General features: G+C 36.4%; 6 protein-coding genes and 1 pseudogene across 7 annotated transcripts; 2 read left to right on the top strand and 5 right to left on the bottom strand.

Annotated features, from left to right (window-relative positions):
* Window positions 1–11,119: 11,119 nt before the first annotated feature.
* On the top strand, window positions 11,120–14,802 carry LOC143612485 (uncharacterized). Its single transcript, XM_077086459.1, has 6 exons — window positions 11,120–11,572; window positions 11,654–11,723; window positions 12,752–12,857; window positions 12,945–13,043; window positions 13,167–13,292; window positions 13,383–14,802. The coding sequence occupies exons 1-6, from the start codon at window positions 11,431–11,433 to the stop codon at window positions 14,721–14,723; spliced, it is 1,884 nt and encodes a 627-aa protein (XP_076942574.1). The 5' UTR covers window positions 11,120–11,430; the 3' UTR covers window positions 14,724–14,802.
* Window positions 14,803–15,084: 282 nt separating this feature from the next.
* On the bottom strand, window positions 15,085–17,917 carry LOC143612486 (protein LIKE COV 1-like). Its single transcript, XM_077086460.1, has 7 exons — window positions 17,777–17,917; window positions 16,976–17,028; window positions 16,776–16,885; window positions 16,375–16,542; window positions 16,197–16,294; window positions 15,988–16,114; window positions 15,085–15,256 (listed from the first exon to the last, which is right to left on the bottom strand). The coding sequence occupies exons 1-7, from the start codon at window positions 17,915–17,917 to the stop codon at window positions 15,162–15,164; spliced, it is 792 nt and encodes a 263-aa protein (XP_076942575.1). The 3' UTR covers window positions 15,085–15,161.
* A 2,188-nt stretch (window positions 17,918–20,105) lies between these two features.
* On the top strand, window positions 20,106–20,972 carry LOC143612490 (uncharacterized). Its single transcript, XM_077086466.1, has 2 exons — window positions 20,106–20,349; window positions 20,827–20,972. Exons 1-2 carry the CDS (start codon window positions 20,212–20,214, stop codon window positions 20,965–20,967), a joined length of 279 nt encoding a protein of 92 aa, XP_076942581.1. The 5' UTR covers window positions 20,106–20,211; the 3' UTR covers window positions 20,968–20,972.
* Window positions 20,973–21,220: 248 nt separating this feature from the next.
* On the bottom strand, window positions 21,221–24,637 carry LOC143612487 (uncharacterized). 2 transcript variants are annotated; one of them, XM_077086463.1, is made up of 4 exons: window positions 24,484–24,637; window positions 23,564–24,170; window positions 22,491–23,315; window positions 21,221–21,880 (listed from the first exon to the last, which is right to left on the bottom strand). In XM_077086463.1, the coding sequence occupies exons 2-4, from the start codon at window positions 24,165–24,167 to the stop codon at window positions 21,324–21,326; spliced, it is 1,986 nt and encodes a 661-aa protein (XP_076942578.1). In that variant the 5' UTR covers window positions 24,168–24,170; window positions 24,484–24,637; the 3' UTR covers window positions 21,221–21,323. The 2 variants fall into 2 exon arrangements, with proteins under 2 accessions (XP_076942578.1, XP_076942576.1); XM_077086461.1 differs by lacking the exon at window positions 24,484–24,637 and having other exon boundaries at window positions 23,564–24,428.
* Window positions 24,638–32,819: 8,182 nt separating this feature from the next.
* LOC143612491 (aspartate aminotransferase, cytoplasmic-like) lies at window positions 32,820–37,884 on the bottom strand. Its single transcript, XM_077086467.1, has 12 exons — window positions 37,788–37,884; window positions 36,712–36,783; window positions 36,545–36,606; window positions 36,377–36,460; window positions 35,136–35,235; window positions 34,915–35,035; window positions 34,297–34,460; window positions 34,067–34,204; window positions 33,855–33,976; window positions 33,687–33,781; window positions 33,488–33,608; window positions 32,820–32,994 (listed from the first exon to the last, which is right to left on the bottom strand). Exons 1-12 carry the CDS (start codon window positions 37,854–37,856, stop codon window positions 32,910–32,912), a joined length of 1,233 nt encoding a protein of 410 aa, XP_076942582.1. The 5' UTR covers window positions 37,857–37,884; the 3' UTR covers window positions 32,820–32,909.
* A 2,708-nt stretch (window positions 37,885–40,592) lies between these two features.
* LOC143612482 (proline-rich receptor-like protein kinase PERK1) lies at window positions 40,593–45,183 on the bottom strand. Its single transcript, XM_077086458.1, has 6 exons — window positions 44,683–45,183; window positions 43,265–43,780; window positions 42,625–42,711; window positions 42,376–42,523; window positions 42,120–42,267; window positions 40,593–41,119 (listed from the first exon to the last, which is right to left on the bottom strand). Exons 1-6 carry the CDS (start codon window positions 45,167–45,169, stop codon window positions 40,673–40,675), a joined length of 1,833 nt encoding a protein of 610 aa, XP_076942573.1. The 5' UTR covers window positions 45,170–45,183; the 3' UTR covers window positions 40,593–40,672.
* A 9,001-nt stretch (window positions 45,184–54,184) lies between these two features.
* Window positions 54,185–55,079, bottom strand: LOC143612489 (uncharacterized; annotated as a pseudogene).
* Window positions 55,080–57,500: the final 2,421 nt, after the last annotated feature.

The following is a 57,500-nucleotide window of genomic DNA, read 5'->3' as shown; positions in this document are numbered from 1 at the left end:
GTCACTATCAGCCGCTGCCTACCCACCAACCACCAGCATGGCATGTGCGTAGCCCACAGTTGGCAGAACAGGAATACTATTCAGCCGGCTGTACCTTCTTGGAAACCTACCTTCGGCTATAAATACTCCAACACCTTGGAATGGTATGATCATCTTATCTTCTCTAGCAATCTCTTAATATACACTTATATTCAAGAGCAATCTAGTCTGATTCTCACACCGGAGGGTGGTCACAAGGAGGTACCCCCCCTTTTCAGTGACGAGCTCACGGTGTCTGTTTTGCAGGTCATCAGAAGAACCATCTTTGCCGGACCTAACCCTCGTGGGAAACATCTACTTAACCCCCAGATTATCCGTAATCTGCCCGGGGTCGATTAGTGTTTCTTCATTGGCGCCATCCGTGGGACAAAGCTAGAACTAATTCATTTTCAGTTTTTTCAAACTTCTCGAAAGATGGTTAAGGTTACTTCGTTGCCAAAGCCAGCGAGTGATCAAGAAATCCCGGTAATCACAACCCCAGCTACTGGGAGGAACACCGGCGAGCACACAAATTTTACGAACACTACCCCGGTTACTCAAGCCGGGGCAAGTGTAGTAAATTTTACGGACACTACCTCGGTTACCCGAGCCAGGGCAAGTGCAGTAAACAATCCTTCACTGGGATTCACCAATACCCAGTTGGAGAGACAACAGACGAGGCTCCCCCGCCAAACACTCGATCAAGTTAAAGCGTGGGCCGAAGCACGTCAGAAGGAATTCCAAGCTGAGTTGGATGAACGCTTGCGTTCACTCCAACAGGCTGACGAATTCGGAAGCACTCAACAGCTCAACATGAACAATGAGTGCGAGTACTTGGACGATGATTCGGAGGAATCCGACACCGACGCAAACCCTCGCCATAGGGCGAAAGGGAAGCGTAAGGAAACGGACTTCCAACCGAGAAGGAATTTTGGAGAAACCTTCAAACCAAAAAACGCGGGTGGAAACCCACGTGACTTCTCTAAAACCTTCAGACCAACCGCTGCAAATGCGGGAACCTCCAAGTTTGCAAGGGACATTGCGGAAGCAATCGCCCCAAGAAGTGCCAAACAGATGTCCAACATCGGCACTTATGATGGTATATCCGACCCAGACGATCATTTGAACAGATTCATAGCGGGGGCAACCGTCAGCAACTGGACGGAACCCACGTGGTGTTATATGTTCCAGATGACGATGGTTGGAGCAGCTAGAGCGTAGTTCGACCGTCTACCGGTCCACCACATCTACTATTGGGCAGACTTCAAACAGAAGTTCAGCCAACACTTCAGTCAACAAAGAAAGTACACTGAAGAGCAATGGACAATCCTCAACTGCATCCGAGAGGAAGATGAGTCTTTACTAGACTTCATCACGCGCTTCAATTCAAAGAAGCTAAGTGTTGGTGCATAAATGAGCTGTAAGGGCGACGAGCTAAGGACGAAAAGAAGAAATGACCGAGACGATGATCCCAATGCATCGAAAGATGCAGGTGGTGAGCTGCCAAGAACTTCTCAAGCTCTTGGTACTTCCACAGCTGAGGGGGAGTCTGCCGACGCGGCTGGTGGTTCTGGTGGTGATGATGTTGTGTTGGTTGATGATGACGTGATTGATGCGTTGAGGGAACTTGACGATGATATGTTCAGTGACGATGTGTTATTTGATGAAGATGTGCTCCGAGTGATGTGATTGAGAAGATCGGTGAGCAGATTGAGATTGAGAATGAGATTGAGGAAGGAGAGATAGTAGAGGAAAATGTCGAACATGACATTCCAGAGGTTGAGAAGGCCGATGTAGGTGATCAGACGGCAGTTGAAGATACTAAATGGGAAGAGCAGCCGAGGTGGAAGGAAGGATACGCTCAATGGTTCGTCAAAACGAAGAAACCGGCAGTCCCTACCATGTTCAAAAAGAGTTACAATATTAAGGGCTATGCTGAAGCAAAGAAAGGGATTATATGCTGGATTTATGATGAGCAGTTACGGCTCTTCGTGATTAAACGATATGATGGAGTTCAGTACCTTAGAAGAATGTTGAGATCGTTAAACACACTGCCTGAATGTGAGGTTAAAGACTTAGCCAGATTGGGGTTGATCAATCGAAGTGATGATAATATGGCTAGAGTCATAGGGAAAATCGTATGGAAAGAGAGCATAAAGGAAAAGAAGTTTGAGCTGTTGAAACCACAGAAAGGGAAACTTGTTGAAGACAAGGATAGAGGTTTGAGAGCTGATGGAAAGCCTTGGATGGTTATGAAGTATAAACCAATCCGGTGCCTTAAAGAAGTACCGATGAAGCTTATGCCCAAGGATGTGCTCAAAGACCTAAAGTGGTGGTTCATTGATTGTGAGACAGCGGAGGCAGTGATGGAAGATGAGGATGAACAAGAGATCCTTAGAGTTTACGATCCGATGCATCTTGTTAACTTATCGCAAGCTGATCTGAAGATGCTTAACGAGAAAAAGATCTTTTATATTCCTGCTTGGAAGGATGAAGCAAGGAAATATCAAAGGGTTGTGTCGGTGTGGGTTAGAGAAGGAGTGCACGCGTGAAGATACAGGATTACAAGACAGATGCTGAAAGATCAAGATATGAAGCTACTGCCAAGGGGGAGTCTGTTGGTGCATAAATGTCAGTAGTTCATATGTCTAGTGTCTGTAATCGAGTCTGTAATATTGTTTATGTATTTGTTTGTTTAAAGCGAAGTTGTTGACAAGTTCGCCTAGGCGAACTTGTTAACCGAGCGAAGTTGTTGACAAGTTCGCTTAGGCGAACTTGTTAACCAAGCGAAGTTATGGACAACTTCGCCTGAGGCGAAGTTGTCGTGTATTTATATAGGTTACGGCTTATCGTTTTAGAAGTTAGTTCAAGCAGTTCGAGTTCGTGTAATTGAGTGAGTCAAGTGACGTGAGGTCAAGAGTCTGTAACTGTGATTATATCACGTGTTGAGTTATTAATATAACGTGTGTTTGTTCGTATCGTATTAGTGTGTTCGTGTGTTTGTGTTCTACGTCCGTAACGATCTACACAGGGATTCCGCACCTGTGTGTATCGGGATATCTCGTGTGATCCGTCCAGGGAACCTACACTAAGTCTGGGCAGTATTAGCGAAGATCTTGTTCGCGCTGCTTTCATCCAGGGCGCGAAAGACCCAGAGCTCATCCGCACCTTAACGGGTAAAGATGGCATGCCATCCACATGGGATGCCATCATGACAGCAGCTAAACGCTTCGCGGAAACGGAAAAGCAACTGGGTAGAGATCTTCCCCAAAGCACAAACCTCTACACCCAGAAAACAAGAGAAAACAACGTCCTTGCCGCCCGACTAAACAAAAAGAGGAAGCTAGGTATTTGGCAGTCAAGGGTAAACTTTGACACCTCATCCGGCTCATACCCTCGGTTAGGCGGAAAGGATAACATGCGGTCGTCAAACCGGAACTCCAGATGGACGCCACTCACCAAAAGCGTCACCGAAATATTTGACACCGAGAGGCTCCCATGGCCAAAGGCTCCAATAATACGAGAGCGTCACAACGCTGTTCAGAGCAAATTCTGTGACTTCCACAGGACAAAAGGCCACACCACCGACGAATGCATAGACTTGAAGGACATCATCGAGACATTCGTCAGAGATAGAGAACTCGCACACCTCGTGGCGTAAATGATGCTGAGCAGGCCAACGCTTGTAGAACCCCAGTTGGGAAAAACACGAAACTGCAGCTTCAATGTTGGAGACTACATACTGCGTAAACAACGAGATTCCGAACCAAGTGCATATCGGCTCGATGGCACTCCCATCCAAACAACATGGAAGGGGGCTCAATTACACAGTCTGCATGTAGATTAATTCCAAACTTGTAAAAGAAAAGGCCCAGAGCCACTTCTAATGGAAATGATTTGCTTTATCACATTGACGCTGATAATCTTACATTTATACTTATGAACTTTCCACACTGATATGCCGGTCTTCACCGCATACATAAGTGGGGAAGTAAGTCGTTGCGTGTGGAAGGCGGCAAAACCCGCATAAACACAAAAAACGGCCAACCTTCACGCATGTCAGTTATAGGTAAAGTTGGGTCATCCCACTAAATGAAAGTGCCGGTCCTACCCGCACAAATCATGATTGAGGAAACCGAACTAACCTATTGACAACCGCGCGTCGAACGGTTAATTTATTCAAAACACTGATATGCCGGTCTTCACCGCATACATAAGTGGGGAAGTAAGTCGTTGCGTGTGGAAGGCGGCAAAACCCGCATAAACACAAAAAACGGCCAACCTTCACGCAGGTCAGTTATAGGTAAAGTTGGGTCATCCCACTAAATGAAAGTGCCGGTCCTACCCGCACAAATATGATAGAGGAAACCGAACTAACCTATTGACAACCGCGCGTCGAACGGTTAATTTATTCAAAACACTGATATGCCGGTCTTCACCGCATACATAAGTGGGGAAGTAAGTCGTTGCGTGTGGAATGCGGCAAAACCCGCATAAACACAAAAAACGGCCAACCTTCACGCAGGTCAGTTATAGGTAAAGTTGGGTCATCCCACTAAATGAAAGTGCCGGTCCTACCCGCACAAATCATGATAGAGGAAACCGAACTAACCTATTGACAACCGCGCGTCGAACGGTTAATTTATTCAAAACACTGATGCCGGTTTTCACCGCATAAATAAGTGTGAAGAAATCGTTGCGTGTGGACGGCGGCAAAACCCGCGTAAGCACAAAAAAACAGATGAGGACAACCTTCACGAAGGTCAGTTATAGGTAAAGTTGGGTCATCCCACTAAATGAAAGTGCCGGTCCTAACCGCACAAATCATGATAGAGGAAACCGAACTAACCTATTGACAACCGCGCGTCGAACGGTTAACTTATTCAACACACTGATATGCCGGTATTCACCGCATAAAGTGTGAAAAGTCGTTGCGTGTGGACGGCGGCAAAACCCGCATAAACACAAAAAACGGCAAACCTTCACGCAGGTCAGTTATAGGTGAAGATCGGTCATCCCACTAAATGAAAGTGACGGTCCTACCCGCACAATCATGATAGAGGAAACTGAACACTAACCTATTGACAACCGCGCATCGAACGGTTAACTTGTTCAAAACACTTGGAAAATTGCTAAGTTAAACTAAAATATGCACGAGCGAATCATATATTGTTTATGCGGCAAAACAAGTGCCAAATTAAGCTATAATATGCATGAGCAAGTCATATAACGTTTATAAAGCAAGTCATCCAGTGAAAGTGGCGGTCCTACCCGCACAAAGATTTATATTCCATCAAAATTCAAAGTATTACAAGAATGGCCGGGTATCTACCCGCCTACAAGAATATAAATCTATACAAAAACATAAACCTATCCTAACAGTGGGAAGGGATCTCAAGGTTCAAACTTCAGGACCACTACCTCCAAACCCACTTGTACCCGCACCACCAGTTGGCTGTGGCGGTTCAAGGAAAGTCTTGAGAATGGTTAGCCCATCATCAGCAGCAGCAATCTCGTTCACCTTCTCCACCACCGGATGCGGGAAGGCAGCATACTGGTTCACTGCTTGGTCATAAGCAGCTTCAGTATCCACATCATATAGAGGGAATTTGGAAGGCGGGATGCCCTTCTCAACAAACCCTAGACCAAGCAGGAAGCCAGCCTTTTCCCCATCCTCATGAGAAGCGTTAAGGGCTGCGCTCATGGCATCGTCATAAGATGTATTCGTGAAGACTCGATGCACAACCTACAACAAGAACAAATACAAGTATCAAAGCCTTTTCTAAGTACAAAGAAAAGCGTAAAGACGTTATGAAGCTAAGCTTACCTGCGACAACGCTTCTCGTAGAAGCCATTCCTTGGTAACCAGAGCCTCCTGGAGGGCAGCTTGAGCTTGGTTACGGGCGCGTTCGGCTTCACTTTTGTTAAGGTTGGCAAGCAACACTTCCTTAGCAGCAGCCTCTTCAACGCCCTTTAGCTTACGCTCAGTATGGTCAAGCATACCCCTCTGGTCCAAGATCTCTTGAAGCTTCTTGGCGTCTTCCATGGCTAAGGCGTCATGAGCCTGCTGGAGCCTCTCTAGTTTGGCTTTGAGCTCCTCATTCCCGGCGCGCAGAGGCTCCGCAACAGCTTCAGCTTTGGTGGCCCTCTCGGTTGCGTTCCGCGCAGTTTCCTTAGCCAACCGAAGCTGTTCGTTAACAGCTTGGGTAGCCTTGGAACGGGCCTCGAGACGGGCCTGAACTTCAACCTCAAGGGCCTTGAAGGCCTTCTCCTTCTCCGCAGCAACAGCGGAGAGTCTCCTGTTCTCCTCCCGGATAGCCCGCGCCTGAGTTACTTCTTGGATACGAGCCGCCTTTAACTTGTCGTTTTCACGACAAAGCAACTCGACGCGTGGCTGCATCCGGGCAAGGAGAATCTGGAGCTCGTTTGTCAGCCTACCCTCCTGGTAGCTCGACATAGCTTCCCTCAGCGCCCCACTTGGAGCGGCGTGACGCGCCCACTCGACGCAGTCCACAGCCGTCCGAAGGGTTGTTCCTCGGCGGATGTTCCAGCGTGGAACATACACTTCATTGGAATCCGACACTGTAAAAACAAAAAACAGTTAGGAAAACATGATATAAAAAAAAAAAGAGGCCAAAATAACCCTACGCACCTGTAGGGTCGACAACAGGCCGGTAGCCGCCGAACCCATCACCCGAACCTAATGGATATCCATCCAAGAGGTCAGGCAGATGGGAAGGAGGCAGAGATTGGCTAGACACCCCAACCCCAAACATACCTGCTGAACCGGCCGGGGACGAGGTAGTCGCCGGTGCCGGAGGCACGGTTGAAGCCGCCGCGGTAGAGACCATCGGAGGTGAACTCACTGGAGGTGAACTCACAACCGTGGCCGCCGCTGCGGAAGAACCCGCAGAAAATATCACCGCCGGCTCAGTGAAGGATTCCGTGAAGATCGCACTGACAGCCGGCGGGGATGATGTTACAGTTGGAACAGTTGCCTCAACGGGATGAGCAACTAAACCAACACTTGAAACAGGCGCAGCCGCCTGGGTCATCGCCTCGGGTAGGTTGACCAAACCTACCGTCATGGGTCCAGAGGTGCTCCTCCCCGCACCACTTTGGAATGTAGTTGCATCCACGCCTGCATGAAGACAAGATAGTTAAATATAATGGCGGAAGGATATGCAGTTAAAGTAAATGAAAATTATACTTACGAGTTCTCTTCAGCTTGAAGGTTCTGATAGGCGGGGACGAACCCGATGGAGCCGGCCTCTTCACGCCGCTCACCGTCGTCATCCTGGGCTGCTCAGAGGTGACAGCTGTCTCAATCTCTGGAACAGTGGTCTCACCACCACCAGGGTTCCCCGCCACCTCCTCGCTCTCGGTCTCCGAGTCAGACCGGTTAACCTGATCGGCGGTGGAGGCAACCTTCGCCTTGCCCTTCCCGCTAGCAGCCTTCTTCCTCCTCGCGAAGAAAGGACCATCTGCGGATTCCTCATCAGAAGATGACAAGATTAGAGGAATTCCAGCAGAGGTTTGAGCATGGAGAGGGCGGGGGTTAAAGAGTTCCTTACCTGGCCGCGTGGCACTCAAAATCTCATGGCCCGGCGGGTAGACCTCCACAAACCGATCCGCCGTTTGCTCAAGGATGGGCAACTCGTTCTCATCAAGAGCACGAGTACCCAGCCGAGTGGGACCACCAGCCTCCCGCGGATGCAGGAGCGATTGTAAGTCGTTTCCCTCTGAAAACAAAAGAAAAACAGTTAGAAGAAAACCCTAAATCAGCAAAGAAGACGGAGCATACCGTAAGGGACAGAGTTCAAACCGTATTCGAGGACGATGGGAATCTGTGGCGCCTCCGCCCCAGCATCCTTCCACACCCGGCTCATCCCGAGCATCACCATCCCGGACTCCGCAAAGCGGTAAACCGGAGACTGGACCCGGGAAATCTTGGAGAACCATTCCTCCTCCTGGTAGTTGGAGGCGTGAAGGTTCGGGAGAGCTCTCCCGTTCTTGAACGTCATCGCTATGGGGACGACGCGAGCGGAGATATAGAAGAACTCCCGCTTCCAAGACCGAAGACTGCGCTCGGTAGCGCAGATCTTCAAACCCTTGATCCGAGTGACCAAGGTATACCACCCCTGGATGCACCTCCAGGAATAGAAGGTCATCAGGCGGTCGACATGGGGCTCCACGCCCAGAATGAGGCACTCCCATTCAAAATGGCGAATCTTGGCGATCGCCATTGGGTGTACCTCCGTCAGATGTACACCGTGTCTCTCCAAAACACGGTACACAAACTTCGTCAATGGGAACCTGCGATTCCCATAGACGAAGAATGCGGCATACACCCCTATCTTGCCCTTGGGGGCATCGTACACCGTCTGATGAGGCTTAGGAAACTCAGGCTCGAAAGGCTCGAGCATGAACTTCCTAACAATGTACTGGTACAGGTCGACGGTAAGAGCACACTGGCACTCACCAGCAGTACTCTTATCGTCCTTATCAGAAGTAGACGACGGATTCTCGGCATACACGTCAGACTCCTCGGCGGTAGCCTCAAGATCATGAACGGAAGACATGTTTTGGATGTGAAGAACGATTTCAGGAGAATGCTCGACGGAAAGGTTAGAGTATTCGCCAGAAATCGTCTAGAAGAAGAAGAGTGAAGTGAAGGTGTGGATTAAGATGCACCCTCTCCCCCTTTATATACTCATCGCAATGAATGGGATGAATTTAATGCGGAAGAGAGAGGAAAACGCTGGTGTAATGAAACTATGACACGTGGAAAAAGCAAACTGGCAACAGCTGTTGACAGGACGCGCGCCGTAAACTTCGCGGCCACGCGCCCGAAAACTCGCGCCCACGCGCCTGAAAAAGCGTCTGGATTGACCATATACTGTCACGTCGCCATAACTTCCTGCACGTCCCGAAACTGTCAGAAGAAACCGTCGGACTACGCAACCGTCCCTTCAACAGTTTGGACCGTTCTTATCCTTTCACCAACTCTTAGAATTTCAAAAAGATTCAAAAAAGATTCAAAAGTAAGCGGGACTATACCCCTTACCTTGGCAACCAAGTAACTATAAGACAGGTGCGAGTACAGTGTTAAGGCAAAACCCTTCACATACTTAGCACCTGCAGGGAATTGAAGCCAAGAATACCTCGGCAACCAAATAACTATAAGACGGGTGCGGGTACAGTGTCAAGGCAAAACCCTTCACATACTTAGCACCCGCAGGGAATTGAGGCCAGGAATACCTTGGAAGTAAAGTAACTATAAGACGAGTGCGGGTACAGTGTCAAGGCGAAACCCTTCACATACTTAGCACTCCGCAGGGAATTGAAACCAAGAAGGATCTTCTGGGCTATGCTTGTGGAAACGAGAATAACATCCCCGCATAGCGGGAACGTCGAGAACTAGATTGTTTGAAGCTCCAAGATGGAATTGGTTGTTTAACATAATTGATCACTATGTTCAAAACTACCAAAACCTCATGGAGAATCTACACAAGTGGAACTCAACGCTCCTGACTTGCGAGGAGGTTACAGACCTACCCGCATCATACCCAAAGATCAAGCAGAAAAGTCGGGAATTTCTGCACGTGACATTAGGACTTCCGCGGGAAGAATCCCCATGGAAAACCTTAAAACTAAACCCTTTTCAAAACCCTTTGCTTAAGTCCAAAAGTTCACCTCACTTATTAACAATTCATGAGAAGAACATTGGACTGGGGGGACTTGAAGAGGTAGGTCCCAGCATAGCCCAGTTGGACCCGCAAGACTCACCTCAAAGAGGGACGTCTGCGCAGTTGAACCCGCAAGACTCACCTTCAACAGGGACGTCTGCGCAAAGGCTAAACTCGCAAGACTCACCTTGAAGAGAGACGTCTGCGCAGAAACCAACTGGATCCGCAGGACCCACCATGCTCAGAGACGTGACGTCCTTACGCGCAGTACGCAAGCTGTTCCCGCAGGAAAAGCCTCCCAATGGTCGACGTACTCCGCCTGTTCCCGCAGCAACGGATACTAGCCATCAGGGAAGGCTACCCGCGCAGCAAGGCTACAAGCACAAGGCACTTAACTCTTAAATAATTCAGTAATGTCACCTGAAGAAGGAGTGAGCAAGCCAGGAATATTCCCGCTCAAAGCCGGGAAAACTCCCGCCCAAATGAGCCAGTCCGTACGCTACTGGAGGATCTTTTGTACTGTACCTGACGAGGTATGGACAAAAGATCTGACCAAAGCTGCGACAGCTCACTGACAACAGTACAACGAGCAGCATGCTCTATTACTTAATGTCACTATCAGCCGCTGCCTACTCACCAACCTGTCGTAGCACGTGCATAGCCTGCAGTTGGTGGAAAAGGAATAGTACACAGCCGGCCTGGTCACTATCAGCCGCTGCCTACCCACCAACCACCAGCATGGCATGTGCGTAGCCCACAGTTGGCAGAACAGGAATACTATTCAGCCGGCTGTACCTTCTTGGAAACCTACCTTCGGCTATAAATACTCCAACACCTTGGAATGGTATGATCATCTTATCTTCTCTAGCAATCTCTTAATATACACTTATATTCAAGAGCAATCTAGTCTGATTCTCACGCCGGAGGGTGGTCACAAGGAGGTAACCCCCTTCTCGGTGACGAGCTCACGGTGTCTGTTTTGCAGGTCATCAGAAGAACCATCTTTGCCGGACCTAACCCTCGTGGGAAACATCTACTTAATTCCCAGATTATCCGTAATCTGCCCGGGGTCGATTAGTGTTTCTTCATTTTTCAAAATTAATATGCAATCGTTTATGTTCATTTGTTCATTAAACTCGTTTATGTAGGTTTGTCCATTAATGCTCATTAGTGTCTGTTAGTGTCCGTTTGTCCATTAGTCTTTTGTGTGTACGTTTGTCAATTAGTGTCCCTTAGGTTTCATTAGTGTTTGTTTATCCATCAGCGCCCATTTACAATATTAACAAACGGACACGAACAAACTCAATTCCTTAACAGACGAACACAAACACAAATTTTCCTTCGGTAAAGTCTCCGTGAACCGTCCCTCAACAAAAGCTTAACGAACACGAACAATACCTCGTCCAGTTCTGTTCCATCCATTTACAACCCTAATATTGACTGTGCCATATAACTATGTTTAGGCTTAAGATCACCAGTGATAATATTTAAAAAAAAATGTGACACAACCTTACCCAAACCGTATAAACCGTGGCATTAAGATTTCTGGCTCCGCTACTGATAAAAATAAGTTAAATAAATCTAGCAAAAGTTTGTAAAACAAAAATATTTTCCCGCGCTAATAACTTTACCTCCAAAAACTTTAAATTCAAACTTCCAATTTTTCAAAACCAAAAACTTTAACCCACAAAACACTCACCGGAAACCAGTGACGTCATCAACAATGGCTCAAGCCGCAAGACTGAATCTCCGGATGCAGAAAGAACTGAAGATTATTCTCACCGACCCGCCTCCGGGTGCTTCGTTCCCTCGCCTCTCTTCCAATTCCGATCTTTCTTCCTTCTCGTTAACTGAAATTGATGCCGGTAAGTTAATAGAAATGAATCAATGATATTATTTGTGTAATGAATGCTTGTGATTTGTGATTTGGGTTGTGGGTGTGGCAGAGATTGAAGGACCGGAAGATACTGTTTATGAAAAGGGGGTTTTTAAGATCAATATTCAGATACCCGAAAGGTGAGGTTTAATGGGTTTTTTGGTTTGTGCACACCAAGTGTTTGATGTTTTGTCTGTGTGAATTTTTCGGTATCCGTTTGGACCGTTTCAGCCCCCAATTCATTGTAACATTTAGGGGTGTAAATTAGCCGAGCCCGAGCTCAACTACTCTCGAGCGCGGCTCGTTTTGAGTTGTTTTTCCAAAGCTCGAGTTCAGCTCGTGAGTTTTTTTTATGCTCGGGTTTTGCTCGAGTATTATTTATTAGTTAGTTTATATACATTTTTAGTTAGATTTATATATTTAGAGAAAAACCTTAAACGAGCCTAAGCTCGGCTCAAGCTTGTGTAGTTACCTTAAACAAGCCAAAGCTTGACTGTGCTGCCTATGCAACCTGAAATTAATAACTAGCTATCGGTTATCAGCCCATTGGTAAAATATCGGTGCAATATATCGGTCCTGGTATTATCGACGATATTGACCGATATATCACCGACTTTCCCCATATCGGTTTTTTAAGTCTTAATTGTCAATTTTTAATGTTTAATGTTAGTGTTTTACGTCTTAATTAGTTCCTACTTGCTACAATTGTTAGTGTTTTGTAAGTTGTAAAAGGTTAATTTGTTAATGGTAGAAGAGTATAGTGAATTGTTGGTGTTAAATTGCTATATATATAACTTCTGCATGATATTAAAATTGACCGATATCCGATATTTTTCGCGTTAACTGCATAGATAATTAGAAGTCCAAAAGAGGTAAAACTTAAAAAATACACAAGGCTCGTCAAGGCTTGGCAAGCCTATATGAGCTTCGCATACAAGGCTCGAGCTCGGGCTCAATAATTAAACGAGCTTTATTTGAGGCTTGGGTTCGGCTAGAGCTCGAAAATGGCCAACTCGTTTCAAGCCTTTTATCTATCCGAGCTAAATTAGCTTGCGAGCAGCTTGGCTTGTTTTCAGCCCCAGTAACATTTGGCTTTTATCTTATGCACACCGACTGTTTTGATGTTTTGACTGTCAATTATGTGTATGCATTGTGTTTGAATTCACAGGTATCCGTTTCAGCCTCCAATTGTAACATTTGGAACTCCTATATACCATCCGAATATCGACACGGGAGGGAGAATCTGTCTTGATATTCTTAACCTCCCACCAAAGGTGAATTTTTTTAGTCAATTACTTAAAAGAAAGATGGAATCTTGTTTTACTATGATTGTTTAATGTTAAATGGTCGGTCTGAATCAGGGTGCATGGCAGCCGTCTTTAAACATCTCAACTGTTCTTACAAGCATTGGGTTGTTACTGAGTGAACCCAACCCTGATGATGGACTAATGTGCGAAGCTGTGAGTGAATGTTATTAGTAATCAATTCATTTGATCTTATTTTGTCAATAGACAAATGTCGTATAAACTAAACTATAAAGTACTGATCAATAAATATGTGTGTGTGTGTTTTGCAATGTGTAGAGTAAGGAGTATAAATACAACAAACAAGTTTTTGACCAGAAAGCAAGATCCATGACCGAAAAATTTGCCAGACCTGGTGCAAGTCCAAATAATGGCGGTAATCAATCTGTCACGAATTTGATCATGGTATGTATGTATTTCTTGAAAAGCAGATGAACCAATGGCTATATAAATAGTACATAGTTGTGTTAAATATGTGAATTTTACTACTTGTAGAGTGACGATAAACCACTAGAACCGGTGAAAACTGATCTGCTCGAGTATGCTACGAGTTTTAAAAAGCTTTCAGGGATAAGTAGAAAGCTGTCACTAGATGCTTCATGTTCAGGACCAAACACAAGGGAAAGTGATATTGGTAGGAATGAAATCACTTTAAACACCGTATGTCAGTCACATATTCAAGAACCAAAACAAGATTCAAAAGATGTGTCATTTGAGTCAGGTAAAGATCATGTTTTGACCACGGGCAACTCTGATCGTGATCACAAGGCACCAGCAATTAGCTCAAAGAAACTGTGTCTTTCCAGCAAGAATCCACAACATAAAATGGATTCAACCATTGTTAACGATCTTGATGCACGGAAGGAGAACTTGCAAAAGGTCCAGAAGAAATCAAATGACGGAAATTTCTTTACTAACCCGAAACGCAAGAAGCTGTCTTTGGATGCTTCATGTTCAGGACCGAACACAATATGTAAGTCACTGATTCAAGAACCAAAACAAGATTCAAAAGATATGTCATTTGAGTCTGCTAACGATCATGTTTTGACCGTGGTCAACTCTGCTCATGATGAATGTAACAAACCACCAACAATTAGCACAAAGAAACCATGTTTTTCTAGCAAGAATCCACAACATGAGATACAGGATTTAACCGTTCTTGATGATCTTGATGCGCAAAAGGAGAAATTATTAAAGGTTCAAAAGAAATCAAATGATGGAAATTGCTTCACTAAACCGAAACGCAAGAAGCTGTCACTGATTCAAGAACCAAAACAAGAATCAAATGATGTGTCATTGGAGTCTGGTAAAGATCATGTTTCAATCGTGGTCAACTCTAATCATGATCGATATAACAAATCACCAACAATAAGCTCAAAGAATCTAAAACATGAAGCATTGGATTCAACCGTTCTTCAAAATCTTGATGCACAAAAGGAGAACTTGTTAACGGTTCCAAAGAAATCCACTGATGGAAACTGCATCACTAACCCGAAACACAAGAAGCTAGGTTTGACTGGAAAGAAACCATCTTTATCATTTCTAGGCAAACCTCTTAACAGAAACACTGATAATAAAGTCAAAGCAAGGGAAAAAGATGCAATTTCAGTGCCCATTCCGAAACTTTCACGAAAACCGCTCCAAGTACTTGAAGGAAATGCTAAAGTTATGGATATAAATGTTACTAAAAATGATGAAGAAAGTTTGGAGCAAGGGGGATTGTGTGATTCTGAAGGTGTGATTGTATTGGATAGTGAAGATAGCGAAGAAGAAAAGCCGAGTGCTTTGAATTCTAGACGTTTGATTGCACGAAAACGTGTATTGGGTAGACGTTAAAGTTGTAATCGGTTGATTCGGGTCATATTTAGCTTCAACAGTCATGTTTTTCTGTGTTTTATTCACATCAGTTTCTTGAACAATGCATAAATAGTGGTTATATCTAGTCTTGATGTTTATTTTGCTACAAGATTCGTGTATAGCCTTGATTTTGTGAATATAACTCGTTTAACCCGTTCATAAGCTCTTACAATCCATGTACAGCCGATCAATCCATTTGGCCCGTTCAAACAGAGCCACAGAGGTAAATTACAAACAAAAGACGTGTACTTTCATTCAGTTTTCATTTAGAAAAATAGTCTTAACTGTATGTAAGAAAGTTAACAATGAGCCTGAAATCTATCACCAAAACACTACTTTAAATATTTCTTTTAAGATTTTGTATCAAGAAGTGCAAGAACAAAAAAGTTAAAAGCTCTAACATTTTTACATAAACTCTCAGCTTGGGTTATTTCTAGGTCCATATTGGTTGACGCCTGAATCGAACGTTGTTAGAACTTGTGGCATCGACATCCCTCCCGATACAACAATTTCTGCACCAACAAAATACAAAACAACATACATTTAAACCTTTGTTTACAAATAATAAATTGTTAGCTATGCTTGCATACAAAAATAATGTAATAACTTAGGAAGTTGTATGTATTAAAAATAAACTTTGGCGACTTCCACCTGTTTGACTCGTTCGACCTTTAACCAATTTTTAAGATTTGACCTAATTGACTCGGTCAGAATAAAACACAGCCCAAGATAATCAATGCGTAAGTAAAAAAAAGGTCACAAATTGTTTAATATTTTCGTAAAACCGAACCTAAACAAAAATCAACCATTTGGTTTAACGTTATCTTATAATCCGAGTTTTCGGTTCGGTGTCGGTTTTTTGTGCAATAAAAACCGTTAAAACTGAACCAAACCACATGTATCGATTTTTATTTCTATTTTTGAATGTTAAATAATTTATGAAATTTTAAAAAATAGTGTAATCCATATTATATATTTTAGCCCAAATGTGTAATAAAAAAGTAATCACTGATTCACAAAAAAGATTAATTATTTCGGACAAATTTTATTTCGCCCTAGAAATTTTGAGCCCAAATGGTAAAAACTGAAAAAAACGAACCCACACCAAAATCCCAAACTGAACGGTTTTCAGAAACTCAGAAACCGAAACCGGAACCGAACGGTTTTCAAGAACTAAAAAATCGACTTTTCGGTTTTAGACCAATACTGAGCCACTTTTAATATAAAAAAGATGACAACTTGCCTATTCCTTCACGAACTGATAAGTTCGGTCTCACAACATCTTTTGAATTCACCAAGAATATATCACCAATGTAAAGATGGTTTGTCGGGACATACACCGAATACAACTTTTCCTCCCCTGTATAACTCTGTTAAAAGTTTAAAATAAGTCTGATTATATGTACATGTTAATAAGCAATCTTAATCAAGCGCGCATGTTAAAAGACGCACCTGGAGAACGAAGGACGAAGTAATGAATCCAAACGCAAATTCACCAGCACGAGGATGCTTAATTATTACAACTTCCTTGAAGGCTCTTGAGTTTTGATCTGCATTGTAGAAAGTTAAATAATTTGTGGGTCCCGTTAGGTAGTACAAAAGAATAATAACAGTAACAATTGTCACCAACCTGGCGATATGGCAGTGCTGATCTGTTTAGAGGCATCATAAATATGTCGAACGAACGGCATCCGCTTAATGAACCATTCTCCAAGGCTTAAAACCGATGCACCCAACCATGATGACATAAAGATTCCCACCACAAATATGAACGAAACTGAAGTCACAAACCCGAGACCTAAAAAGGGCAAAATGGTAATTTAGCTACAAGAATCACATAGTAAAACACACATCCAAATACCCTCAATATACACAAATGATTACCGAAAGCTATAAGAATAAATGAAGCTACTTTACAAAATTTATCGACTATATGGTCAATTAGAAACAAGATTATCTAAACTATTAAACTATAAAGTCAAACATATAAACCCCAAAAAAATATAAAAAATGATAACCGCGTATGCTTACCGAATATATTAATGCCAAGTTGCTCATAAATAGGAGAGAAAAACCCGTCCACAAAATGTATAAACCACCACGTTACATAAAAAGTAATAGCTAATGGTAATAGGATGACACTGCATAATATGAAAAAAAAAAAGAACTAAATTAGTTTCAAGAATGTTAAAAATATTAATAATAATATTATGAAGTAAAACTTTGCATACCATCCAGTCATAAACTTTTTAGAAGCCCAACTCCTAAGAACCTTTGAGAAAGTCTACACGAAAACATTGATATTATATAACAGCATAACAAATAATAATCCAATCAGTATCCGTGTGTTTAAGCATCATAAATAATATCAAACACCCCCTGAAAACTGAACCCAACCAAACACAGCCTAGTTTATGCTCATCTGTTAAGCTTTTATCAGACAAGCAAACAGTTCACGAACACCTAATTGAACACAATTTCTTGTTCGTGTTCGTTCATTAAGGAAATGAACTTGTTCGTGAACGGTTCTCGAACACAAATGAAAAAAAAAACAATGTTTTATTTGATTTGGCTAACTGAAGATGGTAAGTGTCAACGGTACGGTTCGGTCCGGCTACCAACCTTATGTTGTTGCTTTTTTCTTTTTTTTTTAACATTCATATCTTAATTTACATACAAAATAATCACATAATACCCATACACACTTTTGTTTCATATTTAATAATTTTGCTTAAATCCATATAACTAGATCAGAAAAGTCATTAAAAACCTTTACTAAACAAACATAAACAAATCGAATACACTATCGAACCCAACGAACATGGCTTCTGTTCGTGTTCGTTCATTTAGTTAACCAATTAACCAAACAAAACCCACCCACCCCTAAACAAGATTCAATCTTTATATAGCCACAATCAAAACCCCTAATAAAGATTCAATATTTATACCAAATAACCAAACCCCATATACAAAATGAACCCAATTTCGATCAAATGAGCATAAAGTTACAGAATTTGTAAAGAATTAGTAACCTCACGGCCTGGATGATGAGCAAAAGAAGTAGCGGATGATTGATTGTTGTTGTCAATGGTGGGATTAGTAATTGGAAGAAGTAACTCTCGATCTCTGTCTCTGATGATTGTCGATGAAGAAGATGATTTCTTGTCCACCATTTCAATATCTTGCAGTATCAATTCTGAATTTTGATAATAAATTTGGAGTTAATTTTGTTGGGAGAATTGGGGTTTCGTTGCGTGTGGAGAGTGTATAATAATAATAATAATAATAATAATAATAATAATAATAATAATAAATCTCTTAAACCCAGAAAGAATGTGCAAGAAATTAACAAAAGAATATATATTATATACACTGTCACGTACAATAATCTTTAATGTGTCTTGATGTACGCGAATTATGCTCAAGGAAAAAATAAAACGCTTAAAGATAAAAATATTAAAACGCTTATCCAAAAATACTAAAACGCTTAAAACGGGTTTCATGAAGAAAAAGTAAAAAACTGATCGATTAACGATCTAAATTTGTTTTTTTTGGTGAATCGATGATTTAACTGGGTATGTATTGATGATTCCGAGATGTTGAGATGTGATTTTATGGATCAATTTCGTGAATATATGTATATTTGTACCTAATGTACGTTAAGCAATTATTGTATTATATCTTTTCTCATATTATATATATATAAAAAGGTTAAAGGTTAATTTAATCGCTGTGTAGAAACCGTTAGTCGCTAGTTGGATATTTGGGTGTGGATCAACAACTAATCAGATCATGCTATAATGTATAATTTTTAGTTTATTTTTTATATGTAATTTTCAGTTTTATATACGCTTAAACATATTTTGTCCGGAAATATATTGGAATCTCCCTGTAAACCGTCGATTTTGGCCAGAACCTTGTCAGAAAAAGTTGAGCTCGATTAATCCTGATTTTAGCCGGATTGACCATTGAATGATTAATTGGCAGATTAGCCCAAAATTAATCGGTGAGGTGAGAACTAGCGATTAATTGGATATTAGTTGGGGGTATATATGGTCGGGATTTTAACAACACTGGGTGTAAGGGTTTAAAGTTGCATGTTGAGGTTTTATGATTTTACCTTGTAAGACTGATGGGTATGGATCATTCCAAACCTTTGAAGAGTTTTACGTGGACAATCCCTCATTTACCAACACGCCGCCCCCAAGTGACCATGCGTGACGGGATTCCCATCCTACAGACATTTTTGTTTGTTTTTTTTTCTTTCTTTTTGTTAGCAACTTAAATTGAATAGTGGAGAATAATGGAGAATGAGGTATAACATAGGTTGAGTGGTAGAGTTAAATGATGAAGGAAAAGTTGTGTTGGCATTGAGGTGGGCATACGCGACGATTGATAAAAAAAATAAGGAAAATGAACCATAATACATAGCCTAACAAGTTTAGGATTCAAGACAAATGCCTGTTAATTTTGCTATTAAGTTGAAGGATATTTCAGTAATTTAATATCTGAAGGACCAATGATGCAAGTAACTAAGATTGTTTGATAGTTGAGGCTTGAGGGACTGATTACATATTTTACACAAAACATATATTTAACTCTAATGGAAAAGACAAGTAACAACTCTAAACCTTTGTGGAGTATGAATGAGTATTACTGTTAACAACTAACAACTCTAAAAATAAGGATAGTATCACAATTCACATCTTTGCATGTTCATGTAGGATAATTTGACACATAATTATTTTAATTACCGTCTAATATAGCTAATTTATAAGTAACTAGTTGCGTCACATGTCACAATTTTGTGAGCCCAATATTTCTTTTCATGTTTCTCTTATTTTACCACTTCGTATTTATAACAATGAAACATAATATATTAAGTAGATTAAATTAAATATAGTAATTTATATGTGATCTTTGACTTCAAATATATCACATCATTAAAGAAAATATTAACTATTTAATTATGAATATTTAGGAATTATAAAAAGATATTTTCAGGTACGATATTACAAACATTAAACCAGGATAAGGTAATACGAAATAAGATATTTTTCGGGTATGTTACGTGTAGAATCATCCCATGTGTAACGAAAAAGAACAAAAAGTGTTCACTTTCTACACAAAAAGTGACATTCACGAGACATGTGGAGTCATTTTTGTAACTAACAAGATGAATGTATATGTTAAAAGACTTGTACAAAAGAACAAAACATGCCACCATACATAGGTTACCACACCTATGCAATGGACCCTTTCTATACTCCAAGATTTGTCAACTATATCTTTCATGTTTGTTACAAGACAATGTAGTTTATGACCACTAATTTCTCATTACATTCATCCCATTTTCAATATTAAAATATCCAACAAAGTAATATATACACAAGGAATCTCGATTTTTAAGGGTATAATCAAGATACTATAAGTACAAAGAATCTTGGTTTTTAAGGTGAAATCAAGAATGTTGGAAGGCAAAGCATATGTGAAAGATACAGATATGCAATTGAAGATGCAAGTTCATGCAATGGATTCTGCATCACAAGCTCTTGATATGTATGATGTTGTTGATTGTACCTCTATTGCTGCATATATCAAGAAGGTATCCTGTAAGAAACTTGGATTTTAATAATTCAAACTATTATCCATTGGCCGATAATAATCCATACTAATAGTTTGACCACTAACAATCTCAACTTTCAATTTTCTTGCTAAGAATAATCCTGATAGCATAATTATCATAAATTTACACTTGATGTATATTTGATTTACACTCGATTTCACGTGTACGTTGCCCTATTTAGTTCACAGTTATCATCGTGAGTCAATCGAGTTGAAATTAAATATAAATCTATTATTCTAATGCTACTGCGATTCTACATGTTAATGAATGCGAATGTTAGGACAGTCACCGGTTAAAATGATAGTATACATTATTATTGGCCAATAAGTCATAGCTTGGATTATTACAATCGAATATTCCTGTATTTTATGGTTAAAGAGTTTCTTTTTGGAAATTCCATTTGTTTTTTTTGTCAAATTTTGTTAATTAACTTGTGGGGTTTTGCTGATTTTGCAGGAATTTGATAGGGTTTATGGTGTTGGATGGCAATGTGTTGTTGGCTCAAATTTTAGTAGCTTTTTCACTCACTCAAAAGGATCTTTCATTTATTTCTCATTGGAGACACTCAATTTTCTCATCTTTAAAGGTGCTGCTTAATAGTGCTTATTATTGGTTTCTTTAATCTATAACTTAGTTTTTTTTTTTAGATTTTAAATAGATTGTCCAAATCATTGGAGAATCTTACTTTTGTACCATGTTTGATTACTTAGTAGAAGCCAATCTTTATGCATCAAATCATTCTACTTTATGTCTTTATGCATAGAAAGTTAAAGGTGAACCAAAGCTACAATGATCATATTTCATGTATATATTTCTAGAGTTAGATTATGATACACAAAGTGTACAAAACAAAATACCAGTCACTAGAATGTATCTACTAGAAATTAGTAACATTTTTTTTTCATTTTATTAGCTACAAAACATGAACATGCATACTCTAATCTCTACACAAATCAACTCTTTTTGCTTACAAGTAATTCCAAAAGCATTTCATCAATTAATCTGCTTAAAACCAACTTCTCCAAATCCAAAACAGTTTCCTCAATTTCATTTACAGTACAACCATCTTTCCAACCAGTAGTACCCCAAGTTCCACCAAACGTCGTAAAACTTAAATCTCGTTCCAACATGACCGAAACTGTGTCTGCATCATACCTCTCCTTAGAAAACTTGCTGTAATTATTTAAAGTTTCAAACTTTTTGATAAATTCTTTAATCAACTGATCCTCGGATACGCAAACTCTTGATGAAAAATTGTATCTTTGATTTTCGTGCTCCAAAAACTCATTTACACAGTCGTGAAAAAGCTCGGAATTCGCTGGCTTGGAGTCTTGAAAAATATTTATTGTTTTCAAGATTCTTGCTTTTTGTTCATTGGCATCAGAAGCATTACTTTGTTCTTGATTGTTTCTTGTTTCGGGTTGATCCGTGCTCATAGTAACATCTCTAACATGATGTGAATCTTTTTCACAAGCTTTATTGGGAGATTGATGCCTCACTTTTTTAGTTTCTGCACAGTAAAAAAACAAATCATGTAAATATCAATATCAGTGGGTCGTGCACAGTAACTTATTAATGTCAAAAAAACTATAACTTTGTTTTCAGTAAGATCGGTTTTGCTATTCAAAATGGTGACGGGGCGGCGCAGTTGCCTTCTTACCTGTCTCTCTGTTGTAATTGGATCATTTTGTTCAATATGAATGAAAATCGACCCCAATGGTTTATTTGTGATAAAAAAAAGTTTACTTTAGATTAAAACCTAGGAAATTTAAATGTATTTTTCTAGCTTAAAATAATTTGGTTGAACAAAACAAGAATATAATAAAAGTTGGCAACATTTTTATGCAATTAGCCCTTTAATATACAATTTTATATCGGCGCCGAAGAACTGTAACTCTGTTTTCGGTAGGATCGGATTTGCTATTGAAAGGGGCGTGGCGGCGCAGCTTGTTGTCCGCTTAACTGCCTCTGTATTGTAATTGGATCCTTTTGTGTTATAAATGAGATCAGTAATTTATAAAAAAATTATACTAAAAACTTTCAAATGTTTATATCAAGTTATCAACTAAGAACTAACAAAGCATGAATCTTTATGATGGTTATGTATGTATGTGATTTACCTTTGTTTGTAACTTCAGAATCCCGAGTTAATTCCTGATTGGTCAACACCTCTTTGACCAGCTTTTCAGTCTTGATGTTCTTCACTTGATTCCTCAACTTGTTGGGATTCTGCTGAGCATTTCTTTGCGGAATCGCTTGCTTCAAAGAACCGTTTTTCGATACTATACTTGTTGACTTTGCATTGTCAACCGGTTTTTTCTTAACCGGTGGTGCCATCTTTTGAATCTTGTCTATTTTCTTTTCAACTTCTTGTTTTCTTTGCGGTTTTGTGACAACAGGAACCGACGCTTTTTGTTTAATATTGACACTTTTGTCTTTGGTTTTCGACTTTTCTTGATGAAGCTTTCTCATTGGATTATCATAAACTTTGACTTGGTGATGATCAGGACCTAAACGTTGAGGTCTCATCAAAACAATCGGTGACGAGTCATCATCCATGAACCTTTTGCTAGTTTGTTTGACTTCTTGTTTATTACTTCTCAAAACTCCTTTAGACTGCATCATTATAATGATTTCATCTAATGACATATGTTCACGGTCCGATTTCTGAACAAAAAATGATGGCTTTTTTGCATTTGGCAAGTCAAAATCGAAAACAGGCCTCGTTTTACTACTAACATCTAATTGTTTTCGAGGCGGTTTTGAGGGAAACTCTTCTAAACCCATAAGTTTTGCAATCAAGTTTGACCCTTTTGACTTTTCCTCTGTAGTCCTTGATGAAAAAGACTCGGAAGAAGTGAACTCGTGAGTCGAATACATCATTGAAGATGATATGCTTGAGCTTGTTGAAGCTATATCAGAAGATAACTGCAACTTATTTTTACCTGCTAAATAAATTGTTTATATTTATTAAAAAAACTTCCAACTTTTAAATTTTGTAATATAAATAGAAGAAAAACGACCAAACCTGCTAAATAAATTGTTTAAATTTATTAAAAAAACTTCAAATTTTAAATTTTGTAATATAAATTGAAGAAAAACTACCAAACCTACTAAATAAAAAGTTAAAATTTATTAAATTATACTTAAAATTTTAAACTTTTAAACATAAATTGAAGAAAAACAACCAAACCTGCTAATGCTTCCGAGTCTTTGCTTGAAAAAACAGTTTCTTGAAAAGATTTGTTTGGTGGCAAAAGATTTTGTTTCGAAAGCCCGTATTTAATCACTTCTCTAAGCTCAGTTAAACAATCTCTTGATGACCTATTTGCTAATTTTCTGTCTTTTCGACAACCCGAATCATAGGGCGTAAAACTTTCAAACCGATCCGAACCAATTCTGCTAAAAAGATCATCACTTTCTTTTTCTTGTTTCTTCTTAGAACTCGGCATACAAGAACCTTCCTGCAATTTGCCAAGAACAATAAGAGATTCTTGAAGATCAAGAGCTCCTTTTAGCAAATCTTTCGCGATATCTTTCGGTTGACTTTTTCGACCACCCCTCTTTGACCATGAATCTATAGTTTGGTTTAGCTTCTGAGTTCCATTTTTCACCTCAACAAGAGACATTTTTTCCTTATCTTTTAAGGATTGTGTTTCTTTTTCGAGTTTTCGGGGCCTCATCTTTTTATGGCGAGTTTTTGATATTTTAATAATTTTCCCTTCAACTACACCTCTTGGATCTTCACAAGTGACAAATGATCTGTACACAACTGATCTCAGGCTTTCTTGAGGCATATTCTGTTATCAAGATAATTAATATGTGACAAAGTCAGAAGCTTTATATAATATTATGAAAAATCCCATTTGGGTTACATTTGTAGCTTACAATATCATCAAATATTAATCCAAAAGACCAAAACAAGACAAATTCAAAGAATTTGTCCGGCTTATTGCCAAACAAGACAAAAGCATAATTCAAGATTCATCAATCACCATCATTATAAAAACAAAAAAATGTAATCTTTACATACATATAGATCTAAACAAGAATCCAAAAGAAAATAAGCCAAACTAAGTTAAACAAGCAAATAATCCAAGAAAAAATGAGTACCTTTTTAAGTATTTATTTTGCTACAACAAGCAGTATCCAGTAACTAGTAACCACCATTGACTAGACCAAAATTATGTCACAAATGACAAAAAAGATTGCTAAAAAATACTCATATGAAAAAAAGTGAAATTGAGATACAAAAACAGCCATTAATGAACACCAAGATTAAGCTTTCTTGGTAGTTTGGTGATGAGATCCACACATGAAAAGCTAAAGGGGAGGTGAATATTGACTTTTTAGTGTGAGCCCACCTCTAAATACTACTACTTATTACACCTACTTCACCATGAAAACAAAATCCAAAACCAAAATAAAAATAAAAATAAAAAACGGAGTGTTAAAAATCAAGATTTGAATCTTGAAACTTGGGAAGTAAGAAACAGTGAACTTTAACTGGACTAAACAGTAAAAGACTAAAGCTTGATGAACCTTGACTTTTTGTTGTGAGCACACCTCAAAAAATCCAAAACTATCTAAAAAAAAGAAAGAAAAAGAAGCAAAAACAGAGTGTTAAAAATCAAGATTATGAATCTTGAAAACTTGGAAGTAAGAAACAAGTAAAAAGATCAAGACTTTAACTGGACTAAACAGTAAAAGGCTAAAGCTTGATGCTTCTTGGCTTTTTGTAGTGAACCCACCTCAAAAAATCCAAAACTAAAAAAATAAAATAAGTAGCAAAAACAGAGTACTAAAAATCAAGATTATGAATCTTGAACACCTGGAAGTAAGAAACAGTGTAAAAAGATCAAGACTTTAACTTGTAATAAACAGTAAAAGACTAAAGCTTGATGAATCTTGGCTTTTTGTTGTGAACCCACCTCAAAAAATCCAAAATTTAAAAAAAAATACAAGAAGCAAAAACAGAGTGTTATAAATCAAGATTATGAATCCAAGAAACAGTGTAAAAGATCAAGACTTTAGTTGAAATAAGCAGTTAAAGACTAAAGCTTGATGAAGTATTGTGAAGGTAAGAGCAAGTTTGGAGGTTAAGCAACCAATTTGATAAGAAATTAATGGCAAATTGAAGTAATATGAGCATGAATGGTTAAAGAATATTATTATGTATGGTGAACAATAATTGGATATTAAGGAAACATGTAATCATGTGATTAATGTTCATCCCAAGAAATATACTTTTCCTTGAGAAGAGAGATAATTATTTGCATAATGATGTTATATTGAAAATCTAAAGATTGTGACTTTTTGGGATTTTACATGAATTATTTTATTTACTGGTGCACTATATTTTTATTGCAAATAACCGTTATACTTATAAATATTTTTGTTTATATTGCAAGATAATATTTTTGTTGTACATGATCTACCTAATTTGTTATATTAAATGTTCTCAACCTAATTTTAATATATTAAAGTTTTTTTATACCCTTTGAATATCATGTAATTAAAAAAATAAAGAATTGTTATCTTTTAAATCGGTCAAAATAACGATGAATGTCACTTTATCAAATTTTGATAAGATTTTTAAATCACAAAACTTTAATATTTCAAAATTATGTTGAAAACTTCTCATGCATATTAAACGAGCCAGTTCTTTTATGTGTGGGCATATTTGAAAAGAAAACCGAGTTTGTAGTTTAATACAAATGCCTTAACAGGATCAGTAAAGTAGTTGTAACATATATATAAAAAATATACATGAAACATAAAAAATGATTTTATAAAGAGAATACATAACAAGTATTATTAAGATCTAAATGACTAAATGTATATATTCAGTCTAATTAATATGATAAGTTTTGGTATAAGTATTTAGTTCCAATTGTTATGAAAGTTAATATCATCACAAGAGTCTTGTTTGGCTGAATTTAGTATCTTTTTGGGGGTGGAGCTTTAAATGTAATTAAAACCCTACCAATCTTATGTTTGCCTCTTGTCTGTTAGACATCAATTTCAAATTCTACTTTAATTTATGATGTATTGGGCAAGTTATTTTTGAATTTGAACATCATTTCCCAAAATATAACTATTATTGTTGGAGGTGGTAAATGAACTAATTATGTTATGTGTCATGATAAATTAAAATATAAAAAAAATATAACTAGTTTGTCAAAAATATACCAATACTCTTGGTTTTGTATATTTTCTAGTTAAGAATTTATAAGTTTAGTTGAGTCAAAGGATACCATGGTCAACTTACCATGGATATGGGGATAATTCTCAAAATAATCCAAAATAAGAGATAGGAAAAAAAATGATCCTAAATGGGTCCACATTCCCAAACTAACCCATGAAATATGTACTGACCAGACGCTTTGGGAAAATAAACGACTAGATTTTTAATCCAATCAAAATGTGACATATGTAAAGGATCTGACACACTAGACGAGATTTTTAAAAATCTTGTCTGTTCCGACCATATTTTAAAGTTAACTCACTTTTTAAAAAACAGTCTATCCAGACGGTTTTTTTATGTTTCATGTCTGGTCCGTTCAAATTATTAATCCTAGATTCTTCTTCATCTTCATCTTCTTCATGCTTCATCTTCATCTTCATCTTCATCTTCATCTTCTCCGGCACCCTCAACCTCACCACCTCACCGCCACCCGACACCACATCACCGCTACCCGCTGCCGCCGCATCACCACCGCCAACCACCAATTCCCCACCTTCGGCAGCCACTTCTCCACCGCCAACCACCAATTCCCCTGTAAAATGGCTAAGCCCAAAACATAATAAACCTGACCTGACTGAGTTATGAGTTAGGATTCGTTACCCACTATATTAGATTGCGTGACACCTTTTAACCATTTTTATTATTATTGTTATTATGGTGTTTGTTTCAGGTAGGATATCTTTTTAAGTTTTTGGGTTGGCGGTTGGCGGTGGTGATGCGGTGAGGTGGTGTTAGAAGGTGGGGAACTGGTGGTTGGCGGTGGTGATGTGGCGGCGGGGGGTGGCGGTGAGGTGGTGTCGGGTGGCGGTGAGGTGGTGTTAGACGGTGATGAGGTTGTGGGGTGCCGGAGAAGATGATGATGAAGAAGAAGATGAAGAACATGAAGAACATGAAGAAGATAAAGAAGATGAAAATAATAATAATTTGAACGGACCAGACAGAAACATAAAAAACCGTCTGGATAGACTGTTTTTTAAAAGGTGAGTTAACTTTAAAATATGGTTGGAACAGGCGAGATTTTTAAGTGTCAGGTCCTTTACACATGTCACATTTTGATTGGATTAAAAATCCAGTTGTTTATTTTCCCAAAGCGTCTGATCAGTACATATTTCATGGGTTAGTTTGGGAATGTGGACCCATTTAGGATCATTCTCTCTCTCTCTCTCTCTCTCTCTCTCTCTTATTTTGGATCATTTTAGGAATTATCCCTTCATAATTTATATAGATATAATATTTCAATTGTACAAGAGTATTACTTTGACATCAATGCACTAGTCAAAATCAAAATTTAACAAACTATCAAAATAAATATAAAAAACTAGTATACCTTGCCATGTACAAATACAATGGATCAAGTCATTTTACTATACATAGAATCCATTTTGAATATGTAGATATGTAAATGAACCAAATGATTATAGACAATAAAGATACACTACATAAAATGTACGAGCTGTTTAAATATTATAAGCTGGGGCGGATTCATATTGATAGCAGAAGTAGCACCCGTTACACCTCAAGTTCTCTTGTAAAGTGAACTTTTTTACGTTTAATGTAATACTATTTAATTTAACTTAAAATCCCAACTTAAAGATACACGTGAAACTGGCAACCAGGCGCCAATATTCCCCAAATGGATAACCGGGTGCCGATACTCGCCAAACAGTGAACCCGGCGTTGGTAGGCACGGAACGTGAAATTGAGTCACTCCTAGAAAACATGTCCTTTTCCTACAAACATTTCCTACAAAATTTCTATGACAAATAATTCTAACAGATTTCAAACGAATTTCCAACAAAAAAACTCTAATGTTGCTACAATATTGCAACATAATAGTAACAACAGAATTTCGTTGGAAAATTGTTGCTAGCTTTCCAACAAAAAATATATATCAACTGAAATATAAATAAACGTATGAAAGTTGTAGGAAGTTTGCAACGGTATATATTTGTAGCAATTTTGTAAGAAAAATTGTTGGAAGATGGTTAAAAATAATTTTAAGCATGAGTTTTTCTAACACCGCCTTTTGTTGGAAAATTGTTGGAAAGTGGGTTTTCCAACAATTATCCTACAAAAGCAGTCGTAGAAAAATGTCTAATTTTCTAGTAGTCCGGGACGCGCGAAACAGATACATGGGCGCTTGTACGAGTGAAATGTGTTACCAAACCCCAGTATGCGTGAAATTGGTAACCAAGCGTTGATACACGTGACGACTATACATAAATACGTAGGTATGTAAATGAACCAAACGAATATAGACAATAAAGATACACTATATAAAATGTACGGGTTGTTTAAATATTATAAGCTTCGGCATGAGTCATGACTCAAAGAGGTCGTTGAATAATATTAAATGAAATAGTATTTGTAGGGCCATTAAAAATGGAATTTGTATATTTTGATACTCCACCGTTTACGGTAACGGACCCAAGTCACCGACGCTATAATAATATATATAATTATATTATGTACCATATCATATCTATGCTTTGATTCGTTACTGACCCCACACGCATTTGGTTCACCAAACCTTTTTAATAAATCGATGATGTATTATTCTTATTTATACATTTGCCCGTTAATTAGGTTAGAAACTCGGGTATTAACATCCACTACTTATGGCCTAGTGTAGCCTGAGCATAGCTCGGTTTGGTTATTAGACGAAATTGAAACCTAAGTCATCGGTGTTTTTAAATATACAAACTATTTGGTTTTTGGTTTTTTTGTTTTTGGTTTTTCGGTTTTGGTTCGGTTAAAGTCGGTTTTTTTCTTCAATTATGTGTAGAATAGCAATAAACTAGAGTAAAATGCAATTTCTGTCCCTGTGGTTTGTACAAATATGCGGTTTTAGTCAAATATTTCCAAACTTGAGATTTCTGTCCATGTGGTTTCATTTCACTCGTTATTAAACCCGACCTCACTAACCCCGTTAAATCTAGTCGCTAAACCAAACAGCGTGCCCATCACGTGAAGGGTAGTTTTTTCCTTTTTCTCCCCAAATAAACCCCAACTGTAATTCGCAAGCTCCATCACGTGAGGCGTTGGTGTGTGTTTGGAGAAAAAGGGACAAAACCGCCCCTCAAGTGAGGGGCACGTTGATGGGTTAATGACCAGACTTAACGGGGTTAGTGGTGCCGAGTTTAATTTCAAGTGTAATGAAAACCACGTGGACGAAAATCGTAAATTTGAAACTATTTGACTAAAATCACATATTTGGATAAACCACATGGACCGAAAACCACAGTTCACTCGATAAACTATAATAGACAGTAAATCGGTTAACATGTCCATCAAACTAGACGTTAGAAGCAACGTATATTTTAAAACGAAGTGTAACGAATTGAACATACAAGAAATCATGGTCAAAGTATGATTCTTGCATATCATTGCTACATATGTTATAATCTTTAAAAGTTAAAACTCAAGGCAATTGCCTGGTTTGTAAAACAAAAGAAGAAAATAAAGTAAACTGAAAAAGCAAAATAGTTTGGTTTTTACATGAACAATAAAGCATGATACCCTAAAAGAATTGAAATGAAGAACAAATTTTGTTTGTGAATAATTTATTCATTAATTTAAAAACCAGATAACTTAATGATAAAGCTATCCAACTAATGACAATGAATGAATGATAAGACATTATCTTTTTCCTTAATATCCAAACTAGAATTATAGATAATAAACAAACTTGGTAATCCACCTGAAAACTCAATTAACAAGATGAAGCTCGTTTTATATCATATATGTATAAAGTTGATTAAAAACTTAAGATCATGTGTAATGGTTAATGCTCTTTAAAGTGCATTTTACGCCATAACATCATCACTCTTTTAGTCTTTTTAGTCAAATGCAAGTGGAATGAATAATACACATTCAAGACACATATGGATGTTATGATAGAAATGCCCCGAGAGAAGCGTAGGGGATTTATCCAGCCATATAACGTTCCTATAATATCTCATTACGCACGGACTTTGCTAATTTGTCACGCTTAATGTCAGCTCCTTGCTGAATTGCAACAAAATGTACTATTATTAGACCATCTGTAGTCAATGGCGTTTTGAAGAGTTTTGAGGGCAAAACGCTAGGAAACACCGCCCCCCTTGCGTGTTGTGGTTGGCTTTTGATCAAGCGTTTCCTACAAGACGCTAAGACACGAATTTTGAGGGTTTTGTGAGAGAGAGAGAGGGGAGGAGAGAAAGACGTTTTGGAGTCTTTTTTCCACTACACCCACCTTTTACAAAATGACCAAAAGCTGACTAAGCGTCACATGACGTAAAATGCCCGGATATACTTAGTTTCTACGACGATCTTATTGTTGTTGGTCAATGAAAGTTTATTTTTGCTGTTCAACTTAGGTGTTGATTAAACATCCATTAAGTTTAATTTCTTGATTCAAAGGCAACTTTTAAAGAGAAAGAAAAAGGTGAAAGTGACATTAATTCATTGGAAAACTCATTGATCATGGCACCACTTTTAGTCCCCATGATATTAATTTCTATCCCAAAAGGAGACTACACATTATACTTTACAAGATTTGTGTTATTAATGTTCCTTTTTATGATTTGAAAACTGATTCATTGATTAAACCGGTCGGTCTATTGCTTTCCTTACAAGATTTGTGTTATTAATTAAGCTAATTTTGCTATAAACCATCCACGTTTCTTAATTCTTGTCAACTACATCTAAATCACTAACCCCGTTAAATTTAATCGTTAAATCAAGGGGTAGACATGTCTTTTCACTCTTTCTTTATTATATTACGTATTTTTACGGTTTTCGTCCAAATCTGCGGTTTTAGTCCAGTAATTTCAAATTTGCAATTTTCGTCAAGATGAATTTGGTGGTCAATGGTTCAATCCCAATAATATGTAACAATATTTAGCTGTTTAAAAAAATAATTAAGCTTATTTTACTCGCTTTATAAATTAAAAAGTATATACATAAAGATAGGTTTGAGTAAAACAACCATTTTAGACCGTTCGATGAGTTTAATGAATGAGCTAAGATTAGATTAAAATAAGTGACAATTTGGTCATGTGTTTTATATCAAATTGACAAAAACATGGTGTTGTATTGATTCAATGTGTGTTTTTAATGTGCTTTATGCATTATAGAAAGTTTTAGTTAGCAGAGTTTTTTTTTCCTTTTTTTGTTTACATGAATCATGTAAAGGGTACCGGCAAATCTTTCTTTTAGGACTCGAACACATGACCACTCTATCAAAGTAATGTTGACGCAGTTAGCCGAGTTTAGTATGGTGTTACATCAAGTGTTATATATCAATAATATCATGAATTATCCATGTAAATAATAATAATATTTTTCTTTCCTATAACCAGTATAAAATCATAAATCAGAGCTTTCTGCCTTTCTGGTATCCATTGAAAGTCCTCAAATATTAGAAGTAGACCCATTTAAGTCCCTCAAATTCAAAAAATGACCACCTTAAGCCCTTGTAATTTCAAATCTCTTAATTATCTAGTAAAAACTAAAAACCATGAACCCCACATTCAGTTTTTATAACACAAAAGGTGGCAAGGTTCGCCTCAAAATGAGTCGTTTTTTGTACGAGCCGGGCTGGTTATTGACCCGAAAAGAGATTTTTTATCCGTTTCGTACTTTCGTTGGTGTCAAGGTTGTCCTCAAAATGGGTCATCTTTTATATGGGTCGAAAACGGGCCAGGCCAGACTGTTGACCCAAAAAGATTTTGAATCCATTTCCCTAGAATTTTGTGACAAAAAACCAATATCATGAATTCATGATTATGATTAAAGAACAAGATTATTATAGTAATCTAAAGCTTTGTATAAAGGAACTAGGATGATATCATTGATATGTGCATTAAAACAAGACTAATGAGTTTTCGTAAATAGACCCGTTTTAACTAAATTTAATTTTAGCCCGTTTGAGATAAAAACAACTCAAATTAAACCATTTAAAAGCAGAAAGTGTCAAAATCACCGGAGTAAAGTGCATAATTTTTTTTAACAGAATCAAAGAGAAAGCATAAGCTTCTATCATTGCATAAAAGAGGACAATATCGTCGCAGGGAACGCTAGATAAAATCTAACGGGCAAACTCCTAGTCAATCATCTACACGATCACCTACATCGCAATCAGATTTTATGATTCGTCATAAACATATAGAATAGTATAAAAAAATACAAAAAATTATGAAAAAAAACAAGCGGAAACAAAAGTTTCCAGATTAGGCGATAAACAAGCCGATCTTAGAGTAGTCCAAAAACAACTTTATTAAATCTCAAACTTATAATTAAGCATGTCGGTTTATGCCACACGGGTAACAGCAGCATGCATAGCATCTGCAAGATGAGGCACTGTCTTTGAACTCAAACCAGCCATGCTGATTCTCCTGCATAAAAATAATTTTTTTACATTTAAGAAATATATATATATATATATATATATATATATATATATATAACTCAAAAAAAGTGAGGAACTCTTCATTTTACATGTAAAAAAAATACTAAAAAAATTCATTTTTCATGTAAAAACACATTTTTACATAATCTTTTTACAGCTTTTACATATAAACACATGTAGTAGCCGTTTTAAAAAAAAATTATTTTAAGTAAAAAAACGGTAAAATTTTTTTTTTACAAAATTACTTTTTTTTATTGGAATATCTTCTACATGTATTTATAAACAAAAAGTCCAAAAAAATTTAAGTTAAAACTAATTTTTTACATGTAAAATCGAGCTTTATATTATTTTTTTACATGTAAAATGAAGAGTTCCCAGTTCCTCACTTTTTTTTGAGTTCCCTCTTAAATAAATATATATATATATAACAAAATCATATATACATACACACACATATATGTAAAAGAATATATTATTACCCATCAGAAGTCATGTAGATGTGATATTCTTTTGTCATGAAAGCAACTTGTTCAGCATTCAAACCAGTGAATGTAAACATTCCAATTTGCTTAATAATATGAGTCCAGTCACCAGGTGTTCCTTCCACATGTGCAAATTTTTAGCTAAATATTTTTGTTATTTATTTATTATTTTAAATATTTTAAATGCTAGTCATACCTCTTGCTTGTATGGCCTCTAATAATTGCTTGCGCATGCTGATAATCCGATCAGCCATTGCTTTAAGCTCAACCGTCCACTCATTATACAAATTACTATATAAAACACAAATAAATTTAATAAAGTTTAAAATTTATAATCCGAAAAACCGATTTTTATATAAAGTACCTGTCTTTAAGTATAGTTGCAACAATAGATGCACCATGAAGAGGCGGACTTGAATACATCGGCCTAATAACCAATTTCAATTGACTTTCAACCTTGCTTGCAACATCAGCTGTTTTGCAAACCTGTTAAATGAGCTTTAGTTAACTTCACCGTAAGGGTAAATTAGTAATTTTGAATCCACCAAGAATAGTCAGTTTGAAATGACTACATACAATGCTAAGGGCTCCGACACGTTCAGCATAAAGTCCCATATTTTTAGCATAACTTTGAGCTGCAAAGCATTCACCGCCATCGGCGACAAACATTCTAACAGATTGCGCGTCTGCATCAAGGCTGCCACTTGCAAACCCCTAAAAACAAATAATAAAAATGCATATTTATTTCTTTGTAACGCCTCAAAAAAATTCAAAAACAATTTAAAAAGGTCAAATTTTGCATTAACCTGATATGCACTATCGAAAAAGGGTAACAACCCTTTTGATCTCATTAACTTTCTGATCTGCTCCCACTGATCAAGAGTCGGATCAACGCCGGTTGGATTGTGAGCGCATGCATGGAGAAGAATTATCGCTCCGTTTGGAGCATTACCTAAATCTTCCAGAAGACCTAATTGCATAGTCACATATAACAATACAACATCAAGTCGATATCATTATCAAGTAGGGGTGGCAAATGTGACCCATTGGGTTGAATGGGTTGTAATAAAATGCATATAATGGGTCAGAATGGGTCAAACAAAAAAAGAAAATGATTGAAACAGGTCAAAACGGGTTGACATTTCTCAAGTTTTTTTTATTTTTTATTTTATTGGAACGAGAAAAACGGAGGAAACTTTTTAGTACTTTTACTTTTTTCGTTTTTGATTTATATTTCGAGTTAACTTTTTAATTATTTTTTTTGTACCTCTCATTAAAAAATTCAAAAAAAATAATTAAAAAATCATAACTCGAAATATAAATCAAAAACTAAAAATGTAAAAGTACTAAAAAGTTTCCTCCGTTTTTCTTCGTTCCAACAAAAAATAAATAAATAAAACTAATGTTATTTCAATATTTCATACCTTGGAAATCAAGCCCACGTGTTGTAGGATCATAGTAACGGTATGTTTTCACGGATAATCCTGCTAAAGTAAAGATTTTGGGATGGTTTCCCCATGTTGGAGACGGGATGTATACCGTTTTCTGATAAAAAAAAAGGTGATTTAAATAATCATATGATTATCATTATTATTTTGCGAATGTATTTAGAGTGAACGAAAAATAAATAAACTTGATTGCTTACTTCATAATAATGCTTTGCAAGAAACTCTCCACCAACCCTTAGTGAGCCAGTTCCTGATAAGCACTGCACGGTAGCCACTCTGTTCTCTTGAATTGCAGGGCTATTTTTCATTTTTTTTCCACAAGAAAAAAATTATTAGTTAATTAATTAGAGTAAGAATAAACACTTACAAAGTAGATACGTATCTTTTTTTTCTTTTTTTTGTTGACAATTTTAATATTTTAAGCAATGTTTCACTACCAGACGAGTCATCGAACCGTCCGCCTTACTGGTTCAGTGGTCAGGCCGACTTCAGATACCGGATGACATAAAAAATAAAGGGTGTAAACGAATATGTATTATATGTAAATTATACATATTCTAAAACTCCAGCCCGGGTTGCCAGTAGTTCTTTAAGCTTCAGCACGGCTCGTTTAATATTTATTAAATAATAACTAATTTATATACATTTATACTTATATATATATATATCATAATATACATTACTTAGTTACTTTTATCATAATTTTATATGTAGCAACTAATATGTATTACATGAAAATTATACATATAATAAGCTTGTTTATACTTGCAAGCCAGCTCAAGTTCGATAAGTGAAGCTCGGGCTCAGGCTTGTTTAGTAGACAAGTTTATTTTCAGGCCCGAGACCAGGATCAAGCTCGTTTAAGCTCAGTTTGATTTGAGCTTTCGACGGGCTGATCTCAATTAGCTCATGAGCGGCTAGACCCTTTGGAAATTGAGAACTTCGAGAACCATTTTGAGCCAAAAAAAAACCTCTAAAAAATATTTTAAAAAATTATAAAACAAAAAAAAAATTAAAAAAAGTAAAAACCAAAATTCTTATATTTCATTCCGGTTTCATAAAAAAAAAACTTCGTATTATACATGTGTATAATTTCATTTAATCTCTAGTTATGCAATGTACACATATGTACATTATCATTTACCTTAAATTGTACATATGTGTATGAAAAAAAACATGTATGTACATATATGTACATATTATACATATGTGTATAATTTAGCTAAACCGAGACGGTTTTTTTTATGAAACCGGGATGATAAATAAGAAGTTTGGTTTTTTTACTTTTTTTTGTTTTATGATTTTTTAAAGTTTTTGGGTTTTTTGTGGTCTAAAATGGTTCTCAAAGTTCTCAATTTCAAAATAGTTCTCACATGATCCTGATCCTATATATATATATATATAATAAAATTAGACCAATCAAAAATAAAAATGTTACCTATCAGCATCAAAAATAAGCTTTGCACTACCCTTATTAAAATCTGCAAGTCCCACAATGGGAAGATACTCTTTAACCCGAGCCCTAAACATCACGAAACACTAAAATCACTAAACCGAAGACCACCAAATACAAACCAAATTAATATACAATAAGAAGTTACTTAACGGGTCATTAACGAGCTTCTGTTCCGCCTGCCTAACGACATTGAGAACCAGAGGCTTCCCTTCCTATTAATAACAATAACACCAAATCAATTTAAATCAATTTTCATAATTAAGTGCAATTAAAGAACTTTTAATTTATTAATTTAGAACATCATCATAACTAATTACCTCGGTTCGATAAGCGCCTACGCCCAAGTTCAACTTTGATGGGTGTGAATCTTTGTTGTATGCAACAGTCACCTGAATTTTGTCCCATCATAACAATGACAAAACTTAAACTTTATTATTATTATTATTATTATTATTATTATTATTATTATTATTATTATTATTATTATTATTATTATTATTATTATTATTATTATTATTATTATACAAAAAAACAAAAACCAGATGCACCTTTCACCAAATCAATGACATAGATTATTATCTAAAATGACTAAAACCCTAAAAATCTAACCCCCCCCCCCCAAAAAAAATAACATTTTAAAAAAAAAAACTAACAATTGATCCTACGGATGCTAACGAGTCACACCGCTCGCAAGCAACTCGAGATTGGGTCGATGAAAAGCTCAAAATAAACCAAGCCTTATCGAGCCCCAGCTCGAGCCTTGAAAAGTAAACTCTTATTGCCTTCTAAATATTAATTTCACATTACACAACAGAGCTTAAGCTTGTTAAGGTTTCCTCAAAATATATAAAAATAACTACAAAACGCGTATAAATTATTTGATAAATAATAACCAAGCTGAGCGAGCCAAGCTCTGGCTCATTTAAGGTACTAAGCGCGACAAGGTTTTCTCGAAATATATAAAAATAATTCAAAACTTAAATAAATAAATTAATTAATATTAAAAATAAATAATAAACTACAAAAATATTTTAATTTAATAAATAATAAACAAGCCGAGCTTTACTCATTTAAGGTACTGCACACGAGCTCGAGCCTAAGCTAGATAAAGGTTTCTCAAAACTCATATAAACTAAATATTATTAAATAATAAAAGCTCGAACGAGCTGAGCTCAAGTAGGGGTGCTTTACACCCCCCAATTATTATTCTATTGAGATCAATCTTAGAGTAACTGATAGATCAGTAAATGTAATATGTTATCTAAAGATTAAAAACCCCAAAATTGTGTTTATGTTGAAATATTAAACTTGATCGATCGGTAAAACATTATTATTAACTGATTTAAAATCTAACAGTAGCATAAACATAATACATATACATATAGATACATACCCCTAAGATTGTATCTTCAGGAGCACGAACGATCTGGGCGAACACGGAGTTTGAATGATCAGCAGACATGTTTGTTTGATGTTCAAAGAAATAATAATAATATGATTGAAAGACACAGACAAATTGGGGTTTTATTCTTACAGTGGGCGCAGTGGGTTTATTATTGAAAATATATACCGTGGGCACCACGCCATTTACCATTTTGGCCCACAAGGGGTTTGTGATATTTGTTCTTGACAAGACTGGTTGGTTAATAGCATGTTTAGAAGATGGTTCGGTTTTGACGGTTTGAACCCGCTCTTAATTATATTTTTATACATTCGTAAAATGAATTAAGGGTGTTCGTGGTGCGGTTTTCGGCTAAAGTCAAACTGAAAACCAAAACTTCGGTTTCTTGAGTTATCGAAACCGTTAGGTTTTGGTTTTTTCGGTTTTCCTTTTTGTTTCGGTTTTTTCAGCTTTTACCATTTGAGCCTGGAAATTTTAGGCCGAAAAATTTTTGGCAAAATTAAATGAATTTATGTATAAATAATTTTGTTAATTGCAATATTGTAGACTATTATACATATGACCAAAAATATTTGAGTTATATATTTATTAAATTATTATAAATTACTTAATATAAAATATAAAAAAATGTAGGAATCCAGTTTGGTTCGGCTTTTTCGGTTTTAATTACATGAAAAACCAAAACCGAACCGTTAGTTCGGATTTTATAAATACATAAAACCAAACCGTTGGTTTTTGTTTGAACTTTTCGGTTTTTGCACACCCCTAAAATGAATTGTATTACTACTCATGACTTGACCTGGTAGAACCGGTCGTTTTAGCTGGTTAAACGGTGTTAACGTTGGTTTCAACGGGTTTGAACATCACCAATGTTAGTTGTATACTTCAAAATTGTTTTAAGTTAAGAGTGGCGTTCAATATATTACTATTTCAAGTATAGAATTGCATGAATTACATATTATACTTGTAAGTAGTGTTTTACTATTAATTTATTATAACTAAGTTGACAAGTTATAAGGAACCATGATCTAGTAATATAGTGTTTGTCTTTTCACAAGTGTAACAATGGTTTAGTGGGTTCAAAACTTTATACTTGGAAATGCAAGGTTTGGTGTAATTGAGTTAAAAAGTTGCTGTACAAAAATTATATTTAAAAGTGGTTATTAAACGAACTACTTCTAGTCTCCACGTCTAACTGTCAATTTGTCGATAATACTTTGGTTAATAAACAAACATTGAACTTTGGCCCAATTCTTATCATTGGATTAATTTGTTTATAATAAAACTAATTAAGTTGACTATGAGATATTTTTTATTGTTATATGCGAATGTCAATGTGGACTTTTGGAAATATAAAAGGTCAAGATTAAAAATGATGCGGCCGTCTTCAATTGGCTAGGACCGCATTATTAAATAAATTGATAGCAAGTTATTGAAAGTTGACTAAACGAAAACAGAGGTGCACAAATCAAGTTTTTTAGTTTTTAATACCCGGTTCTAAGTACGAAATTGGTTCCGGGTATGATTAGATATTGAAAAACCGAGTAATGGTCATACCCGGGTCGGGTTCGGGTAAGAGTATTGTCTCTAAAAACCATATCTTATGCACTAAGTTCGGGTCGGGCATAGAATTGGGTAATGTAAAACCGGATATTTGAATACTCTATTTTCGGGTATAGATTGAGATTTTTAAGAAGCTGCACGTATTTTTGGATACTTTTGGGTATAGATCGGGTATTTGAAAAATCCGGTTTCGGGTGTTGGAAGAATCTGGTTTTGGGTAAACTAATTCTGGTTTTCGGGCATTACCGGGTACAAATCGAGTTCGGTTCCAGGTACAGGTTTTGGTACTAAAATGCATACCTTATCAGTACCCTATAGGTAGGGTTAAGTAGTAAAAACCCGGGTATAAAAAAATCGGTTCCTGATTTTTTTCGGGTCCGGTTTCAGGTTCGTTTTTTTTTTTCATCTCTAAGGGCCTGTTCTTGAGTTTTTTTAAAGGATGGAAAGGAAAGGAAAGGAAACTAAGGATAGTTAAAAAATGGGTGTTATTGAGTTTTTTTTAGGATGAAAAGAAAATGAGTAAGAGGAGTTAGGAGGGATTATATTAATGTATTTTTTCAATAAGTTATCATCCAAAAAATGGGATGATTACTAAGGATAACATGATAACATAGCTATCATTTCTTTTCCTCTAATTTCCTTTTAACTCAAGAACAAACCTAATTAAAAAAATTTTCCTTCCCTCCCCTTCCCTTTCTTATCCTTCCCCCTCCTTTTCTTTTCTTTCCTTAGTTAAAAAACTCAAGAACAAGGCGTAAATGAAATCAATTTTTGTTGACGCCCGGGCTTGTCCACTTGTTAACAAGCTTGGGCTGTTCTTTTGGGCTGCAATGTCATTTTGCCAGTCCATTTGTTAGCCCATACAGTTTAATGGTTACCCATTACATAGGGCCCGAGACTCCGGGAGCATAAAACTACATTTGGTATATCAAACGGACTCTGATTAAACTCAAACTAGCGGCCAATAAAAGATTTCAGGTTTACAATTTTCGATTTTAAGCTCGTAAAATTTAGATTTTTTGTTCAAATCATTGTGTGTTTATTTTTATTTCTATTAGTGTGTTCCTCGACATTGTGTTATATTACTCCGCATTGTGTTATATTACGTGATCCATTGTCTTTTTACCATTTCTAGATTTAGGAGACTGTGTATAATAACTTAACATTACTAGATAACTAAAAAAAATTAATCTTTTGTTTTATAAAGTTTAATTAATTAAAAATATTATTAACTACAATCAAACTCACATCAAATCATACTTTGAACATCATCAAACTACCAAGAACCTTTATACACAACTCGGGTTGTAGTCTCAAAAACCCGGCCCGTCTCTTCTATACTTACCCATCTCCATTTCACGGGTATTCTGCGCTTCACCACTCGATCCAGACGGATACAGCCCATACTCACTCGTGGGCCGGCTATATTCACTGCTAGCATATTCTTGTGTACCTAAAGCCATCTTTCTGAACTTAACCATATCCGCATTGTATTGGGCCGTGTCATAGTCCGAGCTCCCGTATGACGAGGTTTGACCGGCCCGGATTCCCTCGTTTAGGTCTGCGAGTGAGACGTCTCCTTCCAAGGCCCGAACCACTTGGATCATTTTGGGCCGACGGCGGGCTGAGTGACGGACACAGGCCGCGGCACAAGACACCATACGGGCCATTTCGTTGTGGTTGTATTGTCGTTGTAGACGTGAGTCAACTATCGAGTCAAAGTTTTTATCGTCCATAGCTCGAGTAAGCAACGGTCTTGCCTGTGTTTTGGTTTATGTTAGTATCATAAAATTGCACCGAACTTGTGAGCAACTCTATAGAATAGTAACCAAGTTTTGAACCTGGTCACTCATAAATAAAGTTTTCTTTTTGTTCTAATCCTAGATATTTTACCTGGATAGCAGGTCATGCAGGTTTTTTTTAGTTTTAAATAGTTTGACATGCAAAACATTTTTTAAAAATTGAAAAAAAAAATTTAATTGTGAAAAATTGCAAAAAATAATAATAACAATATGGAAAATTGAAACAAAAAAAAAAACTGAAAAATTGCAACAAAAAAATATGAAAAATTAAAAAAAAACTTATTATTTATTTTTTATTTTTACAATTTTCCAGTTTTTTTTTTTTCACAAAAAATTGCAAAAAAATAATAATAATCTGGAAAATTGCAACAAAAAAAAGCTGGAAAATTAAATATATAGGGGCAATGTTAAACTATTTAAATTTTGTCACTTTAAAAAAAGATATTTTGCAATGTTAAACTATTTAAAAATAAAATAAAAAAACTACAAAACCTGCTATCTAGGTAAAATATATAGGATTAGAACAAAAAAAAAATTTTAGTTACCTAATTGGAACAAGAGATTTTATGAGTGACCTGATTGCAACAACTTCAAAACTTGGTTACTATTCTATAGATTAAATATAAAGTTTGAAACTTTTTCTACTTAAAAGAATAGATTCAACAGTTTCTAACCGCTTTTAGATTATGCTTCATCTCTAACCGGTCGAACAGGTAGAAGTAACATCAACATAAACAAACGGGCTATACGGGTAAAAAGTACCCCAAAGTGAATTCGGGTAAAGATTTTCATTTAAGTTTTCTCGTTGCGTTTAAACACATTTGGGTCAAACCCATAAATTCCCAGTAAAAATTTCAAATCTTTTTCGACCCGTTAAAGAAATCGTGAGGCCAACTCCACAAAAATACTAAAAAAGGTGATCGAAAAATAATAACAAGTTCATAATAAGTGAACTTACCCAGTCTACTAAACTATCATCCGTATAAGTTTGAGCTGAATCAACGGGCCTACGGCCCGTGATCAATTCCAAAAGCATGACACCAAACGAGAACACGTCTAATTTGTCTGTGAGTTTGCCAGAAGACGCATACTCTGGAGCTAAATACCTAAAAATAAATAGTGGATTAACATATAAGAAAGCACGAAACGGGCTCTTTGAGAAACTAAATACGATACGACAAACTCGTGAAGAAAAATAAAAATAAAAACTTTACCCGAAAGTTCCCATAACCCGAGTTGAGACATGAGTAGCAACTTCAGAAGTAATCTTGGCGAGCCCAAAATCAGCTACCTTTGCCTCAAAGTTGAAATCAAGAAGAATATTAGCGGCTTTAATATCGCGATGAATGATCTTAGGATGGCCTGCAAACAAAAAAAATGTTAACGACTATTAAACTATCAAAAAAATAAATATTTACTAATAATCTTTTGCATTTTATATCTTAAAATTTTAATAAACTTACAATCCTCATGGAGATATGCTAGTCCCTTCGCCGCTCCAAGTGCAATTTTTAATCTTGTTGCGAACTCCATTACCGGACAATTCTTTCCTGTAATCGTTTTTATTCAAAGATTTGGATTAGAGTAAACTATGGTTTTCGTCCATGTGGTTTCTAGTTTGTCTAACTCTTCGCTTTTACTCTTATAGTTTCAAATTTGTGATTTTCGTCCATGTGGTTTCATTTCACTTGCAATTAAACCCGACCACACTAACCCTGTTAAGTTGGTCGTTAAACCCACCAGCGTGCCCATCAAGTGAGGGGCAGTTTTGTCTTTTTTCTCCCCAAATAATCCCAAGCCCCCTCACGTGAGGGGGCTTGCGAATCAGGACTGGGGAGAAAAAAAGACAAAACCGCCCCTCACATGATGGGCACGCTAACGGGTTTAACGACAAGGCTTAACGGGGTTAGTGTAGTCAGGTTTAATTGCAAGTGAAATGAAACCACAATGACCAAAATCGCAAATTTGAAACTATTTGACTAAAACCGCAGATTTAGACAAACCACAATGACGAAAACCGCAGTTTAGTGTTAAGATTATTACCATAACACAACGAACACGTTCGTTATAATATAACTAACGCATAGTGGTTTATAAACTTACCATGTAGATGAAATTCCAATGTGTTATTTGGAACAAACTCATAAACAAGCAATCTTTGAGCACCAGTCATACAATATCCAACTAATGAAACAAGATGCTTATGATGAACTCGGCTAATAATCTCGACTTCCGCTTGAAACTCCCGCTCGCCCTGCCCGCTACCCGTTTTCAACTGTTTAACCGCCACTTCTTTCCCGTTTGGAAGCACACCCCGATGCACGTATCCGAACCCGCCTTGTCCAAGAAGATTAGCTTCCGAAAACCCATCTGTCGCCACTGCTAACTCTTCATAAGTGAATGTACTCTTTGAAAACCCGAGTGACATCCCGGGTGACGGTGGCTGAACAGGGTTCGGGTTTGGATTTGACCCACCCGAAAAATTTGAGCCCGAACCCGATCCTAAACCCGAACCGCCACTGCTGCTGATGAATGGTTGTGGTGGTGGTGGAGTGGGTTTTGGTGGCGGCATTGTTACGATATGCGCGGCGCCAGGTGGCGGTGCGCCGTAGGAATCAACTGTAAAAGATGTAAAAATTGAAAATATTTAGTCAAGATGTCATATCGAAACAAAAACTTACGGTTTGGTTTTATGTTTTTTGTAAAAACCGAACTTTCTGTTCCGTTGCGGTTTTATGTGTAGTTAAAGTCTAAAACCAAAAACCAAACCGAGCTTATAACTTTTTTATTTTTCATTAAAAGTTTTGAGTAACTTATAATACATATAACGCAAATATCTTAGCCCAAATGTATAATAATCAGCTTTTTTTCAAAAACCAAACCGAACTTATTACTTTTTTTATTTTTCATTATAAGTTTGAAGTAACTTATAATAGTTTAACCCAAATATTTTTGCCCAAATGTATAATAATCAGTTCTTTTTCGGCCCAAAGTTTCAAACTCAAATAGCAAAACTAAAAAAATCAAAACTGAAAAGTTATCTAAAACTCAGAAACCAAGGTTTCGGTATTTGTTTTGGATTTAGCTCAAAACTAACCAGACCCGACCCATGCACACCCCTAAAACCAAACTTTCTGTTTAATATATACTTTAACCGAAATATTTTCGCTCAAACATATAATAATCAATTAATTATTAACTAACAAAATTTTTTTATCCCAAATTCATTATTTTTTCAAAAAAAAAAAACTTTTTTTCTGTCCAAAATTTTAAATCTCAAATGGCAAACCCAAAAAACCAAAACCTAACAGTTTACAAAAACTCAAAAACCAAGATTTCGGTATTTGGTTTGGTTTTAGCTCAAAACTATACCAAGCTGACCCGGGGCATGCACACCTCTAAAAAGTTATCAAAAACCAAGATTTCGGTATTTGGTTCGGTTTAAGCTCAAAACTGTACCAAACCAACTCATGCACACCCCGAAAAGAACACGGGTTATTAAAACAATAAAAAGCACCAACCTTTAGGCGGTGGCGGCGGAACATAATAACCCGGCGGCGGTTGAGTTCTCTTCCGTTTCTTCTTACAGCAAAGAAACAACACACTGAGTACAACAATAATCAAAACCCCACCAATTGCAATCCCAACAACAACCCCAGTTGATATTCCACCAGAATTATCATTATTATTACCATCCGCCGGCGGAGTTCCGGCAGCTCGTCTCGGCGGCGGCGGAGTCCGGCGAGGAGGAGCCGGCGGTGTGTTTCTTGGAGTGGGTGGCGCCGGCGGTGAGATTGCCGGAGTTTGAGTTTCCGGCGCCGGCGGAGATGTCGCCGGAGTTGGGATTTCCGGCGGTGGTGGAGATATTGTTGGAGGTGGAGTGACCGGCTCCGGCGGAGAAGAAGCTGCCGGAGGTGGAGAACCAGTGGTGGTGGGTGGTGGTGAAGTGGTGTTGGCCGGAGGTGGTGGTGTTGGTGCCGGAGAAGTGACCGGCGCCGGAAAAGACATGATTAAAAGAGTATTAAGTAATTAAAGATTTGATATGATAAAGTTTAGTGGGTTTTGTTTAAATTGTTGTTGTTAATAATAATATAGCAAATTAGTGTGGTAAAGAGTTGCCGGAAAGTTGGTTTTCCGGCGGGATTAATTTAGTGGAAAGATGGTTAATGTAAAAATATAAAAAAAAATGGGAGTGAGTGGATTTCCACATGGAGAAGTAGAGATGAAGATGGAACTTTTTGGGTAGATTATTATTATTATTATTATTATTATTATGTTGGTGGTGAATAGTACGGGAGAATCTCGGTGTTTCATGTGACCCGTGGTTGATTTTTATTTGCATTATTTAGTTTCAAGGGCAACATGATGATGATGGAAGACTATGCGAGTATGTGACGTTCAATGGTTAGATCCTTAAACCAAACGGGTTTAATCTCACCGCACTGTCGTGTTTTTGGGCAAGTGTTCACGAGCGTTGGCCTTAGATGAACGTTTTCTTGGGATCGAAATACAAGTGTATTCCGATGTGATAAATTTAATTAGTAGCTCGCTTGAATAATTCTTGACGATTAAGAAAAATCATCATTCATCAATGTAAAAGTGGGTATGATGCCGAGCAATTTTCTTCAATTAGGTCAACATTACTAATAATCGGTCCAACTTGGAGGTAGTCGGTCCAACTCAGTCAAGTCGGATTTTTGATGTTTTAAACATATTCTTGTTGGATTATCACTGTTTTTTAAGAAAAATAACTTGAAAGACTGAGCATTAATTTCTAAATATTAAACGAATACTGTCTTTATAATATTAAAGAATGAGCATTAATTTCTAAATATATTTTTGTATTTGAAAATGCATCATTTTGATTTATATAAACATTCACGCATATTGTTATACATGCTAGTAACTTATGATATTTGATACGTGTATAAATTTTTAATAATTATCTTTTTTTATAGTTTACCATGTTCGAGTACTTCCTGCTCCCGTAATTTGTAACTCTCTAGTTGACGGATATAAAAGCGCATGGTGAATTTTGTAACATTGATTTGTATTACTATTAATATATTATTACCTATAAATTCTATAATTGGTTTTGAGTTTTTAATCTTTCTGCAATTATTATAATGGTGTAACGGATGGTCTATGATTAAGAGTTTACTCGGTTTCAACTGCACTAATTAATAAATATATATTGTTAACAAATATGATTTAAATAAAAAAAATGTATATTAAAATACACAACAATATTTTGGCTTTTTCTTAACGGAAAGGTATTGCACCAATTGGCATCGTTGGCTTGTTTGGTCATTTCTGTTTTCCATTCACATGCTACATCGAGGATAACGTTTTCACCATTTTGAAAATATATACTGTAATCTAAATAAATATTTAAAAAAATACATTTGGTCAAATAGTTTCTTAGTGTGTTTGTATGTTATAAACGTTTGTATATGTCTAAATGATATTGTTATGTTGTTTCTATTTAAAAGTAGAAATGAGATATAAGTTAAAGTTAAAAGTAGAAAAAAAATATGCATTAAAAGAAAAAGAAATATACGTTAAGATTGTTAAAGATTATACGTTAAACATATATATGTTAAAAGATTTTTTTTAACAAAACCCTTACTTTGAGGGGATGGTACTTAATTTAGCTTGCCGCAAATACAACATTGTTCGTTACAAAACTCGAACTCGAAACACTTGAGGATGATCACTACGTATACAATTACACACTTTGATCAGTATGTACATACCTTGATACGACCATACTAGAAGTCTTTTAGTATTTCATACACTGGTTGCGTATGACACATGTCTTAAGTTTTTTAAATCCGTTATAGAAAAAGGTAGTTATGCTAAAAATGTTTAAAGAATTTTAAAATGGTATTTAATTTAAACAATATTAAATTATAATAACATCACAATATACATAAACTAATTGAAATGACTCTCTTATATCTTCAACCTCTCAAGTACAAGTTTTATATCATGCAATTTTTTTTCAAATTACTTACGAGTTCAACTATCACTCGTTAAATTAATAAGCAGTGTCAATTTAACCTATAACAACTAAACTAGCGACGAGCCAGGATTACATATCTTAATTATTCTATTCACATTTTTTTCAAATTACTTACGAGTTCAACTATCACTCGTTAAATTAATAAGCAGTGTCAGTTTAACCTATAACAACTAAACTAGCGACGAGCTAGGATTACATATCTTAATTATTCTATTCACAACTAGTTAAATCTTTATTAATTACTTGTTACTTCTAATTGATATTATTAGTGTAACCAAATCAACACGCTAAGGGATTATTATTATTATTATTATAGTTGAGTTTAGTCCCTAGAATTGTCTTATATAGTATTAATGGTCCTTAGCAATTATCGTAAGAAACGGGCTGGTGGCCCATGGGTCACATGGGAGGTTGTGATTGAGTGGCAGCGTGATATACGGGCCGGCCAATAAGTTAGAATGTTTGACTAGGGTCTTATCCATATTTATTTTATTATTATTTTTTATTATCTTTTTAACATACTTTTGTCTATATTATCTTAGTCTACGACTCAAACAGTTAAACTTAAGTTTTAGACCTATAGTACAAATGTACAATCAATCATAAGGGTATTTTTTTTGGCGTAAACCGAGAACCCGAAGATTTTTAAGAGCCGGCTAACCAATTTCACAAACTGAATGTTGTAACTGACTGTACTAGAAGTGGTGTTACTGGACAAGCATTGAGTAACCGGTTCCATGGCAAGCCTTCTTTAATCGGTTTCATGAAACTGATTCTCCATGGATAATATAAATATCATGGGTCTTACGCTGGTGTTGCCGATCAATCCGATGGCATATGCTGAAGATACTCTGGATACTCTAAGAGTATCCACAATTACGATGTAGTCAGACCTTCATGTCACCACCTTCTCTCTCTCTCTAGTCATGTGGTATAAATCCTGATTTTCTTGAAAAGATTGTATCAGTATCGGTACCGATACCAGAATACTCATTTCGATACTAGTCTAGTACCGGTAATTGATACCATTTGTTCATTCCTAGATCGAATGCAAACAAGGTTTGAGAGAAAGATGGAACTTTTGCTTTTTTTGTTGATTATTATTATTATTATTATTATTATTAATGGTTTTAGTTGTTTTATCTTTTCCTACAAGAACTACCCACACTATGCATTGTAGATCAAACATCCAATGTGGATCAAGTAAATGTTACCCTAACAAGATCATGGTCTTAAAGATGAAAATTTTTTAGGTGCTCGGTAACATGTTACCTGTGGTGCCCAAAAAAATAACAAAAGCACAAACTACTGAAAGTGAAAAAAACTGACACCAAGTGTTTTATGTGTATATTTACATGGCATCGTGAAAGAAAGCCGAGCTCGGCTTTTAGCCCAGTTTCTTAGCCTATTTTCTTCTTGTGCAGTGGTGCATATAACCCTCTTCCATGAAATAGAGTAAAAAGGTTTTAATGACAATGAAACTATTAAAATTTAGGGGGTGTCTGGGATTCCTTATTTTACCTCCTTATAACTTATTTAAGGTATCAATTATAATTTACAAAATTATAACTTATACCTTATACACGCATAAAATCTAACTTTCTCAAACACTTAGTAACTTATAACCCATAAGTTATAAGCTATAAGGAGCTAAAATAAGGAATCCCGAACACCCCTTAATGAAGTTGAAAAAGAATGATCATATGGGCCTACAATCTACAAAAATATGACAAGGGCCCATGGTTTAAAAGACAAGGCCACATATGGGCCTACAATACACAAAAATATAAGCAGCCATCACTCATCACATATTCGCATGTGTTCTCAATGTATCTTTTGACCTTTTTTTTTCTTTTTCATCTAAAAATAATATTGTGAATCTAACTTTTTATATTATTAGCTACAAGAGACAATTGGAGGCATTAAAATGGTTGCTTGGATAGCATGTCATGGGTTGAAAAGATTTGTTATTAATATGTTTTAAAACGGTCCCTAGTTGGTGTATTTATAGTAAAATAGTTTAAAATTTACGCGGTGGTTTACTACACGCCGGAAGTTTTCGAAGCTGCCGGAGTTACAATAATAATGGGCCTAGCCCAGACTTCTTTAGTTATGGTATAACCCTTTTACTTGGATAAGTTTGGTAGAACGACCCTATCGTTATTGGGCTCAAAAGGTATGGCAATTTCTCTAGCTGGATTGGGCCTTGGGTCAAGGTTTTTGGAGCACTTAGTCACAAGCCCTGAAGCCCACATGGGGTGTAACATCCTAAAATATTATAATGTTAAATAAAGAAAGTTACGTTTAGTGATTTCGCGCTATTAATTTATTTAATATCGAGTAAAGAACAGATCATGGACTTAGATTAATTAAGGTGGATTAAGTGGTAATGGGCTTTAGGTCCACGGGCTTCAAGAGGCATAAATATCCTCCTAAACCACCATAAAACCCTAAACCTCATTTCATTCCATCTTAATCTCTACACACTCAAAAACACACACATCCTTCACCTCACACGGCCGCGAGAGAGAGAGAACGGGACTCGAGTCCAAAATCAAGCCATTATTGGACCTTCGATATACGAGCTAGATACGAGATAACCAAGCAAACCGCGACCACACCGAACGCGTAAATGTATGCCTTTTACCTTAAAGTTTACGTTTTTAGGATCGGTTAGCTTTGAAACTTAAACATAAAGTAAATCGGGTCTAAACGAAACGTAAAGTAACAAACTTGATGTTGGAAATGAACTTGACAAACCTATGGCTATGTACGGCGACTTGTTATTAAACGTTTTAAGCCGAAAGCTCTAAACTTTATGTCTTTCCGGGCTAAGTTTTACCCAAACTAGGCCATGGGAATGATCGCGGAGTTAGTTAACTAATATCCAAGAAATTCTCGATGAAATAAGGGTGATTTTGGTGATTAAGTTTGAACAGAGACGGCAGCTGGGCAACTTCGCCTGCAAGCCATAACTTCGCCTTCATGCAAGTTCGCCTAACTGTAACTTCGCCTGGTGATAAGTTCGCCTAAGGCTAAGTTCGCTAATGCTCAACTTCGCCTGGCATATGTTCGCCTAGGGTTAACTTCGCCGATCACTAACTTCGCCTGAGTTAAGTTCGCTGAATGATTAACTTCGCTTAATGTTAAGTTCGCTTAACACTAAGTTCGCTTACAGTAAGTTCGCTTAATGTTAAGTTCGCTTACAGTAAGTTCGCTTAATGTTAAGTTCGCTTAATGATAAGTTCGCTGGAGTTAGCAAATTAGAAAGTAAATTAAAAACCTAATGAAAAATGTGTTAAGACAGTTAATGGAAATAAAATTTTTCCAAGCTGACCTGGCAGCTCGACCCCAGCCAGGGGCTCTGCCCCTTGGACCCTGCTAGGGGCTGCCGCCCCTAGACCCCGCTGCCAGGGGCGCTGCCCCCGGACCCCCGTTCGTTGTGGGTTATATAAAGATAGAAATACAACATGAGTAGTAGTAGTTAATTGATACATGTAAATATTATACAGTTAGCCGTGCACAACTCAAGAAGGAAATAACGATTAACGGAGAGTGTAACAGGATTCAGGTGAGTTTCTAGCCCCATTTATGTGTTATGTTTTCGGGGCTGTGTGCATACTCAATATGTTTGTTAATACGCTTATCCTAAGAGATAAGTGTATGCCTTATGTGAATAATGTGAAATGTATGAATGATTGCTTGATGGTACGTGAACGATCTTCGGATATTGCATGTACTGTCAGGTTGTAACGCTATATATAAGGTAAGTAAGATATGTATGATTATGTGTATGAACGTGATAAAGTTAATAAAAGAAGGAAAGGATGGTTGTATGGTTGTATGGTTACGAAAAGGGTATCGAGCCCTAATAATACTCGAGGTATGATGTATGGTTGTATGGTAACGAAGAGGGAATCGAACCCTACTAATATTCGAGAACTAGGGAACCGAACCCTACTAATATTCGAGGAAGGAGGGTACCGAGCCCTAATAATACTCGAGGAAGGAGGGTACCGAGCCCTAATAATACTCGAGGAAGGAGGGTACCGAGCCCTAATAATACTCGAGGAATGTAGGGCGTAATGCTCTTTATAACATAAGATATGAAGGCAAGTTAGTACAAAAGAAAGTATGAAAGTATGAAGGAATATAAGTTTATGTGTATTGTATAATGTATGATTAACTAGAACTCACTCAGCGTAGCTGACTTTTAGTATGCACGTAGGTGAGTAGGATGAGGCAGCTCGCTTGAGGAGACACGTGGCACCGAATAAGAGGCTGGCATCGGAAGACTCAAGACGTTTAAGTTTAATGTTTCGGTTATTTTGAAAGACAAGATGATGTTTTAAGACAAGATGTGTTTTGTTATGAAATGTTTTATGAAAGCTTTTATATTCCGCGAATGTTTTGATTAACTCTGATATTTAGAACTGCGTTTATGAGTAAATCAAACACGAAAGTAGGGCTACCGGTAACGGGGCCTTACATGGGGCATTGCATTGTGTTCGGTGGCGGTTTGTGCTGACATGTCACTTTTTTCGATTGGCTCGGGCTCGGGTCCATAATGTGGGTCTACACGTCAAAAGTATTCCCACTGAGATCGTGTCCACATAGTATTGTGATGTTTACAATGGCGGATCCTGAAATTTTCCCTAGCGGTTCACTATTTACGTACACTCCAATTTGATAGGACGGAACATAAAATTTTCAAGTTAGTATCATATAATAAAAGTACGACACTCATGTTTAACATACAAGCTATGTTGGTTTACCACGTATACTCTTTAGGTTAACATGCCGATTTTTTGTTCTAATTTAAAAATATATACAAGTTACCAGCATGTTAATATGTTTTTAACGTGTTAGGACCCAACCAAATTTAACGAGATCGACATGTCTAAGACACGAAACATGTTATGCTTCAAATCCGAACATGCAAAATCCGGGGCGTATCGTGTTTACATAAGAATCACCAATTCACCACAGTTTCGCTATCCGCGCCACTCCGACATGGCGGGGCATCATGTGCACTTCACCACTCTCGTAACACACAGCCTTATAAAAATATAACATAGTTTCAAGGACTAAACTTAAGATCTTTATATATATTATGTTACTCAAATGCGTATCACACATGCATGACACTTATATCATATTATCATACACCAAACTCAATAATATTTTTATAAAAAAATAATATAATAAAAGATAACGTCGTCGTTTTGTGTTGAATTTTGAAGTTTCAAGCACAGGAAGTCTCTGATCGATGTTGGGTTTATGTGTTTTGTTCAACTGGATTCATTTGTCATGTATATAATGCAAACAAATTAAGTATATATGTTTTAAGTAAAAATAGTTTAATTCGATACAGTCCATTACCTAATACATATGGCTTTATATTAGTTTTAAGTAATGAAAATCATGACTCAAAATTAATAATATGTTGTTAAATTGTCCATAGGGGTGATGCCAATTATATTACTGAGATTTATTAAATTCATGCCAAAGTAGTTTGTTTTTCATCAAAATTCAAATATCACACACTACATAGTACATAATATATATTAAAAGTTACATAAATAAAATAAAACAGTGAGAAACAAATGCAATTTTTTTTCATTAAAACATAGTTTTACAGGTTTTTTTTAACGTAAATAATTTTTAAATTACACTATAAAATCAAGCGTCTTATTCTCTTTAATACGATATGATATTAATATATATTTTTGAAATAATGTTTTTAAAAAGTTGTAATGTACTATGTGATAAACGTTGGTGTTAATTCATTTACATGGTGCAAATACGTGTTAACACGCTTACATGGTGGAGATATGTGTCAAGGTTTGTAATGTTTTTGGTTATGTATTACATGATGTAGTTTCCTTATGATCATACACTATGTAACCTACGTCAACGAACGGACACAAATACCACACGCCCACTAAACTCGTGTATATACATATGTGTCGTCTAAGACTCTAGTTATAACTTCATACGTTCTTTACACATATGTGTTAATACATTAGACTTATCATAAACTTCGACAAGTATCATGCGATAAAAGTTTATGCATTATAAAGTATGTGGTTATCTTTCATATCTCACATATCATTGCATGAACTTATTTTTAACTTAAACAAAAACATGAAGGTAGACTAATAATTATTTAAAAAGTTAAAAACTAAACTCTATTGAGTGTAAAACGTGTGAGGCTTACGTGTTGCCTATGTAATGTTATCAGTTATAACATCACACCTCCCTTTTTGTTTTCTTTTTCGAAAATTATCTTTTATTTTCTCTTTACAAACAAAGTCTTTCTTCACATAAACCTGTAAATGCCACAAAATTACGAGGATAATGTTTTTGATGAATCTATAATGCAAATAATTTATAGTGTTGATTATTAAATACATGCACATACTATTCTTATTCAAATTTAAACTGGTTGGAAATAAGTCAAAATCAAGCAGCTTTCTAATATTAATTAAAAACATCATTTCAAAAAGAAAAAAATAATACGCAAACGGTCGATTTTTAAGTAGATATAAAGTTCCTTAACTTTTGAGGGAAATTTCAATTTCAATGAAGTATACAATAGTGTGATTTTGACAGGATTAATAGGATTGATATGATGCTGACGTTTTTAGCTATTTTACTACGAGTGCCTGAAGAGTACCCGGAGTGTAATATAAGAACCCAACGAATTATGTGTACCACCTAATCAGTTCCTCAATCCAAATAGGGACATTCCTATCCGATCTGAATCATATCCTATTTCGGATGGATTCGGATTCTAACCGATCGTACTAGGGTAGTGTTACAAAACAAACACTAACTAACCGATTTCACAACAAACATTCTTCAATTAGTCTAACGAAACCAATTTTCCATAGAGAATCTCGATACTGAGTCTCCATAGAGAAGACGTTCTAACTTTTGAGTACCCTAATTAACCAAGATTAAAAAAAAACACACATACACACAAGTGACAATTTTCACTAAACAAAGTTAATTACTTTCTTTAAATATTAGGATAACAATAATTAACCACAATAAAAAAACCTAAAAATAAAAAAAAAAACTACATGAAGAATAAAACAAACAAACAAATCTAAAACCAGTCAGAAAACAAAGTCTCCCAAATCTCAGTAAACACATCACATAAACCCTATGATGTTCTTCTGAATTTAGCGACAAAAAACACTCCAAAAGACTCTCTAAATCTTTAACTCCAAATATTTGCCTTTCAACAATCATCTCCAACATCGAAACCCTAAAATCCTCTTGTGGGTCCTTTGACTTCTTCACAACCGCCACACTGTCTTTCATAATCCTTTTCTTTTCCCGACGACTTTTCTTTTTGCGACGACTTACCGACGAGTCAGACGTAAATGATCTAGATGAAAACAAAGTGGTTTGATCATGACTTTGATTATCAGTATTATTATTCTCATCATGTTCATCATCTTCATCACTTATGAAATAGTTATAATATAAGTTATCATTAACCGATGCAAAATCTTGGAATTTAGTTGTTTTGCGACGGCGGGGTTTCTTTTTAGTGGCGGTTTTGGGTTTTGAAACCGCTGGGAAAAGTGTTTTTTGATGTGGGGTTTTAGGGTTTGGTGAGAAGAGGTTGATGAGGTGGCGGTGGTGGTGGTGATTTTCCGGGAAGAAAAAGGTTGGTCGGAGATGTCGTCGGAGATGTGTTTACTCCGGCAAGAGGTGAAGGATGATTGGAATAGTTTAGTGAGTTTCATTTTGAAGGTTTTGGTTTCCATTTGTAGAGAGAGTGTTTTTGAATGTGGAGAGAGGTGTGTGATGTACTTTGTAGTGTAAAGGTTGAAAAGGTTAAATATACATGGATATTGTGGAAAAAACAAAAATGGGAGAAAATAAAGTCAAGTGAGGGTATTAAATTTGAAAAAATGGTTGGATATTTAAAAAATGAGTGAATTTGAAATAAGATATAATAATAATTCATAGTTATTTTATCAATTTATTGAACACACCAAATAGTCAGAGCAATGTATACGACTTGTATTTGTTTATATGATTTGAAAAGAGATTGCGTGCACGATAGTGATATAGGAATGTTAGACCTGCAATTTGACTCATTTATCTGCCTCGTATAGGGTTATATAAGTCGTATAGACTTTAATAGATCATATAGTACGGGATGCATATAGATCATCACTGGATAACTATATACAAGACCCTATACGACTCACATATTTATCAGGCAATGATGTCGACCAAAATCCGTACCTATACAATTCACATAGCCTATACGAGTCATATAGATGTCATATGGTGTCTTGATATAAGGTGGTGGTGTCTGGTTAGTGGAAACCTTTATAAATAATGTATTATGGGTGAATACACATATTTATTAATGATTTTATAGCAGTTAGTGATGTCAGGTTAGCGGGGGCCTTTATAATTAATATATTATGGATGAATACACACATTTATCGATGATATAAGATGGTGATCTCTGGTTAGCGAAATCCTTTATATATAATGTATCGTGGGTGAATACACACATTTATCAACTATATTATAGCGGTTTGTGGACTACTCTAACACTAATGTGAAGGATTTATAGAGAATTGCGTAGTTTATTATAACATTTTATTATATTAAAGTTTTGGAGTAGAATGTGATTAGTAAAAAAGAAAAGCATGATGCATGAGTTTTGAAAATTACGATGTTTAAAGCCAAAACCGTGGGTAATTTGTGGTAAAAAGGTAGAACCAAATAATTACAACTTAAAATGTTTGTTTATTCAGTTTAAGTATCACTTTCAAGCTTCTTTCTGATCAGCATATAATTTGATAAGTTTATAATGATGAAAATAAAGAAATGATGACTATACAATAGTGGGAAATGGGCACAACTGTACAAGAATCTAACTTTTGAAATCCAAAGTTAATATTTTCAGAAGAAATATTCAAGAATATTTTTGAGAAAACCCAAAATTATAATATTCTAAAAAGTTGGGTGTATCATGAAAAAGGAAGGTAGAATAATAGTGGGAAATTGGTACAATAATATTGTTTCTGAAATCCTAAAATGGCAAAAAAAAGGACAAGTGTATTAACTGTTAACTTATGAATATTGTACCATTTATTTAAAATTTTAAAGTGATACTACCCCAATTAGTAGATTAGAGCAAAACTGTAGATTAGACCATAGAATTAATTGAAGTTATACATTCTTGAAAATATTAGGCTGAGGGGTGTGGGCCGCTAACAGGGGCGCTAGAGCCCCTCCGCTCGCGCCCCGGGGCGCTAACCCCACACCACCGGGGCGCGAGCGGGGCGCGAGCGCAGAAATCCAGGCAGGCGTGAGGCTGGTCGCGGGAGAAGAGAGAGAAAATGGACGTTGGGAAGGTAAAAAGAGCCGTTGGGAAGGGATTAAATTAAAAAAAAAAAATATTTTTTCCCTAAATAATACCCCATTTCATCTATAAAATACCTCATTTCACCCATATCAATCACCACAACTTCAAAATAAAACCCAAAATCAACCCATCTTTCCAACTTTTTTTTTAAAAAAAATGTCGTCGTACTCGATGATCTTGTATTAGATTAGTGTTATTATTAAGTATTATTGTTTGTTTAATTTTTAGTATGTTTTTTTTTTGTAATTTGAATTTTAAAAAAAATGTGTGTTTTTTTAATAATTTATAGGTTTTTTTAATAATACGTTGTTTGAATATATTTATAAAAAAATAAAAAAAAATATTGTGACGTGTGGCAGAGAGAGAAACTGGATAAGGGGGGTGTTGGAGCCCCCGCTGGAGCCCCTGGCCCTGGTGTGGAGGGGCTCCAGCAGGGGCTCCAGCGGATTTTTTTTTATTTTTTTATAAATATATTCAAACAACGTATTATTAAAAAAACTCATAAATTATTAAAAAAAACACACATTAAAAAAACACATTAATATCTAAAAATAAAATAAAAATTAAAGTACTAAAAAAACATTATTCTTATTCTTCGGCTTGGTCTTCTTCGATCAACCTCTTTCGGATACGTTCCTTTTGCTTTTCCATCAGCATTTGATCGACCGGATTTAGGTTACTGAAGTCTCTTGTAAGGAAGTCCAAATCTCTCATTCGACTTTTTTCCTTTTTGTCATTAGAGACCACCTCCATGGTTTTGTTGAATTTATTGAGGGATTCAACAAGATCGACGATGTTTACGGCTCCCCCTCAGCCGTTTTTTCCCCTTGGCGTCCCTTCCCAATGGCCGCCTCCTCGGCGGTGAAGACGTTTCCTCCCCCGCAATGTTTAGGTCGAATCCAACG

The sequence above is a fragment of the Bidens hawaiensis genome, unplaced genomic scaffold (genome assembly GCF_021521415.1).
Source record: "Bidens hawaiensis isolate Kalapana, Puna unplaced genomic scaffold, B.hawaiensis_p1.1 tig00034632_1, whole genome shotgun sequence".
Taxonomy (NCBI): Eukaryota; Viridiplantae; Streptophyta; class Magnoliopsida; order Asterales; family Asteraceae; genus Bidens; species Bidens hawaiensis.
The sequence above is the reverse complement of the archived record's forward strand: the minus strand, read 5'-3'. Positions and strand labels throughout refer to the sequence as shown.

Bases quoted from the DNA above. Each gene is read 5' to 3' on its own strand.
- LOC143612485 (XM_077086459.1), top strand. From the start codon at position 11,431: ATGGCTCAAGCCGCAAGACTGAATCTCCGGATGCAGAAAGAACTGAAG. The intron at 11,724-12,751 runs GTGAGGTTTAAT...TTGAATTCACAG, and splicing joins AATATTCAGATACCCGAAAG to GTATCCGTTTCAGCCTCCAA. The intron at 12,858-12,944 runs GTGAATTTTTTT...GGTCTGAATCAG, and splicing joins TTCTTAACCTCCCACCAAAG to GGTGCATGGCAGCCGTCTTT.
- LOC143612486 (XM_077086460.1), bottom strand. From the start codon at position 17,917: ATGGTGGACAAGAAATCATCTTCTTCATCGACAATCATCAGAGACAGA. The intron at 17,029-17,776 runs GTTACTAATTCT...GTTTTCGTGTAG, and splicing joins CTCATCATCCAGGCCGTGAG to ACTTTCTCAAAGGTTCTTAG. The intron at 16,115-16,196 runs GTGCGTCTTTTA...AACTTTTAACAG, and splicing joins CTTCGTCCTTCGTTCTCCAG to AGTTATACAGGGGAGGAAAA.
- LOC143612490 (XM_077086466.1), top strand. From the start codon at position 20,212: ATGTTGGAAGGCAAAGCATATGTGAAAGATACAGATATGCAATTGAAG. The intron at 20,350-20,826 runs GTATCCTGTAAG...CTGATTTTGCAG, and splicing joins TTGCTGCATATATCAAGAAG to GAATTTGATAGGGTTTATGG.
- LOC143612487 (XM_077086463.1), bottom strand. From the start codon at position 24,167: ATGCCTCAAGAAAGCCTGAGATCAGTTGTGTACAGATCATTTGTCACT. The intron at 23,316-23,563 runs GTTTGGTTGTTT...TTTATTTAGCAG, and splicing joins AGACTCGGAAGCATTAGCAG to GTAAAAATAAGTTGCAGTTA. The intron at 21,881-22,490 runs GTAAATCACATA...TTTACTGTGCAG, and splicing joins TTCTGAAGTTACAAACAAAG to AAACTAAAAAAGTGAGGCAT.
- LOC143612491 (XM_077086467.1), bottom strand. From the start codon at position 37,856: ATGTCTGCTGATCATTCAAACTCCGTGTTCGCCCAGATCGTTCGTGCT. The intron at 36,784-37,787 runs GTATGTATCTAT...GACAAAATTCAG, and splicing joins CTGAAGATACAATCTTAGGG to GTGACTGTTGCATACAACAA. The intron at 34,205-34,296 runs GTTAATGCAAAA...ATTTGTTTTTAG, and splicing joins TTTTCGATAGTGCATATCAG to GGGTTTGCAAGTGGCAGCCT.
- LOC143612482 (XM_077086458.1), bottom strand. From the start codon at position 45,169: ATGTCTTTTCCGGCGCCGGTCACTTCTCCGGCACCAACACCACCACCT. The intron at 43,781-44,682 runs GTTGGTGCTTTT...CATCTTTTACAG, and splicing joins TCCGCCGCCACCGCCTAAAG to TTGATTCCTACGGCGCACCG. The intron at 42,712-43,264 runs GTAAGTTTATAA...AAACGATTACAG, and splicing joins ATTGGAATTTCATCTACATG to GAAAGAATTGTCCGGTAATG.